The sequence below is a fragment of the Aotus nancymaae genome, unplaced genomic scaffold (genome assembly GCF_030222135.1).
Source record: "Aotus nancymaae isolate 86718 unplaced genomic scaffold, 86718_ANA_hifiasm-v0.15.2.pri h1tg000102l, whole genome shotgun sequence".
Classification (NCBI taxonomy): Eukaryota; Metazoa; Chordata; class Mammalia; order Primates; family Aotidae; genus Aotus; species Aotus nancymaae.
In genome coordinates, this window is record NW_026988517.1 from 2,121,260 (window position 1) to 2,193,348 (window position 72,089).

Consider the following 72,089-nt stretch of genomic DNA (forward strand, 5'->3'; position numbering starts at 1 on the left):
GTGCTGGGCACATCCAGGCCTAGTGTGGAGGCACAGTCAGTCCTGCTCCCTTGAGGGCCACATGCCACATGAAGGAATGCAGAGAAGTGGTAGAGCGCCCATCCCCTTCATGCCCCCAACTGCATGTGTAGCCATGCCTGGCCCTCTCCTCCATGCTCAGCCCCATCCCCTTCCACTCTGACCTGGCCCACGTCCCTCCTGCAGACTCCTATTTCCCTGCAGTCTGGCCCTGCCATGCCTGCCTCGGCTGTCCTGAGCTGGGACATCAGGAGAAGCAGTGCCAGCCCCATCCCTTCCAGACCTGGCCATGTCCTGCCCCTGCTCACAAGGCTCATTGGTTCCTCCTCCCTTCCTCTCCCTCTGAGCAGTTTCTCTGCCTCTTTCTGCCTCCTTCTGGTCCCTGGGCCTCCCTCAGGGTCCTTGAGACTCTCAGCCCCACTCTTGGCTGTGCAGGCCCCTGCGGCTCTCCTGTGGGAACAGCAACTGAGACCCCTTCATGATTTCCCAAAAGGCACCAAACCTAAGTGGTTGCCAGGTTAAATCTTCCACTACTCATTCACTTAACCTCTTCGTGTTTTGACAGGAGACACAGAATTGCTTCTTGCATTTTCCTTGCTTGAGGGTGACCCTGCACACAATTACTCAGAACAAATGGTGGGCCAGTAGCAGAAAGCACCTTTCACACCTACCAGGTGCCCCCTTCCCCCTGCTGTGCCCCACTTCAGGCACCGCTCACTCCCCTACTGTACCCGAACCTGCAGCTCTGCTCTCCTGACCACAGCTCCCCGTGTCAGCACCTTAGTGGCAGAGGGGACACTGGTGCCTTGACCTGCATGGTATGGTGGCTCTGCTGGTGGGATTGTCCACAGGGAGGGTGTGTGGCCCTGGCCAAGCTATCTGAAGCTCACTGGAACTCAAGGAGACTCAGTCACTTGGTCACTCAACAAACACTACCTGAGCACTTACCAAGGATCTGTAGGCCCTCCCTCTTGCTCAGGGAAGCTTGGAAGGGCAGCTGGCTTCAGTTTCCTGTCCCAAATCCTTACTCATAACTTTGGCCTGATGCTGGCAGTGGTAAGCATGGACAGTGGGACTTCCTGCTGCTCACTGCCATCTTGATCTGTGTAGGCTGACTTTAGTCTAATGGCGGGACCTACCTCTCCTCCAAGCACGGAGTGAATAGTATGTGTGCATGTGTTTGCCCATGTGTGAGCAATTGTGAATGCTCATTTATGCACAGTGCACTTATCTTCCCAGATGTTCACTGTAGGGCCAAGCTGCCCACACAGATGCTGAAAAGCAGGGCAGACATTGACACAGCATGAGCCACCCACTGGGAGCACCCCCCAGGCATCAAGGGGACTCAGCTTAACATTCCAGATCCCTTTTCATCATACTGTTCCTCATTGTCCTCACCATCACTATACAAAAGGCTTTTGTGCCTCTCATCTCATTTTATAGGGTCCTCATAGCACCTGTGGGGCTAGCAGGGGAGGGCAGCACATGCATTTTACAGATGTGGACACTGGCACTGGACAGAGGAGACGGCCCTGCCCACAGGCCGAGGGTGGATCTGGGCAGGTCAGACTGTCAGGCTGAACGTGCAGGGTACAGGCACCAGTTGGTCCTTCAGGTACAGTTAGCACTTCACAGATGGGCACTGAGAATGACAGACAGGTGAAAGAGGGCTTCCTGGAGCAGGTCCTGAGGAAGTGGCTTAGACCTAGCCAGCTTAGAGCCAAGACTTCTCTGTGCATTGAGGAAATGCCCTGAATTCTCAGCCTGGGCTTGTCCTGTGTAGCATGGGGCAGGCTGCTTCGGGCTTTGCCAAGGTCCTTTTTGCTCTGAGGCTTTGTGACTTTGGTTCCAGTTCCAGGCTGTTCCCTGGCCTATCAGCATTGAGGTCTTTGGCAGGTGAGATGGCAGAAGGCCAGTGAGAGACTGGATTCTAGTAGTGGGGGTGGGGCCATGGCAACATGTGAGGCACACACAAGGCCCAGCCAAGCCTACTACTCCTGTCAGATGTGCAGGTGAGGCCAGCAAACTGAAAAGGCTTGTGTGAGCCCAGACAGCATACTGTGGAGCAGAGGAACCATCCCAGCTGAGCCCTGTTCAAATGACCAACTCAGGATTGTGAACACAGAAAGTCACTGCTTGAAGCTGGTTAGTCTTTGGTGTGATGGTTACACCAGGAAAGGAACTGACACACTTGATTTATCACCACCACTGCTTGACTAATTCTTATGACAGGGACATCATACTCCCTATGGGGAAGTGCTTAAGAGAACAAACTTTGGAGACAGAGAAGCCTGGATCCAAAACTCTGTATCTCTTAACTTCCCTGAGGTTGATTTCTCATCTGAAAAATGAGGATTACAAACATTAGATTCCAAACTCTGTGGCTTTGTGATGATTAAACACACGTGAGTGATTTAAAGTCTGAGTGCAGTCAGCATGCAGTGAACAGTATCTGGGGTTATCCCAGAAGCCAGGCAAAGGCACTCCTGACCTGGCTGTGGTGAGGCTGGGGGAAGAGTGAGGGAGGGAAGGCTCCCAGAATAGAACCAGGGAGAGGAGAGGGAGCTCAGGCACAGGGATGGAGGCCTGGAGGCTGCTGACCAGGAAGGGATTGCATCACAGCTCCTCAGGCCCCAAGCACCAAGTATCATGCAGGGTCGACCAGGTCTGCAGAGAACCAGGCCACTGACATCTCTACAGGGAGGGCTGCAATCTTAGTCCTGCTGGCTAAGATTAGTTTTATTTTGTCTTTAAACTCTGCACATAAGAAGAGAAATGGGCACAGGATGTCCTGGAGGCTGAACACTGCACTTGGAGGAGGGGGGTGGCTTTCACTGCCTGGTCTCCTGTGTAGCCAGGTCTCACTGGGCTTGTAACTGTGCACCTGCCTGCTCAGAAGGCATGGGGCAGAGGAGTGGCCACCTTCAGACCTCCAGGATCCAGGGAAGGGAGGCAGAGAGGGAAGGTAGAGATTTGTTGAGAGAAATGGAGAAAGAAAATGGAACCACTGAGGGGGCAGGTGAGGAGAGAAGCTGCTGTCTGGGCAGAAGCTAGGTGTGTCTATGGTGTTGAAGGCATGTCCATGTCATTGGAAGCATGTTCATGGCTTCAAAGGTGTCTCATGCTGTTGGAGGCATGTCCATGGCACTGGAGGTGTGTCCATGGTGTTGAAAAACTGTGTCCATGGTTTTTGAAGGCCATTAGTCTGCTTTCATACTGCTATGAAGAAATACCTGAGACTGGGTAATTTCTTAAGTAATTCATGACATTGGAGGCACGTCTACAATGTTGGAGGGGTGTCCATGCATTGGAGGCATATCCATGGTGATGGAAGTGTGTCCATGGTGTTGGAGATGTGTCCATGGTGTTGGAGATGTGTCCACGGTATTGGAAATGTGCCCATGGCATTGGAAGTGTGTCCATGGCATTTGGAGGCATGTTCATGGCATTTGGAGGCGTGTTCATGGCATTGAGTCATGTCCATCATGTTGAAGGTGCATCCATGGCATTGGGGGTGTGCTTATCATGTTAGAGGTGTTTATGGCATTGTAGGTGTGTCCACTGTGGTGGAGGCATGTCCATGGTGCTGGAGGTGTATCCACAGTGCTGGAGGTGTGTCCATGGCGTTGGAAGTATGTCCATCACATTGGATGTGTGTTCATCCCATTGAAGGCATGTCCATGGGATTGGAGGCGTGTCCATGGGATTGGAGGCGTGTCCATGGTGTTGGAGGCATGTCCGTGGGATTGGAGGCGTGTCCATGGTGTTGGAGGTGTGTCCATGGGATTGGAGGCGTGTCCATGGTGTTGGAGGTGTGTCCATTGGATTGGAGGCGTGTCCATGGTGTTAAAACCGTGTTCATGGTGCTGGAGGCGTGTCCATGGTGCAGAAAGCATGTCCATGGTGTTGGAGGCATGTCTATGGGATTGGAGGCGTGTCCATGGGATTGGAGGCGTGTCCATGGTGCAGAAGGCATGTCCATGGTGTTGGAGGCATGTCCATGGGATTGGAGGTGTGTCCATGGTGTTGGAGGCATGTCCATGGGATTGGAGGCATGTCCATGGGATTGGAGGCGTGTCCATGGTGTTAAAGCCGTGTCCATTGGATTGGAGGCGTGTCCATGGTGCTGGAGGCGTGTCCATGGTGCTGAAGGCGTGTCCATGGTGCAGAAGGCATGTCCATGGGATTGAAGGTGTGTCCATGGTGTGAGGGCATGTCCATGAGATTGGAGGTGTGCCATTGGTGCTGAAGGTGTGTTTACCTTGTTGGAGGTCTATACACGGCATTGAAAATGTGTGTATGGTATTGGAGGCATCGTCATCCACTGAAGTCTTGTTAAAGGAAAGACTGGAAAGGAGGGTTGGGCTCTTGCTGAAGGGTCTTTGATGTGGGGACTTGGGCACTGCAGCAATGGAGCTTTGGGGGACCCTGGGAAGGCATGCAGCTTGATTTGACAGGGATTTAGAGAAAAATCACTGGTATGGTTTGGCTGTGTCTCCACCCAGATCTATCTTGAATTGTAGCTCCATAATCCCCACATGTCACTGGAGATAATTGAATCCTGTGCTGTTCCCATGATAGTGAATAAGTTTCATGAGATCTGACAGTTTTATAAAGGGCAGTTCCCCTGCACACACGCTCTTGCCTGCCACCATGTAAGATGTGCCTTCGCTCCTCCTTCACCTTCTGCCACAATTGTGAGGCCTCCCCAGCCATGAGGATCTGTGAGTCCATTAAACCTCATTCTTAAAATTTACCCAGTCTGGGGTATTTCTTCATAGCAGTATGAAATGGACTAATGCAATCACCCTCCCAGGGTAGGGTGAGAGTTGGGCTGAGGCCAGGAGGGGCAGAGAAGCCTGGGAGGGGACAGAGAATGGAGGCTGATGGAGGCCATATAGGAGGTAGAATGACAGAAGCCTGGGGTGACAGGGAACTGGGAGTTGCTGCTTTTCCTGGGTCATTCCATGTGATTGCCTTGAGTTTCCTTCCAGGTGGACCTGCTACACAGTGGGCTGGCCTAGGACCCCAGGCTCCAAGAGCTTGGCACTGGCCAGAGTCCTGCAGTTGGTGGTGGTGGGGTTGAGTCTTAAATCTCACAAGCTTTCTTCTAAAGCCTGTGAGGGGGCCCAGCCCAGGCCACTGGGTCTCCAAGGATTGTCTTGGGGGTGGTGCAGGAGGGATGCTCCTTAAGTTTTGTCTTAATTTGAGGTCCCATTGAAGATTTTGAGACAGGGAGAAGGGTGCAGGTGTTCTGAGACCTGGCCAGGGATACAGTGTATAGTCTTCAGGTGTCCATAACAAAATACCACAAAGTACGGGCCTTGAACTGCAAGTGTGGACTGTCCCACAGCTCTGGAGGCTGAAGCCTGAGGTCCAGGTGCTGGAAGCCAGGGGAGGCTCCTTCCTGCCTCCTCCAGAGGCTCCTTGGCTTGTGGCCACATCCCCCAGTGTGCTTTCATCCTCTCACAGCTGTCTTCCCTCTATGCCAGCATTCACATTTCTTGTTCTTTTATCTATTTATTTATTTATTTGAAACAGAGTCTGGCTCTGTCACCTAGGCTGGAATGCAGTGGTGCGATCTTGGCTCATTGCAACCTCTGCCTCTCAGGTTCAAGAGATTCTCCTGCCTCAGCCTCTTGAGTAGCTGGGACTATAGGCATGTGCCAGCTTGCCTGGCTGATTTTTTTTTTTTTTTTTTTTTTAGTAGAGATGGGGTTTCGCTATGTTGGCCAGGCTGGTCTTCAATTCCTGACCTCAGGTGATCTGCCTGCCTCAGCCTCCCAAAGTGCTGGGATTACAGACATGAACCACTGTGCCTGGCCCCAAGTTTCTATTTCACATAAAGACCCATCCTATTGGATGAGGGCCCATGCAAACCCAGTGTGACCTCACCTTAGTGATGCCTGCACACACCCTATTCCAGTAAGTTCACATTCACAGGCTCTGGTGATGCAAACTGCTTAGGGGCATGATTCAACCCAGTACAGGGGTGATGCCAGGAAGGGAGGCAGCCCATTGGGGGTGTGTGGCCCAGTCAGTCACTGCTCTAGGAAACTGTCACTTAAACCTGTTGGAGGCCCTGGAGGGCAGCCAGGGAGGCCAGACACTGAGCTGCAGTGTGAGAGAGCTGTGGTTCACCCAGCACCTCCTGCCTGCTGCTGGTGGCTGAGGTGACTCACGGGCAGAGCAGGTGGGTCAGAGGCACAGGAGGGCTTCCTGGGTCACTCCCTGTTGCTGTCACCCCTTTGCCTACATAGGATTCCTCCTGTCTGATCTTCGAGATCCCTGCAGCCTGGACAGAAAAGGGGCATGTCTGTCCTCAGGGGAGCTTAGGCTGAGAACTCCCACTGCCCCAATCCTAAGACTCCCTCCCCCCATTCACATCTGTCTCTCTTGTTATTTCTGGGAATATTTTTATTCATCGTTCATCTTGGCATTTATTGTTGACATTCCAAGAACATTCAAAGAAGATAAATGTCCCCTCTCCAGGACCCACAGACCGCTGCCTCTCCCTGCTGTAAATTCAGTTCTAGCTATGGAACAGCCAGGGGTGCCTGCACTGGGTTCAGTGGATGGGGGAGGGCACCGGGCCTGCTGGGGGAGGGGGAGCCATAAGCTGCTGGAGGGAGATAAAGCCCTGAGACCAGATGTGATGACACCTGGCCAACACTTGAGGGCCCTGAGGAGCCTGGGCTCTGGCACAGCCTGCCCGTGGGGGTGCCAGCTCTGCCCCTCATGGGTGTGACAGCCTGTGGGGCTCTTTGAGGCTTGGGTTCCTGTGTGGGTCTACACAGCTGTTCATGGCTAAATGTCCTGTCCATGTCGCTGATCTGGGCTGCTCTGCCTTCAGATGGGGTGTGTATTAGTCAGGGCTCTTGCTGGGAAATGGAAGGCATTTAAGGGGAGTTAGGTAGATAGACTGCTGGATCCATCAAGAGAGCTTTGTTGTGAGGGATCGGCTCATGCCATCATGGAGCCGGAGAAGTCCCACAGTCCACCGCCTGTAAGCCTGGGACCCAGGGGAACTGAGAAGGTAAGGCCCAGCCCAAGTCTGAAGGCCTGAGGACCCTGAGTGCTGGCGTCCAAGGGCACGAGGAGATGAATGTCCAGCTTGGGAAGAGAGAAATTCTCCTTTTCTCCACCAATTGTGTATCTGGGACCTCAGTGGATGGGATGAGCCGCCCCCATGGGTGAAGGCTGCCTTCTGTACTTGCTCCACTGATTCAAAAGCTAATGTATTCCAGAAACTCTCCCACAGATATACCCAGAAATCACGTTTTCTTCATGGTGCTGGAGATGTATCCATGATGAGCATGAATGCCCTAGGCACTGAGCAATCACTGCCCATCCCAGGTGCCATGCAAGCCTGTGGCCTGCGCCTCCCTCTGTGGGTGGGTACTGTTACCAACATGTTTTATACATGGGAGACCAGAGCTCAGAGGGGTCAAGCCACCTGCCTGAGGTGACACAGCTGGTCCGTGGAGAAGCCGGTTCTCTGCTTCCCAGGTCTGCCTGACTCTGCCCCACAGCCTCCATCTGATGCTCTTACCGAGGGCACCACATGACTGCAGAAAGGGTAAGTGGAATGATAAGCTCAGACACTCTTCGAAGACCAGCCTCTGGGTGAATGTCAGCTGCCATGCTTCTCTCTGGCCCCCAAGCCAGGCTATCCCTTAGCCCAGTCGGGTTGACACATAAACCATCACAGGGTGTCCCATTTCTACCACACAGGATTTGCAGGGTCATTAGAGATGAATTAGGTCAGCTGTCGGGAGGTATCCACACTTCGCAGAGGCTCCGTAAATGGGCTCTGCCCCTCCCACGTGCCTCTCTCCTTGCAGTGCTGGTGATGCTGCTGAATGAGGCCTCTCGCTTCCGGGCCCTGTGCTGGGAACAGGGCTGGGGCTGGGCACAGATCTGAGACCTCGTCCTGCACCTCAAATGGCCCATCTGGTTTGGGGGCCAGAGAGGCATGGCAGCTGACATTCGCCCAGAGGCTGGTCTTCGAAGGCTGTCTGAGCTCATCATGTCCCTTACCCTTTCTGCAGTCACGTGGTGCCCTTGGCAAGAGCATCGGACAGAGGCTGTGGGACAAGCCCAGGCAGACCTGGGAAGCAGAGCGCCAGCTTCTCCACGGACCAGCTGTGTGACCTCAAGCAGGTAGATTGACCCCTCTGAGCTCTGGTCTCCCCATGTGTAAAACATGTTGGTAACAGTACCCACCCACAGTGCCAGTGTGAGGCTGAAAGGGGAAAGCACAGGCCACAGGCTTGTGTGGCGCCTGGATGGGCAATGAGTGCCCCATGAGTACAAGCTCTTGGTTTTACTGTCCCCATTTTTCTAGAGGAGACTGAGGCTCAGGAAATTAGAGGACTCACTCAGCATCCTTCCCATGTGATGAAGTCTGGAGTGAAAATCCCAGCTCTGTCCCGGGCCCTGGCTTCTGTGTGCTGAGATCATTAGGTAAAGAGAGAAGTTGTGCCCAACAGAGGGAAGGATGGCCACAGGGGGAACAGTCAGGGAGGGCTTTCTGGGAGTGGGGGCACCTAGGCAGTGGCCTGAAGGGTGGTTAGGACTTGGCTGGGCTGAGAGGTGGTGAGAGGTCACTCCTGTTCGGGGCAGGGAACGGGCCACACTCTCCGTAGCTGAGCCGGGGAGCAGGCATACTGTTCACCAGCAGCCAGTGGAGAGTGAGGCTTATAGAGGACGGGCAGCTTGGCAGGGCCACTCAGGGTCAGGGTAGGGGAGAGGCAGGGGGCCGGGACTCATCCCCACACCCTCACCCCCACCTCCCCCTCCTCTCCTTCCACCCTGGCCAGTGAGTGGCATGGCTCCCAGGCAGGCTTATTGTCCTGTCGGGACTTGGCAGTGAGAGCTAAGAAGCTTGCTGTCAGCTGGCCTGGGTGGAGCTGGACACACCAAGTGCCGGTCAGTGAGGTGGGCATTTGGAAGGACCTGGATCACAGGAGCTGGTGCTTGCAGGACACAGGTCACCAGGCTTGGGAGATTAGAGGCAACACCCTCAGACTTGACCTCCATGCCCCAGGCCTGGAATGTCCACTCGATCTGGGGATGACCTGAGTTGGCTTGGGTGCCATCAAGCAGCCGGGCAGGCCGTCCTGTGACAGTGTTGGTGGCTGGCATGGGGCCAGACAGTGGACGGCCACCCCTGGTGAATGGCTGCCTGGCCACTGTCATCCTCGTGGGTGGCCACAGGTGCCTCTACCCAGCTCTGCTGTGCACTGAAATTGCGGAGAGGGGGTGGGGTGGGTGGGGTGCAGGGACGTGTGGCTCTGGGCTGGGAGGCAGGAAAGGGAGCATCTTTGAGTGGAGACAGAGTTCAAAATATAACAGCTGCATTGCAGGGGACACAGCGGGGCAGCCACTGGATGTGACCTCGTGCTAGGCTCTGTGCTGAGGGCAGGGTGCTCTCCGGGGTCTGAAGAGTCAGCTCCCTCCAGCCCCAGGTAGAATCTGAGGCCTCTGTCCCACCCGCAGGAGGGAGCCAGATGGGGGGCAGGAGAGGAGGGAGGGAGTCAGGGGAGGATGGACTCGAGGGGAGGAGACATACAAGTTTCTGAGAGGGCAGGTGTGGCAGTGCCCAGAAGTCCATGCCCATATCAGGCATGGCTGAGGGTGGGCCCCAACTGGCCTTCCAGGGAGGTCATACTGATGCCAAGGCTGCGACTATGACTGCATTTTCCAAGGCTGGAAACTGAGGCTGGAAGACATGTGTGACCACAGCCCATTGTCAGCCAATTCACAGCAGTGGGGCCAGAATTGGCATCAGCCTGAAAGGTCCATCAGAGGGAGTAAATTCTCTGTCCCCACAAGAGCCCAGGTTGTGTCTGAGAATGTACCAGTGTCAATGCCGGAATGTCATGAAGGCACTAGGGGCTGCCTCTAAGGCCTGGAGGTGAGCAGACATGTGCATGCAAGTCTGTGTGTGTGCATGCATGTGCATGCACCTGTGATTCAGAGCCCTGCGTCTCTTTGCTCTTCTCCCTCAGCTTCCTTCATTGCTAGGGCCAGTCCCCCTCAAGGGAGGAGCCTCTCAGTGGCCTAAATGACAGGCTCATTGGGAGAGGGAGGTAACCTGCTTGCATACCTCTAGGGCCAGGAAGCTCTTCACCTTGCAGACAGCTCATTGCTTGAGTACATCGTGAGCCTGTGAGAAAGTCCCTCCTTAGGCTGAGTCAAGCCACGCTCATGTCCCTGTTTCTGGCTGTGCCCATGGAGGCCCTGGATGGCCATGATGCTGCCCCAGGCCCTCCCGCAGTGAGAGTCCCAGTCTCCTTCCAGTCTGTCCCCGACCACTGTTCTCCAGATGAAGGCCAGTTCCCTGAGGAGTCTCCTGACTTCACTAGCACCTCCCTTTGCCCACTCACACTGATCTGGACTGGGGTGTGAAAAGTGCACTTGTGCCTACATACGCACACACAGCACACACACAGGGACCCACAAAGGGACCCAGTTACATGTATGGATGTAGGTACACCACATATTTACACACAGCACACACACACACACACAAAGGGACCTAGTTACATGCAGGGATGTAGGTACACCACATACACACACACAGCACACACACACACACACAAAGGGACCCAGTTACATGCATGGATGTAGGTACACCACATACACACAGCACACACACACACACACACACACACACAAAGGGACCCAGTTACACGCATGGATGTAGGTATATCACATATGCACACACAACACACACACACACAAAGGGACCCAGTTACATGCAGGGATGTAGATATATCACATATTTACACAGAGCACACACACACACACACACACACAAAGGGACCCAGTTACATGCAGGGATGTAGGTACACCACATATGCATGCACAGCACACACACACACACACACACACAGGGACCCAGTTACATGCAGGGATGTAGGTACACCACATATGCATGCACAGCACACACACACACACCCCGACCCAGGTACACTCATGGATGCAGGTACACCATATATGTACATACACACACACACACACACAGGGACCCAGTTACATGCAGGGATGTAGGAACACCACATACACACACACACACACACACAAAGGGACCCAGTTACATGCAGGGATGTAGGTACACCACATATTTACACACAGCACACACACACAAAGGGACCCAGTTACATGCAGGGATGTAGGTACACAACATATTTACACACAGCACATACACACACAAACACGCAGGGACCCAGTTACATGCAGGGATGTAGGTACACCACATACACACACACACACACACAGGGACCCAGTTACCTGCAGGGATATAGGTACACCACATACACACACACACACACACACACACAAAGGGACCCAGTTACATGCAGGGATGTAGGTACACCACACATTCACACACAGCACACACACACACACACACACAGGGACCCAGTTACATTCAGGGATGTAGGTACACCACATTTTCACACACAGCACACACACACACACAGGGCCCAGGTACACACAGCACACACAGAGGGACCCAGACACATGCACAGATGTAGACACACCACATACACACACACAGCACACACACAGGGACCCAGATACACACATGGATGTAGGTACGCCACATATGCATGCATACATACACACACACACAGAACCTAGACACATGCATGGATGTAGGCACACCACATACACACACACATGCACACACAGCACGTGCACAAGGACCCAGATACATGCACGTATGTGGGTACACTGCATATATGCACACACACACGGACCCAGAGACATGCATGGATACAGGTACACACATGCACATACAACACAGAGGTATGGCTGTATACACATGCAACCCATGGAGCTAACAGGCACATAGGCACAGTTGCATGTGCTAGAACGTGGGCCTCCACAGCCACAGGCGGCTGCATGTACAGACACACACATGAGCACACAGACACACACACCTCTGTGTGGGACACAGGTGGTGGCTCTGGAGAGCTGGCAGGAGGCCTGGAGGGGCCCTGAGTTTGCCAGTCATGTGTGCACAGCTTGATGCACACATCTCCCAGCCTGGTCCTCTTGCCTCAGCCTCCCAAAGTGTTGGGATTACAGGTGTGAGCCACTGCGTCTGGCCTCAATGAAGCTTGTTGGGGAGGCCTTTGGTCTTTTCCAGTATCCCTGCTTAAACACTAAACATTAACCTGGGCAAATACGCCACCTCCTATACCAGCTGACTGTCCCATCAGCTGCCCAGGTTTGTGGGGACACGGTGTTCCTCCTGCACCCTCCAATGTGGCTTTTCCAGCCCCTCCCACCATGCCCACTGGCTGCTGGGCCCTCTGCAAGCCCAGGCTGGAGCAGGCTGGCAGCTGATGTGTTTATTTTCCTGGCAGCAGGGGCGGGCGGGAAGGCACGAGTTAATTGGTACATTTTGTAAGCAATCGTCTCCTGGCACCCTCTGCCACAGCATGTAGGCTGCCAGATCCCATTAATCATGACCTGGAGGCCCGGGGTCTCCGCCACCTGATAGCTTCATTTCTGTCCCCGGAAGGATGGAGCTGTTCTGCCTCCCTATTGGCATTATCTGTTATTCCCGGACACACCGCTCTCTCCTGGCACACTGGCGGAGTCAGGGCCTGTGTGAGGGGCCCAGTGGGTGTGTGGGGGTGGCAAGCAGGGGAAGACACTGACTCCACAGCCTGTGGCCGGCTGGGCCTTGCCAAGTGTCTGGGGCTTCATCTGTATGGCGCTGCACCCATTTCAGTGGCAAAGACAGCAGGAGAGGCTGGTGCCTCACAGGGGGCCATGCTACTGAAGGAAGGTGGCAGTGGATACCAGGTGCCCCTGACTGTAGCCTCCCATGGAATTTTGGGGCTTCCTGTGAAATGAAAATTCAGAGCCCATTGTTAAAATGTTATTAATCACTCCGAGATGGCAACAGCAGAGCATTAAACCAAGCAGTCGGCCTGGAGTGCTCGGGCCCCATGCGACGGCCCAGGCCACACTGAATGGGCTGCCCTGTCCACACGTTCTGACAGAAGTACATGTGTGCACACAGACGTACACTCACATGTGTGCACACAGGCACAGACACCCCTGGCCACAGGTAGTGCTGTGGGGGCCACAGAGGAGTGACCTAGACCCAGGCCTTACTCATCAGAGTTCATGTTTTTTTTTGTTTTGTTTTTTTTTGTTGAGACGGAGTTTCACTCTTGTTACCCGGGCTGGAGTGCAATGGTGCCATCTTGGCTCACTGCAGCCTCCGCCTCCTGGGTTCAAGCAATTCTCCTGCCTCAGCCTCCCGAGTAGCTGGGACTACAGGTGTGCCATGCCCAGCTAATTTTTGTATTTTTAGTAGAGACGGGGTTTCACCTTGTTGACCAGGATGGTCTAGATCTGTTGACCTCGTGATCCACCCACCTCGGCCTCCCAAAGTGCTGGGATTATAGGCGTGAGCCACCGAGCCCGGCTTCAGAGTTCATGTTATTAAAGTTGTGGGAGCTAAGGAATTAATTTGACAAACTTAGACAATAGGTATTTTAAGTCACTAATCAAAATGGAAAGAATAGCCATGTTGTGGATACACACTTATTTAGAAATAAGCAATGATTTCATCATCAAGGCTAGATTTCCATTGCTTTCACAATTTTATAGAATTCTAATTTTCCAGCCAAGCTCATTACTATTCTCTATCAAATGAATGAGTCAATTAGAAGGTTTAACTTTGCAGAAAGTCAAACTCTCAGCAAAGCTCCATTTTAAATATATTGACTTGCCCTTGAAAGTCTTCTAATAACATAGAAATGGTGTCTCATTCACAGGAGTTATAGCAGTGAATGATTTTTAATAGGCAATAACAAAGTAAGTATAGCAGGTAAGAAAGTACTTTATTCCACATTCACCAACATGTCCACTGGCATAAATCAGAAATTCTTTTATAGCAAGATTCCTGCTTCAGAACATAGAACAAAACTGAATGATTATGTTTCAAAAGATTTCTACAGCATTTCCCATCAGTTCTTAAAAGCCGCCTTCAGAAACTCAAGGAGAATTTTAAAGCCTGGAAAATTTACATCTATGTTTTCATTTTAATCTTTTGAATATTATCCCTGCATAAAGAAAATGACAAAACTAGAACATTTTTATGCTCTGGATAGAAAAGCCCATCCTAATGACTAAAGAAAACAAATTTTATTTATGGGCAGCAGTCACATCGATGCAATAGTTTAAAATATTAAAACAATAGATTAAACATATATTTACTTAAAGTTTTATAGCATCCTATAGTTGTATTATGTCAAAATTTATATTACATCTTTATATCTTATATTTAGAACATAAATGATTTGAAAACTTTTACAGTTATTTATCTACATAATTTTTATTTTAAGTAACAACACATAAAAACACATATATGTTTATGTATATATTTCACATATATATTTTTAAAAATGATAAAAAGTGATGGCTAACTTAGGTATTACAAATAGCTGTTTCATATTTCCTGTATACATAGGTAGATTTTGTTTATACTACAACAGAGAAACCACTATAGATGTTTTCTTTTCTTCCATGTAAAAGTCTGAGTGAACAGTTCAGAGCCAATGTCTTGCTCGACATTGTCAGGGGCTCAAGTTTTTCGGTATTGTTTCTCCCTTGGGTGCAGTCTCCATCCCCAAGTGGCCTGAAATGGCTCACCTAGCTCCAGTTACTAAAATTCCTATTGATGTTGACAGGAACACAAAACAGAAGAAAGGTATGCTCTTGCCTTTAAAGACACTTCCTAGAGTTTGCACTCACAGGTTCCATGGACATTTCTTTTGTCACAATTTAAACATATGATCATGTCCTGACAAGGCTAGAAAATAGTCTTTATTCAAAGTGATGGTATTTTCAGGTAAGTGTGCCATTATTATGAAAGAGAGGCTTATGAGGATTGTGGAATGTTTTACGATCTATGTCACAACCTACTTTAAATAGTAGATATGGGAGTGAGTCTTTCTCTCTCTCCACCCAACACATGATATTGTACTAGAGGCATGTATGTAAATAAATAAATAAATGAGGCTGGGTGAATCAGGTCACATCTGTAATCCTAACACTTTGGGAGGCTGAAGTGAGAGGACCACTTGAGATCTGAGACTAGCCTGGTCAACATAGCAAAACCCTGTTTCTACTCTACAAAAATTTTAAAAGTATCCAGGTGTGCTGGCATGTGTGTAGTCCCAGCAACTCTGGAGGCTGAGGCAGGAGGATCCCTTTAGTCCAGGAGATAGAGGTTGCAGTGAGCTATGATTACATCACTATATTTCAGTCTGAATGACTAAGTAAGACTCTTTCTCCAAAATATAAATAAATAGATAGATAAATAACTCAAAAAACCCAGTAATTAGATAGAAAGTACTTTCAGTATAAGTAATTTGCAATGATAATTTTGAGGCATTAAAAAGCATTCTTATTATTCACATTAACAAGTAATAAGGTAGCAGAAAATTGTAGGATATAGAGAAAAACAAATAGTGTTCTATCGTTAAGTTATTGAAGTTACTAAATTAGACAAATGATGCTTAAATTGATTTCATTATAAAATTTACTTTTGTACATGCACTTGGGGCAAAAGTAACACTAGAAACTGTTTTTTTTAATAAAAAAGCACTATTAATTCTTTTAAGTCGATGTTTAGAAAATACAAACCTAGTGACATTTAAATGGCATTTTGGAGTCTGAAACTGTTTCAATGTCATTTTCAATGTTGAAATCAACTTCAGATGAAGATGTAACTTTTAAGAGTCATTTGGGTATTGTAACGAGAAAAAGACAATTGAGTAAAGCTGTATAAAATCCTCTAAATGAAACACATAAGAGGAATAGAAGAGAAGGAGAGACTATTATGGATTTTCAACAAAAAATTTGATATCAAAGCCAAACATAATTTTCTTGCAAAATTTGATCCAGAATTTACACTTATGTGAATATAAGCACAAAGATAGTTACCATTGTGCTCTTTAGAGCACTGTTTCAATATCCAAACATTTACAGCAATACAAATGATTACTAACAGGAAATCGGATGAACAAATTATAGCGCATTGAAAATCAATTCTCAATCATAATTATAAAACTGTTAATATATATTTTTTGGTATAAAAATGTATTTAGGCTATAATAGTAAATGAATTAAAAATTATAAAATACTGTATGCAATATGACCTAAATTTTGCAATACATTTACAATACATTTTGTATATATCCTTATGGATATGTTAATACTTTATTCTCTAAAGATTAAAGTATTAACTTTAAGTTTATGTTAATATTTTATTAACAAAGTTTTAACATATGTTAATATGTTATTGTATAAACATTAACACAGCTATAAGGATATATATAAAATGGTAACAGTGATTATCTCTTATGGTAGAATTTTGACAATCAAGATATTCTATTCTTTAACATTGCATGTGTATTTCAACATGAATGTGTATTATCCAAAAATTATTACAGAAAGCACAATTTATAAAGTAATACAATAAGGTAGCTTGATAAAGTAGGCATTACTTAACATACATAATTAAGTAAAAGGAAGAGTATATACCAATCTGCATGTATGAAGTCTTGTAGGTAAAAATAATGAAATGTGCATTATGATGCAATCTAAAATATGTACATTAAATATTACCAGTGGTTCATTTTGGGAATAAGGCTTTTGGATAATGTTTCTAATAAACTAAAGCTATATTTTTGAAAAATATAATCAAATTATTAAGTATTACTTTATGAACTTCAAGATGTATGAATTCTACAGTTTCTACTAAAATAGAAGTAGACACCTTGCATTCCTTTTCTTGTTAACATCTGCTCTCTCATTAGATCACAGGGGCCTAAGAAGCCATTTACATGCACAAAATTCTCTATCTGATGACAGAAAATAATCTATGTAACTTATGTTTTATACACTTGAATTTAATAATTTAATTAGGCCATTCTTGCACTGCTATAAAAAATACCTGGGTAATATATAAGAAAAGAGGTTTAATTGGCTCACAGTTCTCCAGGCTGAAGAGAAAGCATAGTACTGGCGTCTGCTTCTGGGGAAGCCTCAGGAAGCTTGGAATCATGGCAGAAGCTGAAAGAGGAGAAGGAATCTCCTCACATAACAGTAGTGGTAACAAGTGAGAGAGACAGGGTGGGTTGGGAAGTACCACATACTTTTAAATGACCAGGTCTCGTGACAACTCACTCAGTATTGTCAATACAGCACTAAACCCATGAGGAACCCACTACAGTGATCACAACGCTCACTGGGCCCAATCACCAGCATTGGGTATTACAATTCAATACAAGATTTGGGCATTTAGGCAGAGACAAATATTCAAACTATACCATTTTGCCCTGGGCCCTCCTAATCTAATGTCCTTTTCACATTGCAAAATACAGTCATGCCTTCTCAATCATTCCCCAAAGTCTTAACCCTGCAGCATTAACTCAAAAGTTCAAAGTCCAAAGTCTTACCTGGGACAAGGCATGCCCCTTCCACCTGTGAGCCAGTAGGGTCAAAAACAAGTTATTTACTTCCAAGATACAATTAGGTATAGGTTTTTGGTTAACATTGCCACTCCAAAAGGCAGAAATGCCAAAATAAAGATGCTACACACCTCATGCAAGCCCTAGCAGGGCAGTCATTAAATCATAAAGCTCCAAAATAATCTCCTTTAACTCTAAATTCTGCATTCTGAGATGTGACTGCAGGGGTGAGCTGTCAAAGTATCAGTAAGCTCCACCCCTGTGGTTTTACATGGTTCATCCCCCAAGGCTCTTCTCGCAGGTTGGAGTTGAATGTCTGCAGCTCTTCCAGGCACAGGGTGCAAGCTGCTGGTGAGTCTAACATTCTGGAATCTGGAGGATGGTGGCACTTTTCTCACAGCTCCACTAGACAGTGCCCCATTGTGGACTCTGTGGGATCTCCAACTGCGTATTTTTCCATGGCACTGCCCTAGTAGAGATTCTGTGTGAGGGGTCTGTCCCTGCAGCACATTTCTGCCTTGGCACCCAGGCTTTCACATACATATTTTGAAATCTAGGTAGAAGCTTTTAAGCATTCCTCATTCTTGCATTCTGCCTACAAGCTTAATACCACATAGAAGCCACCAAGACATATAACTCGCTTCCCTCAGGAAGGGAAGTGGCAGCCCAAGTTGCACCTGGGCCTCTTGGCTCCACAGTTGGAGCTGGATTGGTTAGGATGTGGAAACCATTGTCTTGAGGCTGCACAGGACAGCAGGACCCCAGCCCTGGCACGTGAGGCAACTCAGTCCTCCTAAGCCTCACGATCTGTGATGGGAGGGACTGCCACAAAAGTCTCTGAAATGACTTTAAGTACCTTTTCCCTATTTTCTTGGCTACTACCACTTGGCTCCATTTTAGTTATGCAAATATTTCTAGCACACTTTTTGCTGCAAAGCCTCCTTGAATTCCTGTCCAGAAAAAGCTTTTTCCTTCTCTGTCACATTACCAGACTGCAAATTTTCCAAAGTTTAATGTTCTGTTTACTTTTTAAAATATAAATTTAAACTTTAAGTGATTCATTTATTTGCTTCTGCATCTGAGTTAAGTTATTAGAAGCAACCAGGCCACATCTTGAATACTTTACTGCTTAGAAATTTCTTTCACCAGGTATCCTAAATCATCCTTATAAAGTTCAAATTTCCACAGATTCCTAGGGCAGGCATCCTATGCAGCCAAGTTCTTTGCTAAGATATAACATGGTTGACCTTTGCTCCAGTTTCTGATATGTTTCCCATTTCAATCTGAAACCTCATCTGCCTGGCCTTCACTGTCCATATTTTTATCAGCAATTTGGTGACAATCAATTAACAAATCTCTAAGAAGTGTCAAATTTTCTCTCATCTGCCTGTCTTCTTCTGCGCCCTCTGAACTCTTCTAACCTCTGCTCATTACCCACTTCCAAAGTTGTTTCCAAATTTTCAGATAGCTTTATAGCAATACCAAACTCCTGGTACAAATGCTCTGTATCAGGCCATTCTTGCATTGCTATAAAGGAATACCTGAGACTGAGTAATTTACAAGAAAAGTGGTTTAACTGGGTCATGATTATGCAGGCCATCCAGGAAGCATAGCTCCAGTATCTGCTTCTGGGAAGTCCTCAGGAAGCCTACAATCATGGCAGAAGGTGAAAGAGGAGCAGGCATCTCAGATAATGAAAGAGGGAGCAAGAGAGAGAGAAAGAGTGTGTCAGGAGGTGCCATACACTTTTAAATAACTGGACCTCATAAGAACTCACTCTCTATTGTGAAGGCAGCACTAAGCCCTGAGGAATCTGCTGCCATGACCCAGTTACCTCCCACTAGGCCCCACCACCAGCATTAAAGATTACAATTCAACTTAAGATTTAACTCAATGGAAGTTTGGATATTTGTCTATAATAATGAAGATAACACCAAAACACTTGAATTCAAAAAATTGCAGTGGAATTGCCTCAATTCCTATAAACCTCAATGGAGACTGAGAAAAGGGTCTGGTGGCAGGACCCCAGCAGGGTGGATCTCGAGCACTTCAATACTTGTGCAGGGAGGGTGCCTCTTCAGAGAGTTAGTATTACCTGCCAATTAATCGCCACAGGTGAAACTGCTAAGTGTGTGGGAGGGAGGTGGCTGGCGGTTAAATCATCTCTTTGTAATCTTAGAGGTTAGCCAGGAAGCTAGGCATAGATCTTAGTAGACAATAGGAGATAATGCCTATCTGTTTAACATTTACATTTGAAGCTTGTGTTTCAAGTCTATCCTGCATTTATGTTTGTCAAGAGCTACTCCTAGAAGACTAATTTAAAAATAAAAATAAAGGGAACATTTTGGGTTCATCTGACCTAAATATGAAAGGTGCCCAGGTTGAGACTGACCCAGAGACCTCTGGATTCAGGCTTCTAAATGACTTATCTCTGTTTCTTTGTTGAATTCTCCTCTCATTCCCTCCCTCTCCTCTTGTCCTGTTTCTGCATTGCTATTTAGTTCTTTCCAACTGTTAGCAAATTTTCCCGACACCCATAGGATTCTTCCAGAATCTTTCTCAGTTTTGACACATATCCTATAACATTTCTGGAGATAATGTAATAAAACATTCAGCACCAAAATGCCTTGTGAATTTCATCTTCCAAATACTTCTCAGATATATCAACCTCTAGGTCATTTCAGCATTTCCATTCAGGTCCATTTCTGTCATCTCTTGCTTGCATTTTTACAATAGTTCCTAAATGTTCAGTGTGAAGCAGTCCTTCACTCACACACATATCTAAATCATTCTCCAGACTTTAAGGAATTCCACAAATCTCCCCACACCCAACAAACACACTACATTCTCTAAAGTGAAGTTAGAGAAATTGTTTTAAAAGTGCATGTCTGTCATGTCCCATTCACACAGTCTTCTAATAAAAAAATGTGTCCATGGCTTTCTAGAATCCTGAACATTGCCTGCAGAGTCTTTAGCTTTATGGTCACTCTCTCCCTTTCCATCTTCCTTCAGAAAGTTTCTCTTCTTTTCCTCTCTGTCCACAAAAGAAGTGTGTGTGTGTGTGTGTGTGTGTGTGTGTGTGTGTGTGTCTCCTACTTCTTCTTAAATGGGCACTGCCTCTTACCAAAGGATATTTTTCCTCTGCATCAGATCCTCTTTGCTCTTCTCTTTGCCAAGTGAATTCTGACTCATTTTTAAGATCTTGTTAAATGTTGGTGCTGTAGTAAAACCACAGAATTTTATTATCTTATGGTTCCGGAGGGCAGAAGTCAAAATCAGTTTCAAGATGTTGGTAAAGCTGGTTTCTTTTAGAGGCTCTCAGTAAGAATCCATTTTGTTAGGTTTTCTACCTTCTAAAGGCTGCCTGAATTCCTTGGTTTATGTCCCCTTCTCCATCTCCAAAGCTAGAATCTTCAAATCTCTCTTTCTGAATCTGACTCCTTGCTTCTATCATCCTTGTGCCTTTTCTGAACATATTTTCAGGATTTGCTTCCTGAAAAAGCATAAATGGGGAGGAAAAAAGCATCTCAAAATGTACCCTAAAGAAGATAAATTTGAGCTAGAATTTTAGATTTATCTTGCAAGACTAAATATAAAATTCCAGACATATAAAGAACTAAAAAGATCAGAAATATTTTAGGGTACACTGATGTGATTCAAGCAAAAGTTTTAAAGAATTTATTTGAAAACAAGTTGCATAGGTAAGTTTAGGTTTTGAAAGACAGGCCAAAGCATTAGCATGTCATTCTTAAAATCCAAAGCTTAGCTTTCACCAAAACTTGTATTAGGATTTTTTAAGTTCTAACTTTAATTTTGAAAGAAGCTGTTTGTAGTCATCTTTTAAATGTGTGACTTCTAGAGTAGTAGTTTACTTAGATATTTCCTCATTCTGGGTTTGTGTTAACAGTTTTCCAAATAGCATGGCCTATCTTTAGAAATGTTCTTAGAAACATGTCACATCTGGTTGCACAGCTTCTTATGCATAAGCAGAGCAAGGGTCAAGACAGAGAGTTTGGAGTGAAAAGTACAGGTGAGATAAATATTTAAGGGAACTGATGTTTTCTTAGTCTGAAGTTCAAGAACATCAAGATTATCTGAAAATAATGAATTTTTATTGAATGCTTGATTTAAAGTCATTCTGTGTTCATAAATATGTGAATGATGATTACAGATTTAGGGTTATTTTACGTCTACATATGAATAGCTCAGAGTTTCTCAAAGTATAATTCTTAGATCAATGACACTAAAATGTTCACATTCAAACTCCTTGATTTTAATTTAAGAGTATGGATAAGATATTCTTGAGGTGAGACTCAGAAATCAACACTAACAGTTACAATCCTTCAAAATGAGGTCATAATACTAAATACAAATTGTTGCTATCAAGCAATGGCTAAACTTATCAAAGTCATTCTAGTATAATATGAAATATAATGTTAAAAAGACAAAATTCCAAATTGGAATTCAGTTTTTATACAGGAGAGCATTCTTTATATAAACCACTATCTTGCATGATATTTTTAGTGCAAGTTTTCAGTATCTAAAAAATGACAAAAGAAGCAATGACAACAAAATTAAAGATTGGTATATATCCCAATTAAAGGAGTTACTTATGTTAATTTAAATTTTGATCAAGTTTTTAAAAAGATTTTTAAAGCAACTATTTTAAATGAGAAATGCTTGACTATGTTATCTTCACAAAAATTTAACAAAAGTATCAATAATCTTTTATACTCAGAAGAAAAAGAAGTAAAATTCATGAGGGAAAAACAGACAGAAACTAAGAAGTACCAAAATATGATGGCAAAAACTGACATTAGGTGTCTTATAAATCTATACAGCAAACATGATTGATTGTCTCAATAAAATATAGATTATAAATTATTAGGGCCATGGGATAAGTTAGTGTATTAGTCTGTTTTCATGCTGCTGATAAAGACATACTGAAGACTGGATAATTTATGAAAGAAAGAGGTTTAATTGGACTCACAGTTGCACACAGCTGGGGAGGCCTCACAATAATGGTGGAAAGCAGGGAGGAGCAAGTCACGTCTTATGTGGATGGTGGCAGGCAAAGAGAGAGAGCTTGTGCAGGGAGAGTGCTGTTTTTCAAAACCGTCACATCTCCTGAAACTTATCTGCTATCATGAGAACGGCACAAGAAAGACCTACCTCCATGATTCGATTACCTCCCACTGGGTCCCTTGCATAACACGTGGAAATGCAAGATGTGATTTGGGTGGGTAAACAGCCAAATCATATCAGTCTCCCTTTACATTAAAATTGAAATAATTATTACTTTATGAATTGGTAAATTTGATGTTTTTTTACTGGTTTAAATAAATATTTCAATGCATCCATCTTAAGATAAAAAGAAAAAACTTGAGCAATCTTATCTAAAATACAATAGTTCTAATATCCCATGTAAATTATTGTCACAGTTAATCATAAACTGCCATATACAGGGTAAATAGATGATAGATGATAGATAGATAGATGATAGATAGATGATAGATAGATAGATAGATAGATGATAGATAGATGATAGATAGATAGATAGATAGATGATAGATAGATGATAGATAGATAGATAGATAGATGATAGATAGATAGATGATAGATAGATGATAGATAGATAGATAGATGATAGATAGATGATAGATAGATAGATGATAGATAGATAGATGATAGATAGATGATGATAGATAGATAGATGATAGATAGATGATAGATAGATAGATAGATGATAGATAGATGATAGATAGATAGATAGATGATAGATAGATAGATGATAGATAGATGATGATAGATAGATGATAGATAGATAGATAGATGATAGATAGATAGATGATTGATAGATAGATGATAGATAGATAGATGATAGATAGATGATAGACAGATAGATAGATAGATGATAGATAGATAGATAGATGATAGATAGATAGATGATAGATAGATAGATAGATAGATGATAGATAGATAGATGATAGATAGATAGATAGATAGATGATAGATAGATAGATGAGAGATAGATAGATAGATGATAGATAGATAGATAGATGATAGATAGATAGATGATAGATAGATGATGATAGATAGATGATAGATAGATAGATAGATGATAGATAGATAGATAGATGATAGATAGATAGATGATAGATAGATGATGATAGATAGATGATAGATAGATAGATAGATGATAGATAGATAGATAGATAGATGATAGATGATAGATGATAGATAGATGATAGATAGATAGATAGATAGATAGATAGATAGATAGATAGATAGAAAGCTAGACAGATAAATAGATAACAGATAAGCAGAATCATCACTGGTTTGAGTGTTTTTAAGAATGGGAAGATAACTTCTTGCCTTCCTCTCAGGCACCTAGAGAAGCTAGCACAATGTTCTTAAGATATTAAATTGGAATGTGATGATTGAACATTATTCCAACACCCTAACTCTATTACATTTGCTTGAAGAAAACAAAAGGACATGGAATATGCAGGTGAACAAAGCACAGAGAATGATGATATACATTTTAGTTTAAGTGCAATTTACGCATTTCAGCACAAATCCCCTTGGTGAAAGCCATTTCCAGAAATAAACTTTAGGGTATGCTGCTTCAAAACTGCTGTGTTTAGCTGATAGTCCATAAATTCTCTGTTGGAGATATTATGATCTACAGTGGATTCTAGTTAATTGGCACATCTCAGTGGAAATTGAAATACACCAGTTAGACAATGATTGTCTCATTTAAATACATAATTGCTCTTATGAATATCAGATACATTTGAAATTAGAAAGGATTTTTGAAATGCAAAACATTGACCAAATTGTACATGTACATAATTAAGACAAATTAGAAATGCAGATGTTAAGCATGATAAAAAACATTATCATCAAGGCATATTCCCATTTTTCTGTTCAGCAGTTTAATGAGTATTATAATCCATCTGGCCAACACAAACCCAAAATATACCTAATAACCAAAGTCAAAAATAAATTTTAAGTCTTTTATCATTAATACTACTCTGTCCTAATATTATTTTAGAAAGCCACCAAGGCAAATACTATACAAATTTGGTGCTTTTTATACTTAAATGTTATAAATGAAGGCATCAATTTAGAGTAAATTAATTTCTCATGGGAAAGACAAAACAATTTTTTGAATTTCAAAATTTTTATACTTGAGTACTAGTCAGTAGGATGTTTCTCCAATATATACTAAGATGATTATTATGTACAAATCTATATCATGCAAAACTCTATTTGCTATAAGAAATATTTATAATGGAGAACATCAAGGAATTTGCAGAAGATGAAATACTAAGAGCTTTCTGTTTCTAAGGTATTAATAAAGTTTTACCAAGAATTTTGCCCTTAATTCACCCCAAAACTTAAAATTTACATTTTTGGCAATTTATATAATCATAGAGTATCTGAAGTATTACAAATGTGAAGGGCCAATATCTTGGTGTTTCTCAATTAAAATGATTTCTAAGCAATACTAAAGTATATATATTTTATAATTACTTAGAAATATAATGAGTGCATGGATACATATATGAAATGGAAAAATACATTTTATTTTGTGCAATTACAGCTAAGCTATCTTATTAATATGGCATAAACCAGTAGCAATTCTAACATTAAAAAATTTTGTCTAGAAAAAATAAAAAATATTTAAACAAATAATCATTATTACAACCAAATAGAGCATCCATTCACTCGTATTTTCCTTTGTATTAAATATTAATACAAATTAATATTTAATACTTTATTTAAATACTTTCTTCTTTAATTAGAATTATCCAATATTGAAAGTTTTAAAATATTTCATTTACTGTATTTTATGAATCTATATAATAAATCACATATCCTTGAACACTTTAAAAAAAATCTTGTTTAGCATTTCACAAAGCACTTTGTGGAGCACTCTAGCAGATTATTTCTTCAGGAAAAAAAATCTGTTTTTTGTTTTCTGTTTTTTGTTTTTATTTGGTAATGGGGTCTTGCTCTGTTGCCAGGCTGGAGGGCAATATCATGATCTTGGTTCACTGCAACCTCTGCTTCCTGGGTTCAAGCAATTCTCCTGCCTCAGCCTCCTGAGTAGCTGGGACTACAGGCACACACTACCATGCCCAGCAAATTTTTGTATTTTTAGTAGAGACAGGGTTTCACCATGTTGGCCAGAATGGTCTTGATCTCTTGACCTCACGATCCACTCACCTCAGCATCCCAAAGTGCTGGGATTATGGGCTAGAGCCACAGCATGCTGCCAAAATTCTTGAAATATATAACTCTTGTATAGCCCCTGCACCTGAGCACCAATGTAAACTATGGGTATGATGGGGTAGTGGCTCTGTTGATCAGGTTATACTATGTGACAAGCAGTGATGGAATAGTCACCCCTGTGATTGCATTATGTGATAGAAGTCTCTGTTATAGCCGTCGGGAGGGAAAGAAGAAATAAGAGGGAAGAGGTTCTGCTGGCACAGAGAAAAGTCAAGAGTCATGTTGTGAACTGCCCACAGGAGGCACATGACAAAGAACAGAGCACAGCCTCTGGGAGATGAAAGTGTCCCCAACTGAAGGCTAACATGGACATGGAAACCTTAGTCCTACAGCTGCAAGAAAATAAACTCTTCCAAAAATCACATGAGGAATATAGGCAGGCCAACCAGCTCCTTCAGTTCAGCTTTTAGAGACCCCAAATGGAGAACCCCCAGGTAGAGACCCTGGCCTGGAGTCTTCACTCACAGAGACTTTGAAATAACAAATTGTGTTGTTTTATGCTCCCATGTCTGTGGCAATGTTTTATGCAATAATGGATAACAAATATAATATGTATGCATTGTAATTTAAAAATAACTATCAAATAGATAAAATTAGTTTAATTTTTAATTCTTTGAATTCTTATGACTTTAATACTTCATATTTTGAGGTATGAGAATTGTTTTTTAGTCTACTCTCAGCTTACTTTTTATCATTCAGTGATTTTATTCTTTTGGAATATATTAAAATGATCTTTATTCTTCTCATATAAATAGTAAATCTTTTTACCATGTCCATTATAAAATTTTGCTTTTAAATCTGTTTATGGAGAGTTTGATATAAAGTTTTTATTTTTAACTTTACAGTTTCACAAATATAAAGAACTTAGAAAGTTATTTATATGTAATGAACTTCTCTTTCAATAAACCAGAAGTTCCACAGTCTGATGTATTTTCCTTTGCTTTGATGCTTTGAAAGCTCTCTCAGTTTGAAGCTATATTTACATTTGTTTGCTAGCAGATCACCGATAATTCATTATTGAAGGTCAAATTACTCAGTTGAATCTGACTCAAATGCATTATTTTTCAACCACATTTTCAGATTTAAGTTCATCCTTCCTCATATTCCTACTTTCTTCTTTTTAATGTCCAAATGAATATTCTCTTATGATATGTCCTGAAAGGACCATTCTATTGTCTTCTACCTTCCCTTCTACACTCAATCATGGTGTTTTATCAAACTCTTGTTTTGTGATCTAGGAATTCCCTGCATGCACCACCTTTTGGTCATTTTGCGTATTTGGAAATCTGGCTGGCTTTTGATGGCTCAGAATCCATAACCACCACCAAGAAATAAGCGTTCATTATGTTCTCACTTCCCAGGGGAGATTTCTGGTAGAAGCCCAAGGAAGATTTCCAGAGAAGTACTTGATCACATTCTCAGAAAAACTCTTGCTCCTTTGAGCCTAATGTCAATCTTCACTGCTGTCATCACTGTTATTCATCTGCCTCCTAGTCTTTTGTGTGTAGTCGTTTGAAGAGTTTTAACACCAGGCACCATTTCTTGCTTCCCAGAATGATTTGTTACTATTAGGTCCTTTGGACATCAATGTGGATGGCTCATCCAAAAATCAAGGTCATTTTTTTCAGTTCTTTATAGGTAATCAACTTCTCTTTCAATCTCCTCTAATTACTTGTGCACTTTGATTCAGGTCAGTGTTGACTGCAGAAATTTATTGCATTAAAATATCACTATTTTGACTGCATTGTCCTTTTTATGTGTATTAACGTAACTGGTCTTCAACTTTATTTTGATGAAAAGTGAATTAATCCCTCTAACTATATATTGTGAGCATTTTTCTGCTTTTATTTTTAATTCCATTTAATAACACTTATAAATGCTATTTAATAAGACTTATTTAATAACATTTAATGACACTATTTAATAACACTTATAAATGCTATTTTTACGTTCTATGGCTATATAACAACCATACACTTATGGGTCTGAAAATTGTTATCTCCTTATGTAAGTTAATGAGTCAGAAGACCAGGAATAGTTTACCTAACTCCTCTGCTTATCTGTCACAAAGCTGCAGTTAAAATATTTATCAGTTCTCTGATCTCATTTGAAGCTCAGGGTCTGCTCCCAGGCTCATGTGATTACTAGCAGAATTCACTACTTGTACCTGTGGAACTCAAACTAGTGTGCTTTTTCAAGAAGAACAGAAAAGCATCCTTGAATTTGGAAAGGTCTAAGCCCTTTTATAGGGATCAATAGAGTAGGCAAGACCCATTCAGGTTAGTCAATTGTTAACTCTGTCCAACTGATTAAAGCCTTAATCACAACTGAACATCCCCTTAATTGCTGTCATAGAATGCAACTTAATCGCAGATATACCAACAGTGGGAGTCTTAGAGACCATCTTAAAATATTTACCAACACAAATGCCATATATTTATTTGCCCCTCTATCCTTTCAATTTCACCTCCTTGGCAAAATAATAATAATAACAATAATAATAATAACCCAAGTAAACTGAAACATCTACCTTCTTCGGCTAGAAGCACAGAGCTAGGTTAAGCACATGGGCAAATAATATTATGTATCTTGAACCCAGACTTCTCTTTGTGTCATTTATGCAACTGCCTTTTCATACAATTCTCAAACATGTCAGTGACCCTTTAAATTCAACATGCATACACCTTATTCATGTTCACTCCTCTAAAACCTGATCCAACTCTTGAGCTTTCTAACTTAGTAAAGGGCATTGCTAGAAATCCATGTGGGAAGCCAGAAATCTGGTAGTCAATTCAGCAATCTCATAGTCTCTAAGTCCCATATCTCAATCATTACTGTCTAACAATATATGTTAAACCCATCTGTCCTGCCTTGGAACTCCTATACGGGGATATCGTGTGAGCAAGAGGTAAACTTTTGACGTATCAAGCATGGCAATCTGAAGCTGTTTCTACAGCAGTTAGCCTATGATGGGAAATGCCAATACAGGTCCTTTGAAGTAGGATACTTCAATTAAAAAGAAATTAAGTTGTATGACATTGGAATACCTATACTGGGCTATTGTGTGAGCAAGAGGTAGACTTTTGATGTGTCAAGTATGGAAATCTGGAGCTGTTTCTTCAGCAGTTAGCCTACTATGGAGAATGCCGATGCAGGTCCTTTGAAGTAGCATTCTACAATAATAAAAAAATTAAGTTGCATGACATTGGCTTACTGAGCAAGTAATAGTTTGGCAAAATTAACATAGGAAGTAATGAATTGGTTACCTATAATAACTTGAAAGGCACAAAGTATGGTTATGGAACCTGGGGCTCCAGAAGAAGAGTTTCAGAAAGAAAATCATAAAACTGTGCCTTTGGTCATTACTGGTTATATTTAATATGGTATTAGAAAATACATGAGTTCAGGAAAGGACTATATCATTTGGAAACAGAAAGAAAAGAGTAGTAATATATCAATACAGAAGGTTGGAGATTTGAAAAAAAAAACTATGCTTCTAATATCCAAATAACAATAATAATAATAAAGGATTAAAACACTTTTGAAGACAAAGACTCGTTTTGCTGGCAGAGATGAAATTTAGCTTGGAGCTTCTCTACTCAAGCAATGTAATTAAACTGAGAGAGGGAATCATTGAACTATGAAAAAATAAAAATCAGTATTGGGAGTTATATTTAGCTATGAGTTTGGTAAGATAATTCATATATTAGAGTCAAATGAATCAGAAACACTCATATGCAGATTCCTTGACTTCAAGAAAGTGGAACATAACTCTTCACTTTTAAGTGTGAGATGCTCATAGTAATTTTCTTCTAAGGCATACAATATATATGAAAGAGGAGTGAGAGGAGAGTAACTTTACAGTGATGAGACCTGAGAAACACTGCCTCAGCAGCCATGTAATCAAGGCCAACATCAACGAGGATAAGTCATGTTGACCGCGTGTTTCTACTCTTGATATATTGTGATGAAAACGGCATTTAACCTTTGTGGTCTTTCTCATAAAGATCCATAAACTCAGTTCAGTCATGAGAAAAAACATCAGTCCAATACCATTTGGGAAGTATACTACAAAAGAAACTGACCAGAACTCCTCAAAACAATCAAGATTATCAAAAGCAAAGAAAGTATGAAAGACTGTCACAATTAAGGGTAAACAAATGCAACATAAAAACTAAATGTAATGTGTTATCCTGGACAGGAGACTGGAAAAAAAAATAATGGGTTAAAACTAAGGTAATGTGGGCCACTGGCGGGCAGGGGCTTCTTCCCAGGAAGGAACTTGCTGGAGGGGCAGCCTGTCCTTCCCGTGGGACCCACCAGTGCCTCTCCACAGAGCAGTCCATCACCATCGTGCAGGGTCTGCAGGATGTGACGGTGATGGAGCCCGCCCCTGCCTGGTTTCAGTGTGAGACCTCCATCCCCTCAGTCCGGCCACCTAAGTGGCTCCTGGGGAAGATGGTGCTGCAGGATGGGGGAAATGTGGGCCTGGAGCAGGAGGGCACGGTGCACTGGCTGACACTGCGACGGACCTGCTCCACCATGACCAGGCCCATGCACTTCACCATCGGGAAGTCCCGCTCCTCTTCCCGCATGGTGGTCTCAGGTGAGCACTCTCACCCCGGCAGGTGGACGTGGGGCAGAGCCACAAGAGGACAAGGTTCAGGGCTGCTGGGAGGCCTGGATGGGGCTGTGGGCGGGTACAGGACAGGGCCATGGAGATGGCTCAGGGCAGTGAGTGGTCACAGTTCAGGGTCACGAATGGATGTTGCTCAGGGCCGCGGGAGGACACAGACCAGGGCCACGGGGGACACAGCTCAGGGCCGGGGGAAGATAGTTCACGGAACGGTGGACGCAGCTGTTGGAAATAGATGCTTGGTGCCGAAAAGAAAAATCAGCTCTGAGACAAAAGGATCTTTCAGAAACGCAGTTTTTATTTTCTGGACTGCAGGAAGGGTATCCTCACTAGCCATCATGCCACGAAAGTATAGTGAACAAAGGAAAACACACACATTTATCCCTTACACATTTGGGTTGGTCCTTATTGCTGTGTCTGATCTCCGTTGGCTGGAGGCAGACCTCACCATCTAAACTAAAACCCAATTGGGTAACAACTTGAAACTTTCTAAACAGGTAAAAGCAATGGAGAGCTGGGACCTGCCTGTGAGCACGTCCAGCATGGATATCTTACTTAAAGTACAAGGACATAGAATGTGCTACATGCCTGTAAGCAGGGCATGTCTAACAGCTACATAGGATAGGGCTTAACAGAGTTATTAACACACTTATGATTTAACAGAAAGAAAACTTTAAAAAGGAACTTTTCTACTTCCCACAGTGGCTCAGGGCCAGGGGAGGACTCAGTTCAGGGTCATAGGCAAGTAGGTTCAGGGCTTGGCAGGCAGGGCAGGGTGATTTGTTCCTGTGGCCCCGTGGCCCAGCCTGTCCCCACTCCCTACAGACGTTCCTGTAGTTTTTGCACAGCCATTGGAGCCCAAGATGGGCTGAGCTGCAGTCCGTGGTCCTGTCCTGTGACTTCCAGCTGCCCCCCAAGACTGTGCAGTGGTACAAGGATGACACACCCCTGTCTCCCTCTGAGAAGTTCAAGATGAGCCTGGAGGGTCAGATGGCTGAGCTGCACATCCTCCGGCTGGTGCCTGCCAAGACTGGTGTCTACTGGTGCCAGGCGGGCAGTGCCTACCGCAGCACTGAGGTCACTGTGGAAGGTGGGGCATGAGGGGCACGGGGCCACCGAGAGGGTTTGGGGAGGGGTTGCCCAGTGATGTGGGCACTGAGGCCCGCTGTGTCCTTGCAGTGCAGGAGGTGGCAGTGACAGAGCCGCTGCAGGATGTGGAGGCCATAGAGGAGGGCCGGGCCAGCTTCTCCTGTCCCATGAGGATGAGGAGGTTGAGTGGTGGCTCAACGGGATGCCCCTGTACAACGACAGCTTCCATGAGATCTCCCACGAGGGCCGGCGCCACAGCCTGGTGCTGAAGAACGTCCGGAGGGCCGATGCAGGCACAGTGCATGCCTCCTCCCGCAAAGTGTCCACCTCTGCCCGCCTGGAGGTCTGAGGTGAGCCATCCCACGAGCCTGCAGGGGCCCCCACTAGGGATGGGATGGCGCTGGGCTCCCCTCACCCTCCCACCCCTCCTGCAGCAAAGCCAGTCGTGTTCCTGAAGGCGCTGGATGACCTGTCCTCTGAGGAGCAAGGCACCCTGTCCCTGGAGTATGAGGTCTCTGACGCTGAGGCCCATGTGGTGTGGTGCAAAGATGGCGTGCAGCTTTGCAACAAGTATGACTTCCTGCACACGGTAGGCACTTGGGGGCCTGTGGTGCACGACCTGAGCCCTGAGGACTCTGGCCTGTACACCTGCCACGTGGGCTCCAAATAGACCTGGGCCCGGGTCAGCATGCACGGTGTGTGCTGTGGGCACGGTGGAGCTCCTGGAAGGGGGGCGTGCTGGGCATGGCTGTGGGGCCAGCCACTACCTGGGTGGCTCACGTCATTCTCTGAGATTGAGGGGCTGCTCTGCTGAGCTGGAGAGGCCGGGGGACCTCCTAGGGGAACCATGGCTTGACGTGATCCTGTGAGGCCCAGGTGCAGGCAGGTGGACCCAGGAGTGATGGGTCCTGGAGCCAGGGTTGGAGGCTGTGCTCTCCCTGCCCAGTGTGCTCCAAGGGGCACAGCCAGGGATGTTGCGCTGAACCAGGGGCTGTGTCTTCTCGGAAGCCACCAGGCCAGTGTGGGGGCACCAATGGGGATGACCAGGGAGAAGCTGAGATGCCAGGCAGGGACTGTGAGTAGGCCACATCTCTGTCCTTCACAGGGCTCCAGCAAGGCCCCTAGGTCATGGAGCTGTCAGGGTGGAGACATCCCCAAACCCAGTCTTGCAGCTTTGGGGGCGCATGTGCCCTGGAGCCTGCCTACTTCTCAGGGGCAGGTCCCTCAACTGCAGGGCAGCTACCTGGCCCCCGTGTGTGCCCACTGTCCTGGCTCCATTACTGGGAGTCCCCATCCCAGTCCCAGTGGCATCCTGGTGTGGGTGACAGGTGGCATAACAGGCCTGCTGACTGGTCCCTGACAGTCTTGTAATGAAATGGGGAAGGGGCAGGAGGCTGGTGAGTTTGTCCTGGAGCTGGGTCCAGCCTGCCTGGCAGCCCCTTGTTCAGGGTCCGGCACCTCCTCTCCTCCCTGTGGCCACCGCGGGTCCTCCCTCTCCCTGCCACCCTGATTGGAGCTCAGAGCTGTTGGTTACACAGATGCCAGGGTGCAGCCAGCTCCTGCAGAGAGGCATCTGCTCATTGGCTGAGGCAGTGTCCCACCCTCCCCCTCGGGGCCTGGCCTCTCCCAGGGTCTGGTCCCTATAAAGGACTGGGGGGATCCGGCTCCTCCTGGGGTCTGGTCTCTGTGAGCTCTGATCTCTCCCAGGGTCTGGCCCTCCCTAGGTCTGGCCAAGGGCAGTGCCATCCTCTTGGCTGGACTGACAGTCTCTCCCATGGCCCTCAGATCTGCACGTGGGCATCACCAAGAGGCTGAAGACAAAGGAGGTGCTGGAGGGGGAAAGCTGCAGCTCATGAGAGCGCCAGCGACCCGGCCATGTGGATAGTCAGCGGAAAGAAGGTGGGCAGCTCTAGCTGCTTCGAGGCCACACGGCAGGGCCAAAAATACGTGCTGGTGGTCCGGGAGGCCGCGCCAAGTGATGCCGGGGAGGTGGTCTTCTCTGTGCGGGGCCTCACCTCCAAGGCCTCACTCATTGTCAAAGGTGGGCAGGGCCTGCCGGATGGGGGTTTGTCACCCGGGCTGGGGGGTGGGGAGCCTGGGCCTGTCCCCAGTTGTCCAGGAGCTGGGCTCCCTGGCTCCAGAAGCCGCTGGGGGTGCTTTTGGGGCCTGCCTCCCCCCGCTGTGGCCCAGCTCCCCTTCTGGAAGCCTTGGGGCCTGAGGCACCTGCCAGGTGCTGGGGGCAGCTCTGAGGTGGCAGCGGGGCCACACTCTGAGCTCTGATGAAGGCCTGGATTCTGGTCCAATCTGTGGTCCAAGTGCCCTGAGTGCTCAGTAGCTCCCCAGAGCTGGGGCTCACGGGGTCAGTCTGGCAGCACTGGCCCAGCCCGAGGCCCCAGTCATGGGCTCCGCTGATGTCACCGCCAGCGCTTGAGTTCGCGCCCCTGACGCGCACAGTTGGTGCAGCTCAGCGGGCGGGGCTCACTCCTGGGATGCCGACCACGGCCACACTGAGTCATCGGCCTGAAAGATGCCAATGGATAAAATTCTGTGGTGGTTGATCTTCCTGCCTCCCAGTCCCATGCTGGTGACAGTGGGGACACTGGCCTTCCAGGACTCTGAGGCTCCTGAAGGTGGAGGTGCCAGAGTTTGAGGGTCGCAGGTTCTGTTGTCTTAGTCACCAGAGAGCGAGTGTTCCCAAACGCTCATCCTTGCCCCAGTCCTGGTCTTGGCGGAGGTGGGAGGTTTTGGCTGGGTCTGTGCCTGGGGCTGTGGCTGGCACCATGGCCCTGGCTGGGCCTCAAGGGCGGCTATCCCTGCTCCCTTCAGAGAGGCCGGTGGCCATCATGAAGCCCCTGGAAGACCAGTGGGTGGTGCCAGGGGAGGACATGGAGCTGCTCTGTGAGCTGTCATGGGCAGGCACCCCCACGCACTGGCTGAAGGATGGGAAGGCCATCCAAAAGAGCCAGAAGTATGATGTGGTCTGTGAGGGCACGATGGCCACACTGGCTGTCCATGGAGTCTTGCTCAAGGACGTGGGCGAGTATGCATGTGAGGTGGAGGCTTCCAAGAGCACAGCCAGACTCCGCGTGGAAGGTAAATGCCGCAGGAGCCCCACGCATGGCCCTGGAGCAGCCTCGCTCCCCTGGCAGGGCAGGGGGCCACCCTGGAGCCCAAGCTCCTCTGTCCCAGCTGGAAGGGCTCGCCCAGGTCCCAGCACTTCTGCAGCCAGGCCTGGATGATAACGGGGCCAGTATGGGGTCTGCGTGGGCCTCATGCAGCACCTATTCTGCTTCCATCTCCCTGTCCAGAAAAAGCAAACCGCCTCACAGAGAGGCTGGCCGACCTGCAGGTGGAGGAGAAAGGCACAGCTGTGTTCACATGCAAGATGGAGCACCCCACAGCCACCGTGAACTGGCGCAAGGGCCCCGCGGAGCCTGGGGCCTCAGGGAAGCACCAGCTCAGCCAGAAAGGCCTGACCCTGTGGCTCACCATCCGCACCCTGGAGAAGGCAGACAGCGACACCTACACCTGCGACATCAGCCATGCCCAGACCCAGGCCCGGTTCCTGTTGCAAGGTGAGGTGGCCGAGTGTGTGTGGCCCAGGCTTTGAATGGCACTGGAGACTTGGCGGTGGACAGGCCCAGCTTTGGTTTCCCATCACGAGGGTAGTGGGGTGCTCCCTGGGTGACCACCGAGGCTCCAGCATGGCTGTGAATAAGCTGCCAGCTCTCACTTCCGTGTGTGTTTATTCGGTCACTGTGTGTTTCTCCCTGGGTGGCCGCTGAGGCTCCAGCATGGCTGTGAATGAGCTGCCAGCCCTCACTTCCGCGTGTGTTTATTCGGTCACTGTGTGTTTCTCTCATGCGCGCGGGTGCCTGGCCCATGTGTGAGCTCTGCGTGTATCTGCACATACAGCCTGTCACCCTTGTCCCAGAGGGACAGCCTGACTCGGCCATGCCAGGCAACCTCAGGTGACCCCAGGGAAGAACTGATGGCCATTAGTGTTGTCATTGAGAGTTACACTGGCATCTTAGTCTTTCTCTTGTTGCTTATAACAGAATACCTGAACTGGGTCATTTATAAAGGAAAGTAATTTACTTCTTACATCTCTGGAGACTGGGAAGTCCAAGGTCAAGGGCCACATCTGGTGAGGGTCCTCTTGCTTCAGGGACTCTCTGCAGAGTCCCCAGGAGGTGGCACATGGCATCCCATGGGGAGGGGGCTGAGGGTGCCAGCTCGGGCCTCTCTCTATCTTCTTGTAAAGCCACCACTCCCGTGACAGTGCTTTAACCCGTTAAGCCATTGATCCATGGATGGATTAATCCATTCCTGAGGGCAGAGCCCGCTCACCCAATTTCTTCTTAAAAGCCCCACTCTTTATGTTGCCACATTGGGATTAAGTTTCAACATGAGTGTCCAGGGTGACACTGAGATCCTAGCAGGTGGCTTTTTGATCTTACTGTTTGCCTCTGTGGTTGAGTGGCAGGCAGAGTGAGAACTGTCCTTCTCTCCATGCTGTAGATAAGAAAACTGAAGTTTTAGTGGGTCCATGGCCAGGGCAAGGTCGTGGGGCACATTGGCATCAGGGCAGGTGAAGCCCAGCCCTGGCACCACAAACTCCACTTGGCTCTGGAGTCTTGGGCTGGTGTCCAGACCTGAATTTGCAGGAGGTCCCTACTGAGGTCTGAGCACAGAGCATTCACAGGGTCCTGTATGTGAAAGGCCCCAGCCTTGATCATCAGAAGTAATGCAAACCAGGAATCGTCACTGACTTTTCCTGTGCAGTGGATTTGGTGACCCTGGTGAAAGCATTCTGTTACCACAGTAGAGCACCATGATCTCAACTTGGTACCCATAGTTAATGTTTTTAAAAGTTATCAAAAGTGGCTGGGTGCAGTGGCTCATGTCTGTAATCCCAGCACTTTGGGAGGCCAAGGTGGGGAGATCATGAGGTTAGGAGTTTGAGACCATCTGGCCAATATAGTGAACCCCATCCATCTCTACTAAAAATACAAAAAATTAGTTGAGTGTGTTGGTATGCCCCTCTAATCCCAGCTACTCAGGAGGCTGAGGCAGGAGAATTGTGTGAACCCAGGAGGCGGCAGTTGCAGTGAGCTGAGATTGCACCACGGCATTCCAGTCTGGGTGACAGTATAGAGTCTGTCTTGAGAAAAAAAAAAGCCATCAAAAGTGAGAGTCATAAGATAACAAAAGTTTAATATGACTGGGTGCGGTGGCTCACGCCTGTAATCCCAGCAATTTGAGAGGCCGAGGTGAGTGGATCGCAAGGTCAGGAGTTCAAGACCAGCCTGGCCAACATGGTGAAACCCCATCTGTACTAAAAATACAAAAAATAGCCAGCTGTGGTGGCGCACACCTGTAGTCTCAGCTACTTGGGAGGCTGAGGCAGGAGAATTGTGTGAACCCAGGAGGCGGCAGTTGCAGTGAGCCGAGATTGCACCACTGCACTCCAGCCTGAGCAACAGAGTGAGATTCCATCTTAAAAAAAAAAAAGAAATGTTTAACATATGAGGATGTGGGCTGGCCTGGTCAGGGAGACCAAGCCGCTTCCGTTTGTGCCATCCACTGATGAGAGCTTTTGTCCATGCGTGTCACCCGGGCAGGGTCGGCTTCTGTGGAGTCATGCCTGGGGGGCACTGTGTACACAGAAGGAATCTGAATGCAGGACCCGTCTTGATATTCATAAACGGTTGTCTCTTACTATTCCTAATTCAACAGCCAAAAAGCCTCATTTCTAGGAATTCATATTTTCCATCTTCCAATCATTTGATTTAAATTTCAACACAACTGTAGCTTTATTTTTTTTTGAGACAGAGTCTTCCTCTTTCGCCCAGGCTGGAGTGCAATGGCAAGCCTTCTGCTCACTGCAACCTCAGCCTCCTGGGTTCAAGCAATTCTCCTGTCTCAGCCTCCTGAGTAGCTAGGATTATAGGCACATGCCACCATGCCTGGCTAATTTTTTTGTATTTTTAGTAGAGATGGGGTTTCACCATGTTGGCCAGGATGGTCTCAAACTCCTGACCTCATGATCCGCCTGCCTCAGCCTCCAAAGTGCTGGGATTATAGGTGTGAGCCATCGCACCTGGCATATTTTTTTTCACACTCCTGTTTCATCTGTTACTAGGAGAGTTAATTTCATGGCACAATTGTAATGACACACACAGCGGGCATTAGCAGGTTTGGGAGCCAGCTGCTTCTGGGAGCACAGCTTGGAAAGAGGGCAGGACTGCACTGGCGTGGTTCTCAGCAGGCTGTGGACTCACCCAGCAAGCCTTGTAGAAGGACTCCCAAGGTGCAGAGAGGTAGGCTCGGGGCTCCGAGTGGCCCTCAAACAACTATCTTTGGACTGTTCAGCTCTGACCCACTTACCGTTTTTGGAGTTCCATCCCTGCAAACTTGTTAAAACACAGCCACCTTGCTCTATCCTGGGGAGCGTCTGTCCTGGGGAGCCCCGTTGGCTGAGATGGTCCTGGATGGTGTGGGGCCCCTGAGCAGTCTGTGCCTTTGCAGGCCGGTGGGTGCACGTCATCGAGGACATGGAGGACGTGGATGTGCAGGAGGGCTCCTCGGCCACCTTCCGTTGCCAGATCTCCCCTGCCAACTACAAGCCTGTGTACTGGTTCCTGGACAAGACACCCCTGCATACGAATGAACTCAATGAGATCGAGGCCCAGCCCAGGGGCTACCATGTGCTGACGCTGTGGCAGCCGGCACTTAAGGACTCCAGCTCCATCTACTTTGAGGCGGGTGACCAGCAGGCCTCAGCTGCCTTCAGGGTCACTGGTGGGTTGCATGCCCACATTGCCCATGTCACTCAGGGCTGCAGCCAGGTGGAGAGGCGGACATAGCTCAGCCAGTGCCTGTTGTCCCTGGGCTCACAGAGAAGGCCCCATTGGCTTTCTGTGGGGCAGGGGAGTTTGGAAGGCTGAATTGGGCTCCTTCAGAATGAATTCATCTGCGTGGTTTGCAGAACTGTGCTTGGTGTGGCTCGGGCCAGGCTGCATTCCCCCGCAGGGCAGGAGCCCCCTCACTGTGGTGAGGAGATGATGGGGTGATTGTGCAGAGCCTGCCCTGCTCTCTGCACAGCCTGTTGCATGGCCCCAGTGTGAGGGTGACTGGTGGGTGCCAAGCCAGGCTGTTGTCCGGTCTGCAGCGAGAGCCAGGGTTTCTCCATCGGCCCCTGCAGTGGCAGTGTGACAGCATGCCACATGCTCCTGCTTCTCTCTCTGCCCCCCAGAGAAGCCAAGCATCTTCTCCCAGGGGCTCACAGATGCCACGGTCACAGAGGGTGAGGACTTGACCCTGCCATGTGAGACCAGCACCCGTGACATCCCAGTGCACTGGACGAAGGACGGGAAGACCCTGCAGCTGTCCACCCAGTGCCAGCTGAGCCACGAGGGCCACTGGGCCCAGCTGCTCATCACCGGGGCAACCCTGCAGGACAGTGGATGCTACAAGTGTGAGGCTGAGGGTGCCAACAGGAGCTCCATCATCAGGGTGCATGGTGAGCCCCAGCTGCCCGAAGGCCAGCCACGGGCCAGGCACCTGCAGCTCTCTTGTCAGGCAGCACCAGCTTCAGGGCAGGGCATGTGCACTCACAGGGAGCCCAAGGCGGGAGGACCCAGACTCCCATGCATCCCGTGTGGGGTGCCCCCGGTCCCCATGTGCTTTCTGGTGTTTCCTGGCACCTGGTCCACCCTGCTTGGCTCCTGCCCTAGCCTCTGCCACCCGCAGGGGTTGCCCTGCAGAACCTCCGCATTCCTGAAGGGCCATCCCTCTGCACGCCTGTGTGCCCACCTCCCTTTTTATTTTTGAGTCAGAGTTTTGCTCTTGTTGCCCAGGCTGGAGTGTAATGGCATGATCTCGGTTCACTGCAACCTCTGCCTCCCAGGTTTAAGTGATTCTCCTGCCTCAGCCTCCTGAGTAGCTGGGATTACAGGCATGTGCCACCAGGCTCGGCTAATATTTTTTGTATTTTTAGTAGAGACAGGGTTTCTCCATGTTGGGCAGGCTGGTGTCAAACTCCTGTCCTCAGGTGATCCGCCCACCTCAGCCTTCCAAAGTGCTGGGATTACAAGCATGAACCATCGCACCCAGCCCTAATCTCCCTTTTTAGGAGGTGCAGCCACAGTGGCTTAGGGCCCACCGTGACCTCATTTGACCTTATTTCCCTTGTCACAGCCACAGTCGGAGGTTTGGGCTAGGGCTTCCACCTGTGAATTTGGGGGGCACAGGTCCCTGACACCTGCCTGTCTGTTTTCCCGCTTGATTCACCCTTTCTACCCCTCACCTTCAGAGCTGACCCTTTCCAGAAGTCCTGAGGTCCCTGCCACATGCCCCACAGGAGAAGGGGGAGGTGGGCCTGCCAGCACCCTGCAGCCAATGTCCCCAGCTCTCCACCCCCTACTGGGGACCCCTCGTGGACTTCAGGGCAGGGAGGGTGAGCTGAGCCCCTGCCTGTCCGCAGCCCAGCCGATGCGGTTCCGGGAGGCCCTGAAGGACCTGGAGGTGCTGGAGGGTGGTGCTGCCACACTGTGCTGCATGCTGTCATCTGTGGCCGCACCCGTGGAGTCGCGCTGTGGGGACAGCATCCTGAGGCCAGGTGACAAATACAGACTAAGCCAGGAGGGTGCTGTGCTGGAGCTGGTGGTCTGGGACCTGCGGCCGCAGGACAGCGGGCCGCACTCATGCTCCTTCGGAGACCAGACGACTTCTGCCACCCTCACAGTGACAGGTCAGTGTCTCTGTCCACCCTGCCCATGTGGCCCAGTGATGCCGCCTCCTCCAACACAGGGGAGCAAAGACGGTGTGTTCTCTGGGTCTGTCTGACCCTCCTGCAGCTCTGCCTGCTCAGTTCATTGAGAAACTGAGGAACAAGGAGGCCACGGAAGGGGCCACAGCCATGCTGCGGTGTGAGCTGAGCGAGGCGGCCCCCGTGGAGTAGAGGAAGGGGTCTGAGACCCTCAAAGATGGGGACAGATACAGCCTGAGGTGGGACGGGACCAAGTGTGAGCTGCAGATTCGTGGCCTGTCTGTGGCAGACACTGGGGAGTACTCGTGTGTGTGCGGGCAGACAGGACATCAGCCATGCTCACTGCCAAGGGTAATGACCTCACGTGGCTGCGTGGACTGATGTGGGTATGTGGCCTCCTCCGTGTGCAGTTGCAGGCACCACACACCTCCTTGCAGGTGCTTGTTTCCTCTGCCTCCTGCGGTTTCCTCTGTCCCCTCTACTCATGGGTCCCAATGTTATCCTGTGCCCTGGTGTCTGTACTGAGCTCCAGCCACATGACCTTGGGTACCAGCCATCGTGGTAGGGAAGGAATTCCTGCCTTGTTGCCTTCCCCCTGCCTCCCATCACCCCCTAATCAATCAACTTTCTGCCAGCCTTCATTTGAGCCCAGCAGTCTCAGCCACAGGGTCTCATGTCCTTGGAGGGAGGCCTCTGGTGCCTAGCAAGGGGAGGCTGGACCTAGAGCCCTGGGCCCTGCATGCTGGCCCTGGTTCTGTGTAGCCTTGTGGGGCAAACAGTCCCCACGGCACCTGAGGGCCTAAGGTGACCTGGTCCCTGCCCTGGAGTCTGGGGGCCACGGCCCCACTCTGCAATCTGAATATATATCTGTGCCCGGGGAGGGAAGACGGAACCTATATCCCCAGGCCCTGGCATCGGCCTGGGATCTGGGGGACTCAGCTCTGCCCTCAGGTCTGGGGCACAGGGCCTCACCCAGCAGCTCTCCAGCCAGCTTCCACCTGTGTACCAGGGAGGAGTACACACCCCTGCCCTGGGTCCTGGGGGCTGTGGCCCTGCAGGGTTGTGGGTGGGGTCCTGGGTGAGAGGCCAGCCTCCTAAGCCCTGGGCAGATCTTGCCCCTCCCTGCTTTCCCACTGCTCTGCCTCCTCACTCCCGAATCGCAGACCAGTGGTCCCCACTGCCATCTGAGGCAGCACCGCCTGTGAAGCCAGGCCAGGGAGCTGGGGGGAGCCCAGGCCCTCATCTGCTGACCTGGAGAGCGATGCCTGGTGCAGATCTGGAGCTGACCCTGCCCCCTGCCCCCTGCCTCCTGCCTGCTGCAGCCCCACACCCCATGTTCCAGGAACCGCTGCAGAGTCTGCAGGTGGAGGAGGGCTCCAGAGCCAGCCTGCAGTGTGAGCTATCTGCGCCCGCTGCTACAGTGGTCTGGAGCAAGGGTGGCCTGGAGCTGCGGGCCAACGGGCACTGGGAGCCACGGCTTCAGGGCTGCATGGTGGAGGTGGTGTTACAGGACCTGCTTTGTGAAGACACTGGCAAGTACACCTGCACCTGCGGCTCCCAGAGCACCAGCACCACCCTCACCGTCACAGGTGGGCTTCCAGGCTGGCCTGGCCCAGGATCTAGTGTAGTTCCAGTGTTCCAGGCTGACCCTTGGGGCTGCCTTTCCACCTGGGGGTCCCAATTGAGGAGATGGCTCCACAAGGTGGGGGTCGGACCCAGCCCAAGGCCCTGCTCCTTCCCAATAGCCGCTCTCTGCAGTTCCCTTCCCCACCCTGCCCTGTATCATGCTCGCTGTGCGTTCCCCCTTATAGCCCTTCAGGGACCTGCCCTCACGCCCTGTTCCTCCCCCGCAGCGGCACCTGTGTGGTTCCTGCGAGAGCTGCAGCCCCAGGAGGTGGACGAGGGAGACATGGCACACCTGCATTGCAAGCTGAACCGGGCGGGTGCCAGTGTGGAGTGGCGCAAGGGCTCCCTGCAGCTCTTCCCTTGTGCCAAGTACTGGATGGTGCAGGACGGGGTCACTGCAGAGTTGCTGGTATGCGGTGAGGAGCAGGAGGACACGGGTGACTACACGTGCGACACGGGCCACACGCAGAGCACAGCCAGCCTCTCTGTCCATGGTGAGCTGCTCGCCAGCCCTGCCTCCCACAGCCCTTCACCCTTGGTCAGTGGCCAGGGGCGCTAAGTGTGCCTTCCTGCATTTCCCCCAGTCCCCAGGCCCAAGTTCAAGACCTGGCTGCAGAGCCTGGAGCAGCAGACGGGTGCCGTAGTCCAGCTGTGCTGTCAGCTGAGCGAAGCAGAGCGGGGGGGGGGGGGTGGGGGGGCACAGTGCAATGGCTCAAGGAGGGCGTGGAGCTGCAGGCGGGTCCCAAGTATGACATGAGGAGCCAGGGGGCCACTCGGGAGCTGTTGATCCACCAACTGGAGTCTAAGGACACGGGCGAGTATGCCTGTGTGACAGGTGGCCAGAAAACCGCTGCCTCCCTCAGGGTCACAGGTGAGCCTTGGGGCCTCCCGGAGGAGAGGGTGAGTCACTCCCTGCCATCCACCCCTCATGGTGACCTTCTGGGTGCACCTGAGCCCTTCTCTCATGCTGTCTTCCTCCTCACTCCCACACCTCCCAGTGTCCCTGTCGGGGCTCTCTGAGAGAAGCTGGGCTGCAGGGAAACAGCCTGTAGCCCCTCAAGTCCACCCGCGGCTGGTGTGTGGGTGTCCTGCTGACCGCTCCTGTTTCTCCCGCAAGCCTTGCCTCCCTGCTGTGCTAGCCAGAGTGGGGCTGCGGTATGCGAGTGGACAGCCCACAACCCCTTCCCAAGGATTCCTCAGATACAACTGCCTCTTGGCCTACACCCCCCGCCCAGGTTCTGTCCCCGAAGAGCTGTCATGGCGGGATCTGTGCTTGTGAGCACATCGGGGGATGGAAACCATGTGGGACAGATGTGCTGTGGCACAGGAGTGTGAGGGTGCCCAGGAAGGCTTCCTGGAGGAGGAGGCGTGGGAGCTTGGCCTGGGCTCTTTTACTTGGCTGGTAAAGGGGACCCTCTTGCCTCACCCCTCAGAGCCTGAGGTGACCATTGAGAGGGGGCTGGTTGATGCAGAGGTGCCAGCCAACGAGGATGTCCAGTTCAGCTGTGAGGTGTCCTGGGCTGGAGCCACAGACGTGCAGTGGTGCCTGCAGGGCCTGCCACTGCAAAGCCCCACACCTCTGTCACAGAGGTGACAGAGGTGGCCGTGTGGGATGGCCGCATCCAAACCCCGTGGCTGAAGGGCGTGACACCTGAGGACACCAGCACTGTCTCCTTCCACATGGGTGGCCCCGCTTCCTCCGCCCAGCTCACTATCAGAGGTAGCCGCAGGCAGGCCCCTCCAGTGACTGCACTGGGGATGGAGACAGACAGCAAAGGTCCCTGCCTTTGAAGCCTGGGGGCCTGGCAGGGAGGTAGACCTGTGAGCTGGCACTTCAGGGTGGCCCCAGGATGTCAGAGGAGAGTGGGCTGAGCCAGGCTGGTGGGGTAGGTGGGCGTGGGCTTCCCATACGTTGACAGTGTTGGAGTTTGGGTCTTGGCCCTCGTGGGGGCCACTGCAAACCGGGGTCACTGTAAACCGGGGCTGCAGCAAACTGGGGCCACTGCAAACCGTAGCCCACTCTCAGCCATCAGTCATCTGCACCATCTCCTCTAGTTCTCACCCGGGTCCCATTTACCCACCTGTCATCCATCCTTTCATCCATCCATTTATCCATTCACCCATCCATCCACCCATTTACTGTCCATCTTTCATGCCTCCAATCCATCAATCCATCCACAATCCTTCTATTTATCCATTGATCAGCCATCCATCCATCCACCTATTATCCATCCATTCATTCCTCCATTGATCCATTCACCCATCCACCGTCCATCAGAGCAGACTCTGCCTGCAGCTGGAGTGGGGAGCTGAGAACAGGCCCCCATGTGCTTATCTTTGTGCATTTGGGGAAGATACCCAGGGATGGATCCCCTAGGATGATGAGACTCTGCTGATTGAAGGGGTACCTCAGATGCTGAGGCTGACACCCATGCCTCCCCTGTGTCCAGCATCCTGGAGCCCCTGCAGGACATGCAGCTCAGCGAAGGCCAGGATGCCAGCTTCCAGTGCCAGCTGTCCAGAGCCTCAGGCCAGGAAGCCCGCTGGGCTTTAGGAGGTGTGCCCCTGCAGGCCAACGAGATGAACGACATCGCTGTGGAGCAGGGCACACTCCACCTGCTCACCCTGCACAAAGCGGGGCCCCCGGGACCTGCTTGTACCAGGATGGGGATGCTTCCCACTCCATTTGGGAAGGTCTTCCACCAGGCGGGTGTGTTGGGGAGGTGATGAGCCCCTGTCATTGAGGTCTGGCAAGATGGCTGGGCTCCTCCTGGAACTGTCAGCTTCCACGTGGGCATGTGTAGCTCCGAGGCCCAGCTGAAAGTCACAGGTGGGCAGTGCCCATCCACACCGGTCACTCTGCCTGTGGATGCCCAGCTTCCTGGGCACCAGAATATCCTACCCATTGGCGCTGTCTGCGGGTCGGGGGCAGAAATCTAAGACTTCCAAAAGTGATGTTGTCTTGGGGCTGGCAATTTTCCAAGTGAGTGCCCCCCGCCACGCAGCCTCTGTGGAGGGGCATTTTGTTTCGCGTTTTGTAGTTTTCAGGGCTCTCCCCGGGGACGTGGGGACCCTGGAAGTGCAGACTGGTCTGAGACTCCCTCTCCCCGCAGCCAAGAACACGGTGGTGCAGGGGCTGGAAAACATGGAGGTGCTGGAGGGCAGTGAGGCGCTGTTTGAGTGCCGGCTGTTCCAGTCCGAGGTGGCCACCCACACCTGGCTGCTGGATGACGGAACTGTGCGCACCTCAGAGAATGCCGAGGTGGTCTACTTCGAGAATGGCCTGTGCCACCTGCTGCTTCTCAAAAACTTGCGGCCCCAGGACAGCTGCCGGATGACCTTCCGGGCCGGGGACATGTTGACCTCTGCGTTCCTCACAGTCCGAGATGACCGCGCTGTGCCGGTGCGGGGTAGGCCGGATGCCTCCCACTAGAGGCTGCGGTGGGCGGGCAGGGCTGCAGAGGGCTGGGGCTGGGGGCTGCGGCTGCAGAGGGGTGTCAGGGGTGGAGGCCCTGGGGCTGTGGGGAGGGACACGAGGGGCAGGGTTCACCAGGGGTTGGCCCCTTCCACCTGAGGCCCGGAACCACCTGCTCCGCAGTGGGTAGTATAAGGCCTGTTGCCTCGCTGGAAGCACGGACGCACACCACCCCCTCCCTCGCCGGGAGTTCGGACACACCCCCTGCCCTCGCGGGGAGCTCAGACACCCCCCACTTCCCTCGCCGGGATCTCGGACACACCCCAGTCCCTCTCCGGGAGCTCAGACACACCCCCTTCCCTCGCTGGGAGCTCGGACACACCCCCTTCCATCGCCGGGAACTCGGACACAACCCCTTCCCTCGCCGGGAGCTTGGACACACCCCTTTTCTCACCGGGAACTCGGACACAGCCCCCTTCCCTCGCCGGGAGCTCGGACACAACCCCCACCCTCTCCGGGAACTCGGACACAACCCCCTTCCCTCGCAGGAAGCTCGGACACCCCCGCTTCCCTCGCAGGGAACTCGGACACAACCCCCTCTCCCGCAGGCAACTCAGACACACCCCGTCGCTCTCCGGGAGCTCGGACACACCCCCTTCCGTCGCTGGGAACTTGGACACACCCCCTCCCTCACCGGGAGCTCTGACACAACCTCCTCCCTCTTATCGGACACAACCCCTTTCCCTCCCCGGGAGCTCGGACACCCCCCCTTCCCTCTCTGGGAGCTCGGACACAACCCCTACCCTCGCCGGGAGCTCGGACACAACCCCTCTCACCGGGAGCCCAGAAAAAAGCCCCACCAGTACCTACCAAAGACCATTTTGTCCCCTCCAGGCCCCACTCCCCGCCTCCCATTTTGTCCCCTCCGGGCTCCACTCCCCGCCTCCCATTTTGTCCCCTCCGGGCTCCACTCCCCGCCTCCCATTTTGTCCCATTCGGGCCCCACTCACCTTGGGCACAACCAATCAAACGCCTCCACTCCCTATAAAACCCCACGGCTGAGAGGAGTCGGTGCGACTTCTCTGGCCTCGGCGCAGGACGCAGAACCTCACCCGGGAGCCTGAATAAAGCCTTCGCATTGGATCTTTCTGTGCTGGCCTAAATTTCTTGATTTTAAACTCGGCAAGAACAAACCTTACAGGTAGGAGCCCCGGGCCCAGGGCCCAGGAGGGGTGGCACGGTGCGTGCGTCCTGCGTCGAGATCAGAGGCACCCCGGAGTTTGGAGGGGACGTGTTGGTGGTCTCTGGGACCCATGGGAGGCTGGGTTGAAGGCAGGAAGGATGTGGCAGGGCTGAGGGCCAAGCAGGGGTGTCCCCACGGAAGGCTGGGCTGCCCTCGCCAGAGGGTGTCGTGGGACCGCCGGTAGGGAGCTTCGGTCTCCTGGACCCCTCCCACCCACGCAGGTGTGAGGAGGCGAGGCTCTGAAGCCCAGGCACCGGCCCCCTGCTCAGGTCCTCGCCCTCACACCCCTTCCCCTGCCCAGCTGTAGGCTGGCGCCTGGAGATTCTGGAGCCGCCGAAGGACGCGGCGGTCCCGGCCGGCAAGCAGGCCTGTTTCACCTGCATGCTCAGCGAGGCGGTGCCGGTGGGAGAGGTGTCCTGGTACATCAGTGGTGTGGTGGTGCAGCCAGACGATGCCGACTGGACGGTCACCGCCGATGGCAGTCACCGCGCCCTGCTGCTGCACGACGCCCAGCCCCACCATGCCGGGGAGGTCACCTTCGCTTGCTGCAACGCCGTGACCTCTGCGTGGCTCACTGTGCTGGGTGGGTGGTGGGCGAGCTCCCTGCTCCCTCCCTTGCAGGTCAGTCTGGGGGAGTCCCAGGCTGGGTTCTGCAGCATCCGCCCACTCCACACCCTCTGGTTGGCTGCCTGCAGATAGGGGCCTGACCGTGGGAGTTTGGGAGGCTGTGCTTGGCCAGGCATAAGCATGCATGAGCCCACCACCCTGTGGGTTCCTGAGGCCAAGGTTCCCTCATCCTGCCCCATCTCCTCACTGTCCCCCACCCCCAATGCACATCTGAGCCCAGCTCTGGGCAGACCGGAGGTAGGAGGTGCTCTGGCCCCAGAGACTGCTGGGGGCTCTCCACTCTGGATGTCTCCGGGCATAGTCTCCATGTGATATGCAGGTGTGCCGCCACGGGGCCTGGGCAGCAGCCTGCACTCCCTGAGACAGGTCGGCCACTGGCACAGCAGCACGGAGCCTCAGGGTGCAACCACCTGCAGGTACTACAGAGCTCAATGGCCTCCAGAGGGGCTGTTCATGCCAACAGGGAGCCGCCCCCTGACCGGTCCCCCTTTCCCCCAGGCCTCCCTGAGCCCCCAGAGGATGCTGAGGTGGTGGCTCGCAGTGGCCGCGCTGTGACACTGTCTTGGGTGGCTCCCACGAGCGATGGAGGCGGTGGTCTCTATGGCTACCGCATGGAGGTGAAGGAGGGGGCCACAGGCCAGTGGCGGCTCTGCCAAGATCTGGTACCTGGACCCGAGTGTGTGGTGGATGGCCTTGCCCCCGGGGAGACCTACGCTTCTGTGTGGCAGCCATGGGCCCTGCGGGCGCCGGGGAGCCAATGCACCTGTGCCAGACTGTGCTGCTTGGTGAGTTGCTGCGCTGGGACCTGGGAGTTCACAGCCTCCACAAGCTGGAGGAGGGAGGGGGGCCTCGGGGTGGGGCCTGCGCTCTGGGTGCATCTTTGCTGATGGGGCCTGTCCTCCTCCATGGACGCTGTTCCCAGCAGAGCCACCAAAGCCTGTGCCTCCCCAGCCCTCAACTCTCAAGAGCCGGCAGGTGGCAGTTGGTGAGGATGTCTGTCTGGAGCTTGAGGTGGCCGCTGAAGCTGGCAAGGTCTTCTGGCACAAAGGGACGGAGCGCATCCAACCCAGCGGGCGCTTCAAAGTCGTCTCCCAGGGTCGGTGACAGATGCTGGTGATCAAGGGCTTCACGGCAGAAGACGAGGGTGAGCACCACTGTGGTCTGGCCCAGGGCTCTACCTGCCCCGAGGCTGCCACCTTCCAGGGTGCATTGGCCCTGTCCTCCCAGTTCCAGGGTGGGGAGCTCTGGGTGGGGGTGCAGCTTTGCCCGCCTTCTCACAGGCTCTCTCAGGGAAGGGCTGAGGGTCCTTTTGAGGACCCCGCCACATGGGAGAGGCCAAGGCTCAGTAGGGAGATGCGGCAAACCCCACGTGCAGAGCCTTGACTGCCGAGGACAGCCTGCCTGTCCCTGAGCAGATCCTGGCTGGTGCAACGCTTGGTTTTCCTATTCTGGTCCCTTTAAGCTTCTGGGCCCTGTACACAAACATCCCCTGTATTCTGAACTCCCTGCAACTCCCGGTGCTCCAAGCCACCCCACACTCTGAGGGCCATCCCCTGCACTCTGAGCCTGGGCCCCGCTGCCTGGCAGCCAGCACTCCCATGAATCTAGGCGCTCTAATCCCAGAAGCAGGGTCAGAAGGGCTCAAGTCAGCCCAATTTGCCTTTGCAGAGTCCTTTTCTGTTCCGGGCATCACATGTCCTGTACAGGGAGGTAGACTGAGGCCCCACTCCAAGTGGGAGAGCTGAGGCTCAGGGACTCCGAGATTTGCAAAGATTGTGCCATCTGAAGTAGCCAGTGCCAGGTGGGGAGAGAGGCCTAGCAAGGCCACAGCCCAGCCACATACTGATTAGCAGCTGAGGTGGGTCTGGGGTGTTAGCTGTGTCCTAGCCCACTGACCCGTCTCCTGCCTTCCTCAGTGGTGCTGAGCCCAGCCTCTGTGGATGAGGCCCACCCGCAGCCCAGCCTGCCTCCCGAGGCAGCTCAGGAGGGCGACCTGCACCTGCTGTGGGAGGCCCTGGCTCGAAAGCGTCGCATGAGCCGTGAGCCCACGCTGGACTCCATCAGTGAGCTGCCTGAGGAGGATGGTCACTCGCAGCGCCTGCCACAGGAGGCAGAGGAGGTGGCACCTGACTTCTCCAAAGGCTACTCCATGGCCGATGAGCTGGCACGCACCGGAGAAGCTGACCTCTCACACACCAGCTCTGATGATGAGTCCCAGGCAGGCACCCCTTCCCTGGTCACCTACCTCAGGAAGGCTGGGAGGCCAGGCACATCACCACTGGTCAGCAAGGTGAGCACCCCAACTTGGCCTGCAAGGAGAGGTCTGAGACCTTCACCATCATTCCATCCCTCCATCCATCCATCCATGCATGCGCTATTCATCCATCCACAATTCATCCACCCATATATGCATCTGTTCATCTATCATTTTTTCTTCTATTCATCCACTCATCTACCATTCATCCATCTATCCATGCACCTATTTATCCATCTTTCCTTCCTTCTTTCCATGTACCCATCCATGCATCTGTCCACCATCCATCCACGTGTCAATCCATTCATTCATCCATCCATTCATCCTTCCATTCATCCATCTGCCATCCATCCATTCATGCATCCATCTACCATTCATCCATCTATCCATGCACCCATTTATCCATCTTTCCTTCCTTCCTTCCATGTACCCATCCATGCATCTGTCCATCCACCATCCATCCATATATCAATCCATTCATCCATCCATCCATCTTTCCCTTCATCCATCTGCCATTCATCCATTCATCCATCTGCCATCCATCCATTCATGCATCCATCTACCATTCATCCATCTATCCATGCACCCATTTATCCATCTTTCCTTCCTTCCTTCCATGTACCCATCCATGCATCTGTCCATCCACCATCCATCCGTTCGTGCATCCATCTACCATTCATTCACCTATCTGTGCATCCATCCATTCTTCCTTCCACCCACCATCTACCATTCATCCATCTATGCATCCTTCCATTCATCCGTCTGCCATCCATCCGTTCATGCATCCATCTTTCCATCCTTTCCTCCTTCTACCATCCATCCATTCATACATCTGTTCTTCTTTCCTTTCATCTGTTTATTCATCGTCTGTCTACCATCATCCATCCATTCATCCATCCTTCCATCCACCCGTCCACCACCGATCCATTCATGCTTCTGTCTTTGCTTCCTTTCATCTATTCGTCATCCATCCATCCACCTACCATTCATCCACTTATTTCTGCATCCATCCATCCTTCCATCCACCCATCCATATTCATTCTGTGAATCCATCCATCTGCCATCCATCCATTCATGCATTCATCTGCCCATCCTTCCATCCTTCTACATCCATCCAATCATACATTTGTCTTTCTTTCCTTTCATCTGTTTATTCATTATCCATCTACCATCCATCCATCCATTCATCCATCCATCTGCCACCAATCCATTCATGCTTCTGTCTTTTCTTCCTTTCATCTATTAATCATCCATCCATCCTTCCATCCACCCATACATGAGCCATCCATCAATGCATGCATTTATTCTCTTCTGTCCATCCACCATCCATCCTTCAATCCATGCATCTATTTTTCCTTTCATTTATCCATTTATGTTTCCATTCTTCCTTTTATTCATTCATCCATTCATGCATTCATTCTTTTTTCCTTTCGTCCACCCATCTATTTATGTGTCCATCTCCCTTTACTTTCATCTATTCATTCACCTGCCATCTGTTCATCCATATGTTCATCTTTCCTTTCTTCCATCTATCCATTCACCATCTATCTGTCCATGCACACATTCTTCCTTCCATCTAGTCATCCATCCACCCATCTGCCATCTATGTACTCATCCGTCCATCATGTATTCATCGTCCTACTGTCTGTCCATTCATCATCTGTCCATCATCCTTCCATGTGTTCATCCATGCATGTATCCATTCATCATCCATCTACCGTCCTTCCACTTGTCCATCCTTGTATGCATCCATCCTTCCTTCTTTTCATCTATTCATGCATCGTTCTCTCTGACTTGCATCTGTCTACCCACTATCCATTCATGTATCCACCCAGCATACTTCCATTCATCCATCCATCTGCTCTCCATGTGCCACTCCTGTGCCTGTTCACCTGTTTATTGATTTATCTGTCAGCCTGTTTACCCACCCATACAACCATGCAACTCCATTCATCTGCTGTTTATTATCCATCCGCTATTCGTCCATGATCTATTCCTGTACTTGTTCACCTGCTTGTCTGTTTATCTGCCAGCCCGTTTACCCACCCATCCACCCATACCACCATCTGTCTAACCATTCACTCATCCGCCAGCCACCTACCCACCCATCCATGCACACACCTGTTCTCCCATTCAACCCTCCGTTCATCGGTGTATCTCTCCATCCACCCAGCACCCACCCAGCCATATACCCACCTGACTGTTAAAATTTTTGCCTGAAGAGTTGGCACTGGCCTCTTCATGGTGATCTTCACAACCCTGTTCATCCCCGTCTGGGTGACTGTGTAAAGTGATTTCCAGGAAGTGGGTTTGCCTTTTGGGTGGTGCTGTCGGACATCTATGTCAGTCGAAGCTAGTGTGGGTCCAGTTGGTAGGAGGAAAAAGGGCATACTGGAGCGAGACCTGGAGCTGTCCCCGCCATGTGTCCTGTGCTAGTCCTGCCCTGTTTCTGGCCTCAGTTTCCCTATTCATGACATCAGGCTCTGTGCCCACAGGTCGGGGCCCCAGCAGCCCCCTCTGCGAAGCTACAGGAGCAGCAGGAACCACTGGCTGCTGTGCGCCCACCACTGGGAGACCTGAGCACCAAAGACCTGGGTGATCCCTCAGTGGACAAGGCAGCTGTGAAGATCCAGGCCACCTTTAAGGGCTACAAGGTTTGGCAAGAGATGAAGCAGCAGGAAGGGCCCATGTTCTCCCACACATCTGGGGACACTGAGGCACAGGTGGGGGATGCCCTGCGGCTGGAGTGTGTCGTGGCCAGCAAGGCAGATGTGCGAGCCCGCTGGCTGAAGGACGGCGTGGAGCTGACTGATGGGCGGCACCATCACATCGACCAGCTTAGGGATGGTACCTGCTCTCTGCTGATTACTGGCCTAGGCCGTGCTGATGCTGGCCACTACACCTGCCAGGTGAGCAACAAGTTTGGCCAGGTAGCCCACAGTGCCTGCGTGGTGGTCAGTGGGACAGAGAGTGAGGCCGAGAGCTCCTCTGGGGGTGAGCTGGACAATACCTTCTGCCGGGCTGCCCGGCGGCTGCACCGGCTCTTCCGCACCAAGAGCTCGGCCGAGGTTTCAGGTGAGGAGCTCTTCCTGAGTGCAGATGAGGGCCCTGCAGAGCCAGAGGAGCCTGCAGACCGGCAGACATACCACAAAGACGAGCATTTCATCCGCATCCGTTTTTAGGTACTTACCGAGGCCTGCCAGGTGGTAACGTGCTTCCAGGAGATGTTTGCCATGCTAGGCATAGGAGTGGAGATCAACCTTGTAGAGCAGAGGCCCCGGAGGGTGGAGATGACATCAGCAAGGAGGCCCCTGCACCTGGGGTGCCTCCAGAGCCATCGCCCAGCCTGCTGACTTCTGATGCTGGTGAGTCTGCATGAGCTTCAGTCTGGGGTCCAGAGCCAGGGTGAGGAGGCAGGGGGAGGCAGGGGAGAAGGAATAAGGCAAGTTGTGTCCAGAGTCTGCTGCAAGCTGAAGGGGTTACCTGTGCCCACCGTTGGGCTCTTTGCAGGTGCAGCCCTCTGGGGTGTGAACAGCTCTGACTTTGAGGTTAAATAGAGGTTAAAATCTATTTGAACTCCAACCCCGTCTCTTATTAGCTGTGTGCTTTGGGAGGTGTACAGGCCAGAGTCCTCAGGGCTCAGGTCGTGCACCACAGGCCCCCAAGTGCCTACCGTGTGCAGGAAGTCATACTTGTTGCAAAGCTGCACGCCATCTTTGCACCACACCACATGGGCCTCAGCGTCAGAGACCTCATACTCCAGGGACAGGGTGCCTTGCTCCTCAGAGGACAGGTCATCCAGCGCCTTCAGGAACACGACTGGCTTTGCTGCAGGAGGGGTGGGAGGGTGAGGGGAGCCCAGCGCCATCCCATCCCTAGTGGGGGCCCCTGCAGGCTCGTGGGATGGCTCACCTCAGACCTCCAGGCGGGCAGAGGTGGACACTTTGCGGGAGGAGGCATGCACTGTGCCTGCATCGGCCCTCCGGACGTTCTTCAGCACCAGGCTGTGGCGCCGGCCCTCGTGGGAGATCTCATGGAAGCTGTCGTTGTACAGGGGCATCCCGTTGAGCCACCACTCAACCTCCTCATCCTCATGGGACAGGAGAAGCTGGCCCGGCCCTCCTCTATGGCCTCCACATCCTGCAGCGGCTCTGTCACTGCCACCTCCTGCACTGCAAGGACACAGCGGGCCTCAGTGCCCACATCACTGGGCAACCCCTCCCCAAACCCTCTCGGTGGCCCCGTGCCCCTCATGCCCCACCTTCCACAGTGACCTCAGTGCTGCGGTAGGCACTGCCCGCCTGGCACCAGTAGACACCAGTCTTGGCAGGCACCAGCCGGAGGATGTGCAGCTCAGCCATCTGACCCTCCAGGCTCATCTTGAACTTCTCAGAGGGAGACAGGGGTGTGTCATCCTTGTACCACTGCACAGTCTTAGGGGGCAGCTGGAAGTCACAGGACAGGACCACGGACTGCAGCTCAGCCCATCTTGGGCTCCAATGGCTGTGCAAAAACTACAGGAACGTCTGTAGGGAGTGGGGACAGGCTGGGCCACGGGGCCACAGGAACAAATCACCCTGCCCTGCCTGCCAAGCCCTGAACCTACTTGCCTATGACCCTGAACTGAGTCCTCCCCTGGCCCTGAGCCACTGTGGGAAGTAGAAAAGTTCCTTTTTAAAGTTTTCTTTCTGTTAAATCATAAGTGTGTTAATAACTCTGTTAAGCCCTATCCTATGTAGCTGTTAGACATGCCCTGCTTACAGGCATGTAGCACATTCTATGTCCTTGTACTTTAAGTAAGATATCCATGCTGGACGTGCTCACAGGCAGGTCCCAGCTCTCCATTGCTTTTACCTGTTTAGAAAGTTTCAAGTTGTTACCCAATTGGGTTTTAGTTTAGATGGTGAGGTCTGCCTCCAGCCAACGGAGATCAGACACAGCAATAAGGACCAACCCAAATGTGTAAGGGATAAATGTGTGTGTTTTCCTTTGTTCACTATACTTTCGTGGCATGATGGCTAGTGAGGATACCCTTCCTGCAGTCCAGAAAATAAAAACTGCGTTTCTGAAAGATCCTTTTGTCTCAGAGCTGATTTTTCTTTTCGGCACCAAGCATCTATTTCCAACAGCTGCGTCCACCGTTCCGTGAACTATCTTCCCCCGGCCTGAGCTGTGTCCCCCGTGGCCCTGGTCTGTGTCCTCCCGCGGCCCTGAGCAACATCCATTCGTGACCCTGAACTGTGACCACTCACTGCCCTGAGCCATCTCCATGGCCCTGTCCTGTACCCGCCCACAGCCCCATCCAGGCCTCCCAGCAGCCCTGAACCTTGTCCTCTTGTGGCTCTGCCCCACGTCCACCTGCCGGGGTGAGAGTGCTCACCTGAGACCACCATGCGGGAAGAGGAGCGGGACTTCCCGATGGTGAAGTGCATGGGCCTGGTCATGGTGGAGCAGGTCCGTCGCAGTGTCAGCCAGTGCACCGTGCCCTCCTGCTCCAGGCCCACATTTCCCCCATCCTGCAGCACCATCTTCCCCAGGAGCCACTTAGGTGGCCGGACTGAGGGGATGGAGGTCTCACACTGAAACCAGGCAGGGGCGGGCTCCATCACCGTCACATCCTGCAGACCCTGCACGATGGTGATGGACTGCTCTGTGGAGAGGCACTGGTGGGTCCCACGGGAAGGACAGGCTGCCCCTCCAGCAAGTTCCTTCCTGGGAAGAAGCCCCTGCCCGCCAGTGGCCCACATTACCTTAGTTTTAACCCATTATTTTTTTTTCCAGTCTCCTGTCCAGGATAACACATTACATTTAGTTTTTATGTTGCATTTGTTTACCCTTAATTGTGACAGTCTTTCATACTTTCTTTGCTTTTGATAATCTTGATTGTTTTGAGGAGTTCTGGTCAGTTTCTTTTGTAGTATACTTCCCAAATGGTATTGGACTGATGTTTTTTCTCATGACTGAACTGAGTTTATGGATCTTTATGAGAAAGACCACAAAGGTTAAATGCCGTTTTCATCACAATATATCAAGAGTAGAAACACGCGGTCAACATGACTTATCCTCGTTGATGTTGGCCTTGATTACATGGCTGCTGAGGCAGTGTTTCTCAGGTCTCATCACTGTAAAGTTACTCTCCTCTCACTCCTCTTTCATATATATTGTATGCCTTAGAAGAAAATTACTATGAGCATCTCACACTTAAAAGTGAAGAGTTATGTTCCACTTTCTTGAAGTCAAGGAATCTGCATATGAGTGTTTCTGATTCATTTGACTCTAATATATGAATTATCTTACCAAACTCATAGCTAAATATAACTCCCAATACTGATTTTTATTTTTTCATAGTTCAATGATTCCCTCTCTCAGTTTAATTACATTGCTTGAGTAGAGAAGCTCCAAGCTAAATTTCATCTCTGCCAGCAAAACGAGTCTTTGTCTTCAAAAGTGTTTTAATCCTTTATTATTATTATTGTTATTTGGATATTAGAAGCATAGTTTTTTTTTTCAAATCTCCAACCTTCTGTATTGATATATTACTACTCTTTTCTTTCTGTTTCCAAATGATATAGTCCTTTCCTGAACTCATGTATTTTCTAATACCATATTAAATATAACCAGTAATGACCAAAGGCACAGTTTTATGATTTTCTTTCTGAAACTCTTCTTCTGGAGCCCCAGGTTCCATAACCATACTTTGTGCCTTTCAAGTTATTATAGGTAACCAATTCATTACTTCCTATGTTAATTTTGCCAAACTATTACTTGCTCAGTAAGCCAATGTCATGCAACTTAATTTTTTTATTATTGTAGAATGCTACTTCAAAGGACCTGCATCGGCATTCTCCATAGTAGGCTAACTGCTGAAGAAACAGCTCCAGATTTCCATACTTGACACATCAAAAGTCTACCTCTTGCTCACACAATAGCCCAGTATAGGTATTCCAATGTCATACAACTTAATTTCTTTTTAATTGAAGTATCCTACTTCAAAGGACCTGTATTGGCATTTCCCATCATAGGCTAACTGCTGTAGAAACAGCTTCAGATTGCCATGCTTGATACGTCAAAAGTTTACCTCTTGCTCACACGATATCCCCGTATAGGAGTTCCAAGGCAGGACAGATGGGTTTAACATATATTGTTAGACAGTAATGATTGAGATATGGGACTTAGAGACTATGAGATTGCTGAATTGACTACCAGATTTCTGGCTTCCCACATGGATTTCTAGCAATGCCCTTTACTAAGTTAGAAAGCTCAAGAGTTGGATCAGGTTTTAGAGGAGTGAACATGAATAAGGTGTATGCATGTTGAATTTAAAGGGTCACTGACATGTTTGAGAATTGTATGAAAAGGCAGTTGCATAAATGACACAAAGAGAAGTCTGGGTTCAAGATACATAATATTATTTGCCCATGTGCTTAACCTAGCTCTGTGCTTCTAGCCGAAGAAGGTAGATGTTTCAGTTTACTTGGGTTATTATTATTATTGTTATTATTATTATTTTGCCAAGGAGGTGAAATTGAAAGGATAGAGGGGCAAATAAATATATGGCATTTGTGTTGGTAAATATTTTAAGATGGTCTCTAAGACTCCCACTGTTGGTATATCTGCGATTAAGTTGCATTCTATGACAGCAATTAAGGGGATGTTCAGTTGTGATTAAGGCTTTAATCAGTTGGACAGAGTTAACAATTGACTAACCTGAATGGGTCTTGCCTACTCTATTGATCCCTATAAAAGGGCTTAGACCTTTCCAAATTCAAGGATGCTTTTCTGTTCTTCTTGAAAAAGCACACTAGTTTGAGTTCCACAGGTACAAGTAGTGAATTCTGCTAGTAATCACATGAGCCTGGGAGCAGACCCTGAGCTTCAAATGAGATCAGAGAACTGATAAATATTTTAACTGCAGCTTTGTGACAGATAAGCAGAGGAGTTAGGTAAACTATTCCTGGTCTTCTGACTCATTAACTTACATAAGGAGATAACAATTTTCAGACCCATAAGTGTATGGTTGTTATATAGCCATAGAACGTAAAAATAGCATTTATAAGTGTTATTAAATAGTGTCATTAAATGTTATTAAATAAGTCTTATTAAATAGCATTTATAAGTGTTATTAAATGGAATTAAAAATAAAAGCAGAAAAATGCTCACAATATATAGTTAGAGGGATTAATTCACTTTTCATCAAAATAAAGTTGAAGACCAGTTACGTTAATACACATAAAAAGGACAATGCAGTCAAAATAGTGATATTTTAATGCAATAAATTTCTGCAGTCAACACTGACCTGAATCAAAGTGCACAAGTAATTAGAGGAGATTGAAAGAGAAGTTGATTACCTATAAAGAACTGAAAAAAATGACCTTGATTTTTGGATGAGCCATCCACATTGATGTCCAAAGGACCTAATAGTAACAAATCATTCTGGGAAGCAAGAAATGGTGCCTGGTGTTAAAACTCTTCAAACGACTACACACAAAAGACTAGGAGGCAGATGAATAACAGTGATGACAGCAGTGAAGATTGACATTAGGCTCAAAGGAGCAAGAGTTTTTCTGAGAATGTGATCAAGTACTTCTCTGGAAATCTTCCTTGGGCTTCTACCAGAAATCTCCCCTGGGAAGTGAGAACATAATGAACGCTTATTTCTTGGTGGTGGTTATGGATTCTGAGCCATCAAAAGCCAGCCAGATTTCCAAATACGCAAAATGACCAAAAGGTGGTGCATGCAGGGAATTCCTAGATCACAAAACAAGAGTTTGATAAAACACCATGATTGAGTGTAGAAGGGAAGGTAGAAGACAATAGAATGGTCCTTTCAGGACATATCATAAGAGAATATTCATTTGGACATTAAAAAGAAGAAAGTAGGAATATGAGGAAGGATGAACTTAAATCTGAAAATGTGGTTGAAAAATAATGCATTTGAGTCAGATTCAACTGAGTAATTTGACCTTCAATAATGAATTATCGGTGATCTGCTAGCAAACAAATGTAAATATAGCTTCAAACTGAGAGAGCTTTCAAAGCATCAAAGCAAAGGAAAATACATCAGACTGTGGAACTTCTGGTTTATTGAAAGAGAAGTTCATTACATATAAATAACTTTCTAAGTTCTTTATATTTGTGAAACTGTAAAGTTAAAAATAAAAACTTTATATCAAACTCTCCATAAACAGATTTAAAAGCAAAATTTTATAATGGACATGGTAAAAAGATTTACTATTTATATGAGAAGAATAAAGATCATTTTAATATATTCCAAAAGAATAAAATCACTGAATGATAAAAAGTAAGCTGAGAGTAGACTAAAAAACAATTCTCATACCTCAAAATATGAAGTATTAAAGTCATAAGAATTCAAAGAATTAAAAATTAAACTAATTTTATCTATTTGATAGTTATTTTTAAATTACAATGCATACATATTATATTTGTTATCCATTATTGCATAAAACATTGCCACAGACATGGGAGCATAAAACAACACAATTTGTTATTTCAAAGTCTCTGTGAGTGAAGACTCCAGGCCAGGGTCTCTACCTGGGGGTTCTCCATTTGGGGTCTCTAAAAGCTGAACTGAAGGAGCTGGTTGGCCTGCCTATATTCCTCATGTGATTTTTGGAAGAGTTTATTTTCTTGCAGCTGTAGGACTAAGGTTTCCATGTCCATGTTAGCCTTCAGTTGGGGACACTTTCATCTCCCAGAGGCTGTGCTCTGTTCTTTGTCATGTGCCTCCTGTGGGCAGTTCACAACATGACTCTTGACTTTTCTCTGTGCCAGCAGAACCTCTTCCCTCTTATTTCTTCTTTCCCTCCCGACGGCTATAACAGAGACTTCTATCACATAATGCAATCACAGGGGTGACTATTCCATCACTGCTTGTCACATAGTATAACCTGATCAACAGAGCCACTACCCCATCATACCCATAGTTTACATTGGTGCTCAGGTGCAGGGGCTATACAAGAGTTATATATTTCAAGAATTTTGGCAGCATGCTGTGGCTCTAGCCCATAATCCCAGCACTTTGGGATGCTGAGGTGAGTGGATCGTGAGGTCAAGAGATCAAGACCATTCTGGCCAACATGGTGAAACCCTGTCTCTACTAAAAATACAAAAATTTGCTGGGCATGGTAGTGTGTGCCTGTAGTCCCAGCTACTCAGGAGGCTGAGGCAGGAGAATTGCTTGAACCCAGGAAGCAGAGGTTGCAGTGAACCAAGATCATGATATTGCCCTCCAGCCTGGCAACAGAGCAAGACCCCATTACCAAATAAAAACAAAAAACAGAAAACAAAAAACAGATTTTTTTTCCTGAAGAAATAATCTGCTAGAGTGCTCCACAAAGTGCTTTGTGAAATGCTAAACAAGATTTTTTTTAAAGTGTTCAAGGATATGTGATTTATTATATAGATTCATAAAATACAGTAAATGAAATATTTTAAAACTTTCAATATTGGATAATTCTAATTAAAGAAGAAAGTATTTAAATAAAGTATTAAATATTAATTTGTATTAATATTTAATACAAAGGAAAATACGAGTGAATGGATGCTCTATTTGGTTGTAATAATGATTATTTGTTTAAATATTTTTTATTTTTTCTAGACAAAATTTTTTAATGTTAGAATTGCTACTGGTTTATGCCATATTAATAAGATAGCTTAGCTGTAATTGCACAAAATAAAATGTATTTTTCCATTTCATATATGTATCCATGCACTCATTATATTTCTAAGTAATTATAAAATATATATACTTTAGTATTGCTTAGAAATCATTTTAATTGAGAAACACCAAGATATTGGCCCTTCACATTTGTAATACTTCAGATACTCTATGATTATATAAATTGCCAAAAATGTAAATTTTAAGTTTTGGGGTGAATTAAGGGCAAAATTCTTGGTAAAACTTTATTAATACCTTAGAAACAGAAAGCTCTTAGTATTTCATCTTCTGCAAATTCCTTGATGTTCTCCATTATAAATATTTCTTATAGCAAATAGAGTTTTGCATGATATAGATTTGTACATAATAATCATCTTAGTATATATTGGAGAAACATCCTACTGACTAGTACTCAAGTATAAAAATTTTGAAATTCAAAAAATTGTTTTGTCTTTCCCATGAGAAATTAATTTACTCTAAATTGATGCCTTCATTTATAACATTTAAGTATAAAAAGCACCAAATTTGTATAGTATTTGCCTTGGTGGCTTTCTAAAATAATATTAGGACAGAGTAGTATTAATGATAAAAGACTTAAAATTTATTTTTGACTTTGGTTATTAGGTATATTTTGGGTTTGTGTTGGCCAGATGGATTATAATACTCATTAAACTGCTGAACAGAAAAATGGGAATATGCCTTGATGATAATGTTTTTTATCATGCTTAACATCTGCATTTCTAATTTGTCTTAATTATGTACATGTACAATTTGGTCAATGTTTTGCATTTCAAAAATCCTTTCTAATTTCAAATGTATCTGATATTCATAAGAGCAATTATGTATTTAAATGAGACAATCATTGTCTAACTGGTGTATTTCAATTTCCACTGAGATGTGCCAATTAACTAGAATCCACTGTAGATCATAATATCTCCAACAGAGAATTTATGGACTATCAGCTAAACACAGCAGTTTTGAAGCAGCATACCCTAAAGTTTATTTCTGGAAATGGCTTTCACCAAGGGGATTTGTGCTGAAATGCGTAAATTGCACTTAAACTAAAATGTATATCATCATTCTCTGTGCTTTGTTCACCTGCATATTCCATGTCCTTTTGTTTTCTTCAAGCAAATGTAATAGAGTTAGGGTGTTGGAATAATGTTCAATCATCACATTCCAATTTAATATCTTAAGAACATTGTGCTAGCTTCTCTAGGTGCCTGAGAGGAAGGCAAGAAGTTATCTTCCCATTCTTAAAAACACTCAAACCAGTGATGATTCTGCTTATCTGTTATCTATTTATCTGTCTAGCTTTCTATCTATCTATCTATCTATCTATCTATCTATCTATCTATCTATCATCTATCTATCATCTATCATCTATCATCTATCTATCTATCTATCTATCATCTATCTATCTATCTATCATCTATCTATCATCATCTATCTATCATCTATCTATCTATCATCTATCTATCTATCTATCATCTATCATCTATCTATCTATCTATCATCTATCTATCTATCTATCATCTATCTATCATCATCTATCTATCATCTATCTATCTATCATCTATCTATCTATCTATCATCTATCTATCTATCTCTCATCTATCTATCTATCATCTATCTATCTATCTATCTATCATCTATCTATCTATCATCTATCTATCTATCTATCTATCATCTATCTATCTATCTATCATCTATCTATCTATCTATCATCTATCTATCTATCTATCTATCTATCATCTATCTATCATCTATCTATCTATCATCTATCTATCAATCATCTATCTATCTATCATCTATCTATCTATCTATCATCTATCTATCATCATCTATCTATCATCTATCTATCTATCATCTATCTATCTATCTATCATCTATCTATCATCTATCTATCTATCTATCATCTATCTATCATCTATCTATCTATCATCATCTATCTATCATCTATCTATCTATCATCTATCTATCTATCATCTATCATCTATCTATCTATCTATCATCTATCTATCATCTATCTATCTATCATCTATCTATCTATCTATCTATCATCTATCTATCATCTATCTATCTATCTATCTATCATCTATCTATCATCTATCTATCTATCTATCTATCATCTATCTATCATCTATCTATCTATCATCTATCATCTATTTACCCTGTATATGGCAGTTTATGATTAACTGTGACAATAATTTACATGGGATATTAGAACTATTGTATTTTAGATAAGATTGCTCAAGTTTTTTCTTTTTATCTTAAGATGGATGCATTGAAATATTTATTTAAACCAGTAAAAAAACATCAAATTTACCAATTCATAAAGTAATAATTATTTCAATTTTAATGTAAAGGGAGACTGATATGATTTGGCTGTTTACCCACCCAAATCACATCTTGCATTTCCACGTGTTATGCAAGGGACCCAGTGGGAGGTAATCGAATCATGGAGGTAGGTCTTTCTTGTGCCGTTCTCATGATAGCAGATAAGTTTCAGGAGATGTGACGGTTTTGAAAAACAGCACTCTCCCTGCACAAGCTCTCTCTCTTTGCCTGCCACCATCCACATAAGACGTGACTTGCTCCTCCCTGCTTTCCACCATTATTGTGAGGCCTCCCCAGCTGTGTGCAACTGTGAGTCCAATTAAACCTCTTTCTTTCATAAATTATCCAGTCTTCAGTATGTCTTTATCAGCAGCATGAAAACAGACTAATACACTAACTTATCCCATGGCCCTAATAATTTATAATCTATATTTTATTGAGACAATCAATCATGTTTGCTGTATAGATTTATAAGACACCTAATGTCAGTTTTTGCCATCATATTTTGGTACTTCTTAGTTTCTGTCTGTTTTTCCCTCATGAATTTTACTTCTTTTTCTTCTGAGTATAAAAGATTATTGATACTTTTGTTAAATTTTTGTGAAGATAACATAGTCAAGCATTTCTCATTTAAAATAGTTGCTTTAAAAATCTTTTTAAAAACTTGATCAAAATTTAAATTAACATAAGTAACTCCTTTAATTGGGATATATACCAATCTTTAATTTTGTTGTCATTGCTTCTTTTGTCATTTTTTAGATACTGAAAACTTGCACTAAAAATATCATGCAAGATAGTGGTTTATATAAAGAATGCTCTCCTGTATAAAAACTGAATTCCAATTTGGAATTTTGTCTTTTTAACATTATATTTCATATTATACTAGAATGACTTTGATAAGTTTAGCCATTGCTTGATAGCAACAATTTGTATTTAGTATTATGACCTCATTTTGAAGGATTGTAACTGTTAGTGTTGATTTCTGAGTCTCACCTCAAGAATATCTTATCCATACTCTTAAATTAAAATCAAGGAGTTTGAATGTGAACATTTTAGTGTCATTGATCTAAGAATTATACTTTGAGAAACTCTGAGCTATTCATATGTAGACGTAAAATAACCCTAAATCTGTAATCATCATTCACATATTTATGAACACAGAATGACTTTAAATCAAGCATTCAATAAAAATTCATTATTTTCAGATAATCTTGATGTTCTTGAACTTCAGACTAAGAAAACATCAGTTCCCTTAAATATTTATCTCACCTGTACTTTTCACTCCAAACTCTCTGTCTTGACCCTTGCTCTGCTTATGCATAAGAAGCTGTGCAACCAGATGTGACATGTTTCTAAGAACATTTCTAAAGATAGGCCATGCTATTTGGAAAACTGTTAACACAAACCCAGAATGAGGAAATATCTAAGTAAACTACTACTCTAGAAGTCACACATTTAAAAGATGACTACAAACAGCTTCTTTCAAAATTAAAGTTAGAACTTAAAAAATCCTAATACAAGTTTTGGTGAAAGCTAAGCTTTGGATTTTAAGAATGACATGCTAATGCTTTGGCCTGTCTTTCAAAACCTAAACTTACCTATGCAACTTGTTTTCAAATAAATTCTTTAAAACTTTTGCTTGAATCACATCAGTGTACCCTAAAATATTTCTGATCTTTTTAGTTCTTTATATGTCTGGAATTTTATATTTAGTCTTGCAAGATAAATCTAAAATTCTAGCTCAAATTTATCTTCTTTAGGGTACATTTTGAGATGCTTTTTTCCTCCCCATTTATGCTTTTTCAGGAAGCAAATCCTGAAAATATGTTCAGAAAAGGCACAAGGATGATAGAAGCAAGGAGTCAGATTCAGAAAGAGAGATTTGAAGATTCTAGCTTTGGAGATGGAGAAGGGGACATAAACCAAGGAATTCAGGCAGCCTTTAGAAGGTAGAAAACCTAACAAAATGGATTCTTACTGAGAGCCTCTAAAAGAAACCAGCTTTACCAACATCTTGAAACTGATTTTGACTTCTGCCCTCCGGAACCATAAGATAATAAAATTCTGTGGTTTTACTACAGCACCAACATTTAACAAGATCTTAAAAATGAGTCAGAATTCACTTGGCAAAGAGAAGAGCAAAGAGGATCTGATGCAGAGGAAAAATATCCTTTGGTAAGAGGCAGTGCCCATTTAAGAAGAAGTAGGAGAAACACACACACACACACACACACACACACACACTTCTTTTGTGGACAGAGAGGAAAAGAAGAGAAACTTTCTGAAGGAAGATGGAAAGGGAGAGAGTGACCATAAAGCTAAAGACTCTGCAGGCAATGTTCAGGATTCTAGAAAGCCATGGACACATTTTTTTATTAGAAGACTGTGTGAATGGGACATGACAGACATGCACTTTTAAAACAATTTCTCTAACTTCACTTTAGAGAATGTAGTGTGTTTGTTGGGTGTGGGGAGATTTGTGGAATTCCTTAAAGTCTGGAGAATGATTTAGATATGTGTGTGAGTGAAGGACTGCTTCACACTGAACATTTAGGAACTATTGTAAAAATGCAAGCAAGAGATGACAGAAATGGACCTGAATGGAAATGCTGAAATGACCTAGAGGTTGATATATCTGAGAAGTATTTGGAAGATGAAATTCACAAGGCATTTTGGTGCTGAATGTTTTATTACATTATCTCCAGAAATGTTATAGGATATGTGTCAAAACTGAGAAAGATTCTGGAAGAATCCTATGGGTGTCGGGAAAATTTGCTAACAGTTGGAAAGAACTAAATAGCAATGCAGAAACAGGACAAGAGGAGAGGGAGGGAATGAGAGGAGAATTCAACAAAGAAACAGAGATAAGTCATTTAGAAGCCTGAATCCAGAGGTCTCTGGGTCAGTCTCAACCTGGGCACCTTTCATATTTAGGTCAGATGAACCCAAAATGTTCCCTTTATTTTTATTTTTAAATTAGTCTTCTAGGAGTAGCTCTTGACAAACATAAATGCAGGATAGACTTGAAACACAAGCTTCAAATGTAAATGTTAAACAGATAGGCATTATCTCCTATTGTCTACTAAGATCTATGCCTAGCTTCCTGGCTAACCTCTAAGATTACAAAGAGATGATTTAACCGCCAGCCACCTCCCTCCCACACACTTAGCAGTTTCACCTGTGGCGATTAATTGGCAGGTAATACTAACTCTCTGAAGAGGCACCCTCCCTGCACAAGTATTGAAGTGCTCGAGATCCACCCTGCTGGGGTCCTGCCACCAGACCCTTTTCTCAGTCTCCATTGAGGTTTATAGGAATTGAGGCAATTCCACTGCAATTTTTTGAATTCAAGTGTTTTGGTGTTATCTTCATTATTATAGACAAATATCCAAACTTCCATTGAGTTAAATCTTAAGTTGAATTGTAATCTTTAATGCTGGTGGTGGGGCCTAGTGGGAGGTAACTGGGTCATGGCAGCAGATTCCTCAGGGCTTAGTGCTGCCTTCACAATAGAGAGTGAGTTCTTATGAGGTCCAGTTATTTAAAAGTGTATGGCACCTCCTGACACACTCTTTCTCTCTCTCTTGCTCCCTCTTTCATTATCTGAGATGCCTGCTCCTCTTTCACCTTCTGCCATGATTGTAGGCTTCCTGAGGACTTCCCAGAAGCAGATACTGGAGCTATGCTTCCTGGATGGCCTGCATAATCATGACCCAGTTAAACCACTTTTCTTGTAAATTACTCAGTCTCAGGTATTCCTTTATAGCAATGCAAGAATGGCCTGATACAGAGCATTTGTACCAGGAGTTTGGTATTGCTATAAAGCTATCTGAAAATTTGGAAACAACTTTGGAAGTGGGTAATGAGCAGAGGTTAGAAGAGTTCAGAGGGCGCAGAAGAAGACAGGCAGATGAGAGAAAATTTGACACTTCTTAGAGATTTGTTAATTGATTGTCACCAAATTGCTGATAAAAATATGGACAGTGAAGGCCAGGCAGATGAGGTTTCAGATTGAAATGGGAAACATATCAGAAACTGGAGCAAAGGTCAACCATGTTATATCTTAGCAAAGAACTTGGCTGCATAGGATGCCTGCCCTAGGAATCTGTGGAAATTTGAACTTTATAAGGATGATTTAGGATACCTGGTGAAAGAAATTTCTAAGCAGTAAAGTATTCAAGATGTGGCCTGGTTGCTTCTAATAACTTAACTCAGATGCAGAAGCAAATAAATGAATCACTTAAAGTTTAAATTTATATTTTAAAAAGTAAACAGAACATTAAACTTTGGAAAATTTGCAGTCTGGTAATGTGACAGAGAAGGAAAAAGCTTTTTCTGGACAGGAATTCAAGGAGGCTTTGCAGCAAAAAGTGTGCTAGAAATATTTGCATAACTAAAATGGAGCCAAGTGGTAGTAGCCAAGAAAATAGGGAAAAGGTACTTAAAGTCATTTCAGAGACTTTTGTGGCAGTCCCTCCCATCACAGATCGTGAGGCTTAGGAGGACTGAGTTGCCTCACGTGCCAGGGCTGGGGTCCTGCTGTCCTGTGCAGCCTCAAGACAATGGTTTCCACATCCTAACCAATCCAGCTCCAACTGTGGAGCCAAGAGGCCCAGGTGCAACTTGGGCTGCCACTTCCCTTCCTGAGGGAAGCGAGTTATATGTCTTGGTGGCTTCTATGTGGTATTAAGCTTGTAGGCAGAATGCAAGAATGAGGAATGCTTAAAAGCTTCTACCTAGATTTCAAAATATGTATGTGAAAGCCTGGGTGCCAAGGCAGAAATGTGCTGCAGGGACAGACCCCTCACACAGAATCTCTACTAGGGCAGTGCCATGGAAAAATACGCAGTTGGAGATCCCACAGAGTCCACAATGGGGCACTGTCTAGTGGAGCTGTGAGAAAAGTGCCACCATCCTCCAGATTCCAGAATGTTAGACTCACCAGCAGCTTGCACCCTGTGCCTGGAAGAGCTGCAGACATTCAACTCCAACCTGCGAGAAGAGCCTTGGGGGATGAACCATGTAAAACCACAGGGGTGGAGCTTACTGATACTTTGACAGCTCACCCCTGCAGTCACATCTCAGAATGCAGAATTTAGAGTTAAAGGAGATTATTTTGGAGCTTTATGATTTAATGACTGCCCTGCTAGGGCTTGCATGAGGTGTGTAGCATCTTTATTTTGGCATTTCTGCCTTTTGGAGTGGCAATGTTAACCAAAAACCTATACCTAATTGTATCTTGGAAGTAAATAACTTGTTTTTGACCCTACTGGCTCACAGGTGGAAGGGGCATGCCTTGTCCCAGGTAAGACTTTGGACTTTGAACTTTTGAGTTAATGCTGCAGGGTTAAGACTTTGGGGAATGATTGAGAAGGCATGACTGTATTTTGCAATGTGAAAAGGACATTAGATTAGGAGGGCCCAGGGCAAAATGGTATAGTTTGAATATTTGTCTCTGCCTAAATGCCCAAATCTTGTATTGAATTGTAATACCCAATGCTGGTGATTGGGCCCAGTGAGCGTTGTGATCACTGTAGTGGGTTCCTCATGGGTTTAGTGCTGTATTGACAATACTGAGTGAGTTGTCACGAGACCTGGTCATTTAAAAGTATGTGGTACTTCCCAACCCACCCTGTCTCTCTCACTTGTTACCACTACTGTTATGTGAGGAGATTCCTTCTCCTCTTTCAGCTTCTGCCATGATTCCAAGCTTCCTGAGGCTTCCCCAGAAGCAGACGCCAGTACTATGCTTTCTCTTCAGCCTGGAGAACTGTGAGCCAATTAAACCTCTTTTCTTATATATTACCCAGGTATTTTTTATAGCAGTGCAAGAATGGCCTAATTAAATTATTAAATTCAAGTGTATAAAACATAAGTTACATAGATTATTTTCTGTCATCAGATAGAGAATTTTGTGCATGTAAATGGCTTCTTAGGCCCCTGTGATCTAATGAGAGAGCAGATGTTAACAAGAAAAGGAATGCAAGGTGTCTACTTCTATTTTAGTAGAAACTGTAGAATTCATACATCTTGAAGTTCATAAAGTAATACTTAATAATTTGATTATATTTTTCAAAAATATAGCTTTAGTTTATTAGAAACATTATCCAAAAGCCTTATTCCCAAAATGAACCACTGGTAATATTTAATGTACATATTTTAGATTGCATCATAATGCACATTTCATTATTTTTACCTACAAGACTTCATACATGCAGATTGGTATATACTCTTCCTTTTACTTAATTATGTATGTTAAGTAATGCCTACTTTATCAAGCTACCTTATTGTATTACTTTATAAATTGTGCTTTCTGTAATAATTTTTGGATAATACACATTCATGTTGAAATACACATGCAATGTTAAAGAATAGAATATCTTGATTGTCAAAATTCTACCATAAGAGATAATCACTGTTACCATTTTATATATATCCTTATAGCTGTGTTAATGTTTATACAATAACATATTAACATATGTTAAAACTTTGTTAATAAAATATTAACATAAACTTAAAGTTAATACTTTAATCTTTAGAGAATAAAGTATTAACATATCCATAAGGATATATACAAAATGTATTGTAAATGTATTGCAAAATTTAGGTCATATTGCATACAGTATTTTATAATTTTTAATTCATTTACTATTATAGCCTAAATACATTTTTATACCAAAAAATATATATTAACAGTTTTATAATTATGATTGAGAATTGATTTTCAATGCGCTATAATTTGTTCATCCGATTTCCTGTTAGTAATCATTTGTATTGCTGTAAATGTTTGGATATTGAAACAGTGCTCTAAAGAGCACAATGGTAACTATCTTTGTGCTTATATTCACATAAGTGTAAATTCTGGATCAAATTTTGCAAGAAAATTATGTTTGGCTTTGATATCAAATTTTTTGTTGAAAATCCATAATAGTCTCTCCTTCTCTTCTATTCCTCTTATGTGTTTCATTTAGAGGATTTTATACAGCTTTACTCAATTGTCTTTTTCTCGTTACAATACCCAAATGACTCTTAAAAGTTACATCTTCATCTGAAGTTGATTTCAACATTGAAAATGACATTGAAACAGTTTCAGACTCCAAAATGCCATTTAAATGTCACTAGGTTTGTATTTTCTAAACATCGACTTAAAAGAATTAATAGTGCTTTTTTATTAAAAAAAACAGTTTCTAGTGTTACTTTTGCCCCAAGTGCATGTACAAAAGTAAATTTTATAATGAAATCAATTTAAGCATCATTTGTCTAATTTAGTAACTTCAATAACTTAACGATAGAACACTATTTGTTTTTCTCTATATCCTACAATTTTCTGCTACCTTATTACTTGTTAATGTGAATAATAAGAATGCTTTTTAATGCCTCAAAATTATCATTGCAAATTACTTATACTGAAAGTACTTTCTATCTAATTACTGGGTTTTTTGAGTTATTTATCTATCTATTTATTTATATTTTGGAGAAAGAGTCTTACTTAGTCATTCAGACTGAAATATAGTGATGTAATCATAGCTCACTGCAACCTCTATCTCCTGGACTAAAGGGATCCTCCTGCCTCAGCCTCCAGAGTTGCTGGGACTACACACATGCCAGCACACCTGGATACTTTTAAAATTTTTGTAGAGTAGAAACAGGGTTTTGCTATGTTGACCAGGCTAGTCTCAGATCTCAAGTGGTCCTCTCACTTCAGCCTCCCAAAGTGTTAGGATTACAGATGTGACCTGATTCACCCAGCCTCATTTATTTATTTATTTACATACATGCCTCTAGTACAATATCATGTGTTGGGTGGAGAGAGAGAAAGACTCACTCCCATATCTACTATTTAAAGTAGGTTGTGACATAGATCGTAAAACATTCCACAATCCTCATAAGCCTCTCTTTCATAATAATGGCACACTTACCTGAAAATACCATCACTTTGAATAAAGACTATTTTCTAGCCTTGTCAGGACATGATCATATGTTTAAATTGTGACAAAAGAAATGTCCATGGAACCTGTGAGTGCAAACTCTAGGAAGTGTCTTTAAAGGCAAGAGCATACCTTTCTTCTGTTTTGTGTTCCTGTCAACATCAATAGGAATTTTAGTAACTGGAGCTAGGTGAGCCATTTCAGGCCACTTGGGGATGGAGACTGCACCCAAGGGAGAAACAATACCGAAAAACTTGAGCCCCTGACAATGTCGAGCAAGACATTGGCTCTGAACTGTTCACTCAGACTTTTACATGGAAGAAAAGAAAACATCTATAGTGGTTTCTCTGTTGTAGTATAAACAAAATCTACCTATGTATACAGGAAATATGAAACAGCTATTTGTAATACCTAAGTTAGCCATCACTTTTTATCATTTTTAAAAATATATATGTGAAATATATACATAAACATATATGTGTTTTTATGTGTTGTTACTTAAAATAAAAATTATGTAGATAAATAACTGTAAAAGTTTTCAAATCATTTATGTTCTAAATATAAGATATAAAGATGTAATATAAATTTTGACATAATACAACTATAGGATGCTATAAAACTTTAAGTAAATATATGTTTAATCTATTGTTTTAATATTTTAAACTATTGCATCGATGTGACTGCTGCCCATAAATAAAATTTGTTTTCTTTAGTCATTAGGATGGGCTTTTCTATCCAGAGCATAAAAATGTTCTAGTTTTGTCATTTTCTTTATGCAGGGATAATATTCAAAAGATTAAAATGAAAACATAGATGTAAATTTTCCAGGCTTTAAAATTCTCCTTGAGTTTCTGAAGGCGGCTTTTAAGAACTGATGGGAAATGCTGTAGAAATCTTTTGAAACATAATCATTCAGTTTTGTTCTATGTTCTGAAGCAGGAATCTTGCTATAAAAGAATTTCTGATTTATGCCAGTGGACATGTTGGTGAATGTGGAATAAAGTACTTTCTTACCTGCTATACTTACTTTGTTATTGCCTATTAAAAATCATTCACTGCTATAACTCCTGTGAATGAGACACCATTTCTATGTTATTAGAAGACTTTCAAGGGCAAGTCAATATATTTAAAATGGAGCTTTGCTGAGAGTTTGACTTTCTGCAAAGTTAAACCTTCTAATTGACTCATTCATTTGATAGAGAATAGTAATGAGCTTGGCTGGAAAATTAGAATTCTATAAAATTGTGAAAGCAATGGAAATCTAGCCTTGATGATGAAATCATTGCTTATTTCTAAATAAGTGTGTATCCACAACATGGCTATTCTTTCCATTTTGATTAGTGACTTAAAATACCTATTGTCTAAGTTTGTCAAATTAATTCCTTAGCTCCCACAACTTTAATAACATGAACTCTGAAGCCGGGCTCGGTGGCTCACGCCTATAATCCCAGCACTTTGGGAGGCCGAGGTGGGTGGATCACGAGGTCAACAGATCTAGACCATCCTGGTCAACAAGGTGAAACCCCGTCTCTACTAAAAATACAAAAATTAGCTGGGCATGGCACACCTGTAGTCCCAGCTACTCGGGAGGCTGAGGCAGGAGAATTGCTTGAACCCAGGAGGCGGAGGCTGCAGTGAGCCAAGATGGCAC

General features: G+C 46.6%; 1 protein-coding gene and 2 pseudogenes across 1 annotated transcript; all 3 read left to right on the top strand.

The window, feature by feature from the left end:
• The first annotated feature begins 9,163 nt into the window (after positions 1-9,163).
• LOC135272017 (obscurin-like) lies at positions 9,164-32,637 on the top strand (annotated as a pseudogene).
• Positions 32,638-32,929: 292 nt separating this feature from the next.
• Positions 32,930-46,492, top strand: LOC135272018 (obscurin-like). Its single transcript, XM_064370138.1, is given in 20 exon segments — positions 32,930-32,951; positions 33,340-33,403; positions 33,405-33,595; positions 34,381-34,647; positions 34,863-35,129; positions 38,071-38,358; positions 38,813-39,079; positions 40,043-40,309; positions 40,416-40,515; positions 41,292-41,389; positions 41,650-41,916; positions 42,181-42,447; positions 42,538-42,632; positions 42,635-42,824; positions 43,387-43,523; positions 43,526-43,673; positions 44,391-44,587; positions 44,699-44,783; positions 45,067-45,363; positions 45,552-46,492. Coding segments are annotated over 20 exon segments (4,455 nt in total).
• A 189-nt stretch (positions 46,493-46,681) lies between these two features.
• LOC135272019 (obscurin-like) lies at positions 46,682-53,620 on the top strand (annotated as a pseudogene).
• The last annotated feature ends 18,469 nt before the right edge of the window (positions 53,621-72,089 follow it).